Genomic DNA, 72,089 nt, shown 5'->3' on the forward strand with positions numbered 1-72,089 from the left:
CGGGAAGGAGAAAAAACAACTGAATTTTATCAAAACAGATTGTCAAACCAGATGGGAATCGCGTCATAACTGAGGATGTATGTATGGGAAGCCCTTTGATTAACCGAATGTGGCCTAACTTACAGGTAGAGCATAGCCTGGTTTTCATGCATCCCCTTTTTTAGCTACTGATCCACAACAGGATAAAGAAACCAGGACTTCTACCTTTAGTGCATTTTCACTGTTCAATATCAATGGGTCATTTATTTGCTTATTTGTTTTGCTAATCATATAAAACATTGTGTCCTTAAAAATATTGGGCTCATTAGCACACAACTGTGGACTTAATAGAGAGACGAGATCATTAAAAAAGTAATTATTTATTCTTAAAACAGTTATTTGCACATCTCCAGGGAATACTAATAATGATGTCTTCCAGCAATCAAAACTGCTTAAACTCTTGTCAGAAATTATCTTGGTGAATGTCTCCATGCAAATCACGCGCTACGCCACGTGAAAGCATCACAAACCGGCAGGAGTAATTGAAAATGAAAATGATTTCTTCTGCAAATCAGTTTCTGGGGGGGATGGGGTAATTTCTGCTAAGTTGCACTTGGAGTAAGTGTTTGACAAAGACAGGATGGTGACCATTAGCATTTTACATCTTTATATATCGCTCTGATTTATAATGCAGAATTCACTAGAATTCATGTTTCTGGCAGGCCATCAGACAGGAGCGCACATTCAACTGAGCCGCCGGTCCTGTGCCCCCTGCCCTCTGGACCAGAGTGGTCATTCATTTGCAAAAGGACCGTATTTATGAAAACATGTGTTTTACACTTAATTGCTTAATTAGCAGCATAACTGAAATTTCAAGGCTGTATATGGGAGTAAACGTTTGGCAGTAAGGACAGAGAGATTTGATAACTTGCTATTATTAATTGTAAGATAAAATGGACGGAATGCAGGGATGGGCAGGATCAGGCATGCAACTCTCTATTCCATGAAGGCCGACAGCCCTGCATTCAACACAGTAATACTGAGGACCAGTGGCGTCCCCAGCACTCATACTGTATAGTGTTCGCAAAAAATGTAGCATTACATGTGTCATCCATCAAAGTACAATCATTCTAGATACCACGAGTCCTCTATTGAGGTACTGCCCAAAAATTAAAAACTGAGACATTTTAAGTTCTCGTGAAACGTGTCAAAAACGCATCCTTATTCATCATAAAGGCTGAATTGTGATACTTGAGAGAACATACTGTATATGTGAGAGTTTATTTGAGGCCATTGTGGGTTAAGAGGGTTCCATTGTATTTCCCATTAATATTGATTGTGCTGGACATTGTGTTATGTCCAGGTTGAGTGTAACAAATTGTCAAACTGTGTAAGACACTGTGGCTGTTAACTCAGCCAGTGGAACCGAAGCTGCCTGGAGGCCTGAAAAAATACAAGGATAATAATTGAAACTGTGGCGATTTTTCCAGCAAACCCGCAATCTGGTTAGAGATGGTGAGCGACGGATCTCCGTTTAGACCAACTACACTGTCTGCACTGGTCTTCTGTGACAGGCTTTTCCATATTAAGCTAGATTTACATGCTGCCATATCAGTTAAACAACATACCACACCATTAAATACAAATTTCTACATAGAGTACTAAGTGATTTAAAGCATTGATTAACTTATTGTCAGTTATTGTTCAGTAATTAATTATTACCAGTCATCTGTGAATAAAGTTTGCTGAATATTCAGTGTTGGGAAAATCCCTCAACTTTTCACCAACACTGTACTACCAAAAAAATAAACGGTTAAAAACACATGAGTATGTATGTTAAACAAATATATCTCTGCCTGTCTGTGTAGCTATAAGCCAAATGAACACTGTCAGGGAGCAGGGAATGTGCAGAGGTGTTTTGTTAGATACTAGTCAACACGAGCTCCCCTCTGCCAAGACAGTGTTACAGTCAAGGGCAAGTTCAGCTATTCAACATTTTCATCCACAAACAAACACAGGGCAGCTTGGGGCGGAATTTGCCACAGGCAGTAAAACAGACACCTCAAAGGGGCTTCTTTGGCAAAGACGGCATCTTGTCGAGTATTTAACAAGGAGCTGTGTGAAATGTGGGCAGCCTCTCGAGTTATTGAAAAGCTGAGCGCTTCTATTTCTGCTTTAGTACTAGGGTGGGGATTATGTGACTATCAAAGGCCGGTGTCTGACTGACGTGAATGCTCCCCCTGACAGTATAAAGACATTAGTGGGTCTCTTCGCAATGTCTTTCCAAGGCTGTCGTGGTCAAAATCACCTCACGGTCTATATTTGGAAGAAGATATCATTTCTGCAGGGAAGGTCAGACATGTTGAATGACGTGTGGTTTTATTGCTTTCATAATCATTGCAGCTGTACGGTCATTTTGCCGCTGTAGGGTAACCACACAGAGAGAACTCACAGTCCAATTATAGTTTTCCTAAGATGTCCTTCTTCTTAATGAGTTAACAAAATGTGAATGAATCAAAGGCTGCTTCTTAGTCTCTACATGTCAGTGAAGGCAGCCGGAGGTTTTTTCTTCCTTGATTTTGATTGGACAGCCATATTTCCGCTCACTCAGGTACGGTCCGCTCAAATGTCAGCCTGTAATTCTGTTTCCTTCGTGATTATATGAGCCTGTTAAATATTTAATTTGATCTGGTATTTAAGTTATGGCCGAGAGCTTCCCTCTGACGAACCCTTCTTGTTACCTGAGGTTCATCCCCTCATTTCAGGTGAAAATTTTGAGAATTTGTTGGGTCACCGTCACTTGTTAGCTACTGCTCTTCTGATGCAGTTGATGTTTATATGCGATGAAAAGTAGCCCTATTGCTTTATGTTTTCCTACACTCCAAATCTACAAGTGTTCGCTGAGTATTACACCAAGACTCCTTTTTGAATAATCGATGAAGTCCCTTAATTGAAATGTATGCTGGTACGGCAGACTAATTAAATAATAAATAAAATATTGCAGCTAAATTGTTATTAATCATGCAGTGGTATCTACCGGCATAAAAAACAATAAATAAATGCAATGTTTTGTGCCAGATTTTGGCAGCAACATATCTTGTCCTACTGATGTACGGTAACGCATTTAGTCAGGAATCATGGGTTGTGTGTCAGGCCTGATTCTGGTCACCCACTGTGCGTACACAAGATTTCACTTCAATCTGCAGGTGAACTAATCTTGTCTGACTGCTTGCTATTAAACACCGTGAGTGAAGAAAAATGAAAGAAAAACCATCTGTGCCTTGTTGCCCGCATGGGTCTAGGGGCCGCTGTGCATTTCACTGCCTTAATTCACACAGGAAAAAAATCACACGCAGGCGTAATGTAACAGCCGGTCTGATCACCTCCAGCCTGCAGAGAAAAATCCAAGAACTTCCCACAGCTGCCTGGGATATCTCATTATATTTATGGTGTTGGCTACACAATAGTCACAACTGCATAATCATCTTTCACATGCTAATTTTAGGAAAGGGACTGTAAAGGAAAATTGCAAAAAGCTACATCGCCCTGGGTATTTTAAAGCAGAGCACAGAGTCCTCTGGTCTCAATTACCTCTGAATTTGCTGAGTGCCACACAAGGCTTCCAGTGAGAAAGAGAGAAGACCTCCATCTCCAGATATAATGTGTTGGGTTGTAGGTGACGTTTTAACATCTATTTGAGACATTATAGTTCAGGTTGATGAGTAGCCTTCAAAGAAACAGCAAAACAATTGGTATGTGGATGGTGTGAATTGCCCTGCTGGAGAGTGAGGATCGCTGCTGTTTGACTCACAAAAAGAAGCTCAGAGGTGCTCATAGTGCATGAGGCATCTGCTCAGAAGATGGACCGTTGTGAATCACCACAATCGCTGTCTGTAAAGGCTGCCGCTCCTTCTGTTATGCTGGCAGTTAAATACTTTAAATGCAGAAAATATAAAAAGCATTTTTTGTTCGGTTCTGACTGTATCATTTCTGTGACGTAGATTTTTCTTGCCGATTGTATGGTGGCCATGAAAGCCGAGAGCACGTCAACATTAACACAACGCAAAAAAACACAATGCAAAAAACATGAGACACAAAAACATCAAGACAAAAAATTATGTAAATTTAATTTAAAAATGTGTTGTGTTTTCTTATGTGTGTTGTGGTTTTCAACATGGAAGTACTCCATGCCACAGGGGGCAGCACTCAGCTCTCGAAATCATGCCTCTGAGACTGAAATCTATGGTTTTCTTTGCTGTCTGTAGTATTTGTAAATGTTCAAAGCCATCAGCGCACTTCCGGTCTTCCTGCTACCACCCCCCCCCCCCCCCCCCCAAACGACAACTGTACCCCCCCTGCCCCGATGTGCCCCCTCCCCCCGTTGGATTTGTTCCTGCACTGATACTGTTCTTGCTTCTTTTCCTGTTTAGAAATTCTTCACAAGGACAGAAAGATGCCCTGGTACACATATTTAGTCCAGAGAACATCCTATAGTTTGAAACAATCAAAGGACTCAATAAAAGTGACATAATATAAGTAATTATTTCCAGTCAGTTCCAAATCAGTCGAACATAGTGACAGATGCTGTATTTTAAATAACATCGACAACAACAGCAGAGCATTAATGAATGATTTGCCTGGAGATAAATCAAGAATTATTCTGATGCAAATAAAAATTCTAAATCCATTTTTGAATCAAATTTCCATTTGGCTGTAGCTGTGATTATACAACAGCTGGTAGGCCGTTGGTTTTTGTCGGTTTTCAGTGTTTTACTACTGATGCAGTGCAGGTTTGACAATACCAGTCGGAATCGTATGCTGTACGAGAACTTTGGTCATAGAAACGCCAGTGCGGCATTTCAGCGTCAAGCAATTATGCTAATTAAAGCAATGATATGAAGCTGGACATTCTTTTAAACCTTTTCTTTATTCAGAATAAATAAAAATTATTACCAGCATTTACAGTATACAAACCTAAGTGATGTATATTACAGGTGATTGCCTTTATTCTGCTTTTTATTATTGTATAAACATTTACAAATATACTAAAAATGTTATAATATCTAAAGCTGGCTGACACAAACACACTACCAGTACAGAATTCTTGAAATATCAGTAAGGGGAGGCTCCTCGTTTATCAGCCAATTTGCTTAATGACCTGGTCGTAGGAACAGAACTTGATTTTTAAGCGAGGAGTTTCCTTATAGAAAAGAAATCCTATCTACCGGGCTACTGGACTTAACCGAGTACGAGATGAGATCATTTTTATTGATCCCAGGGGGAAGTTCTTGTGCAGACAACAGCACGGTACATAAAGTGCAGACAAACATATAGTGCAAAACAAAGACATAAACAAAGAAAGCGAGGATTGACTACATAGCCATGAAATAGACTGATGAGAAGCACTCCATGAAAAACTAAGTGACTGCTTGTTAATTGCCACATCAACAGGTTGTGTGGGTGATTATGTGCAAGAAATTTGATGAATAGATATTTAGAATCTGGTATTAGTTATCCTTCAATTCATCATCTGTTCTCTGAGTTTTCAGAGACAGATACCTTGATATTCCATTCCATTCAATTATGTAACTGCAGCGAGTGGCTTTAAAACACAAAGTATTCATGAACAGCCTGTTTCTAAAAAGAGGAAACTAAATGTGTGGAAACCACCCAAACATGCATACAGCATATGCATGATGCCTTTCAGCCATTTTGGAATAATCTGCTCCCATCGGATTGGCTAAAAAGCAAGTAATGCAGACAAATTGATTGGGCAAGAACGGAAGACTCAGTTTTGTGTCATCGCTGCCATCAGAATAAAAAGGTAGAATGATCACATCGGTAGATGTAATTCTTTCATTAAGGTGTACAGAAAGGGACAGTTAGAGAGGTGGATGAGTAAGTGCAAGTATTATTCCTAGTACTGTACAGAATTATATTTAACTAGAAATTGTGTAAATGATATTGTAGTGGGAGTTTCATGCATTTACAGTACTGTGCAAGTACTGTTGTTGTAAGACTATGGTACCATGTACATCAAAGTATTTCAGCTGAGCCATTTCAACGCCTCTCCTAAGATCAAACCAGTAACCATCCAGTACACCCATGTATTTTTTTACCTGACTACTAGGATGCCATGCTTTACTAATCAATACCTCATCAAGTTATCTAACTAATTGAATTAATCAATTCAGTTGGTGTTTGTAATTGATGAATACATAGAATGGCTGAGGTGTGCCTGAAGAGAGATTTGGGAACCAAAGTGATGTTCTTTCAGCCATCCAACAAGGCATCAGTAACTTTGTGGAAAACAGAAGAAATTCTTGTTAGTTTTTATTGTGTTACTCTTGATTTGCATGTGTTATGTTAAATTCTGTATGTTTTTTTTCCTGAGCAAATATATACTTACTATCCAGATATATAGCTTCAAACATTTTCTTTAACTGGCTAAGACTTTTTGCACTGTATTATATATGATATATATGTTCCATATTTACATAATGTTTATCCAATTTTTTTTTTCCACATCACGGAGGGAGAAGGCAGTATGCCTGTAACAGCTGGAGATCTGGAGAGTTACAGGTTAGACTGACATCCCGTTCAGGGCGTACCCTGGCCACGTGCCCTCCGTACCACCAGGGATGGACTTCAGGACTCCACATTGACCCTGACCAGGACAAGCGGTTCAATGGATGGATGGATGGATGGATGGATGGAACAGATTATCAAGATAACATATTGCTTGGACTAAATGTTCAGTTTTTCTTCGTGAGGGTTTGGTCATAATTGCAAAGATTCTGCTTTTGATGCACAAATGCTGTGAGTCTCGGTGGTCAAAACCACATCCAGTTCATGGATGTGCCTCCAGGGAGGGCACCCAGCTGTGTCACTGGGAAAAAAAATAGTCACTATGAGTAAAAGTGTCAGGCTGGGAGGGTGATGGAGAGCCATGTTTTGATGGGCTGGACAGAGACGGAGTTCCCGCAGCATCGAAGCACCTTTTATGCACCTTAACCGATGCTGTGGCTTTTACGAGCATTTTTACAGCGCCCGCTACCCAATAACACCGACATCTGTTTATCAATAAAAATGTCTTTGTTAACTGGAATTTATTGCACATTCGAGGAAATATACTTTTAATGGAGTTTTATGGTGTAACTTTCTGAAAGTTGCTGCACATTTGGCTGCATGGAGTACATAGCAGTTATCAGTAACCGAGTAATCATGAAATAAAAATAACATTTATGAAATTACGTGATAACCCATGATACTCTTAGTCTGCTCCACATATACATTACATTGAAAGACCAGAATGAAACCTGTTATTTTCACGTTGTGGGGACCATTTTTTCAGTCTTGTAGACTTGTATTTTGTTTGGTTACATATGGTTAAGGTTAGGACTGGGTACGGGTTAAAGGTGTGCTTCACTTTTGTGTGTCTGGTGTTCAGTTCTTGTATGTTGTGCATTCCCCTTCTGGGTCTAGCGTGTTCTGCTTCTGGGTCTGGTGTGTTCCACTTCTGGCATTGAGTTCTTGTGTGTTCCCCTTATGCTATTGAGCTCTGGTGTGTTCCCCTTCTGGCATTGAGTTCTGGTGTGTTCCCCTTCTGGTGTTGAGCTCTTGTGCTGCGCTTCTGGCATTGAGCTCTTGTGCTGTGCTTCTGGCGTTGAGCTCTTGTGCTGAACTTCTGGTGTTGAGCTCTTGTGCTGCGCTTCTGGTGTTGAGCTGCGCTTAGGCCATTGCTTTGCTTTCATGAGCATTTCCTCTTTGAGGTGGATGAATTTAACTGGAGTGTTTTATTCTGTGAATGTTAGACGGCAGCTTCGCAAGGAATGATATTTGCTTTTGGATAATCAAAAAACCATCAAATGTGCATCTGGGCCTGCTTGTGCTGAAAGCTTTATAGACTGAGAATTGATTGGCTGTAGATGCTTTTTGAGCAGTAATGTCTATGCTTGAGGTCACTGCGTCTTCATGCATCTTCTCTGGTAGCCCATAACTAAAAGTATTTTCCACCAAGATGAGGCCAATATGTCCTACAACATTCTCTTCCCCTTACCAAAGCTTAAGATCTAGTACAGTATATAGTACATTTATTATTATATACACAATAGACATGACTTACAAATCTCCTTACCGGCACATCAAATTATCCAGAGTATTTACAGAGAACTCCCAAATGCTATTCAGCAAATGTTGTTCTTTCTGCTTGAATCCAGGCTGGTCCTGATAAAGTGAGGCTTTATTACAGCAGCGTCATTGAAACCACCAGCTAACATGGTTCGACATAAAATGTTAAGAGACAGAACATCGATGTGCATCAGTAAAGAGCTGTATGGAAGGACGTCCCATTATTTTAAGTATTTAAATAATGTTGGATCACCCATGTCCTTTAAATGTCTTCATTATAAAATATCTCCCCCAACTCCCTTTTGCATTTAGCAGGTTTCTGAGCATCCTGGGAAGTCAGGCAGATATTAAGCTCTTTGTGATACAGTCTTATGAATATTTATCAGTTTCTAATGGGACAGATAAATGTTCCAGGTAGCTGTTTTCTCATCAATACATACAAGCCCTGTTTCCACAAGCCAGTCATTCTGAACGGTCCATTTTCTCCATGACAGCTGAGAAGCAGAGCTCCATGCAACTGACAACGGAACATTTTTCATACATGTGGTATCAAACCTCAGCAATTTTCAAGCTATGGAATTTTGGAATATTTGTGTGTTTATGTGCAGGTTCTCATTCTTTAAGACTTGAGTTCTAGGTTTGAAAAATGTCCTGCTTCATTAACAGAATCAGAACCTTTAATTGAGAATACAGCAATTTGTCAACAAATGAATAGGGTCAATATGAACACATCAAATGATGACGATCTTCATCTTTTTCTAAAAAAAAAAAGACCTACGTACGTACACACACACACACGTGCGCGCACACACACACGCACACACAAATTGTCTGTGGCAGTATACACTTCCATCAAAAATAAAGGCAGAACTGCCAAAATGCACAGTTTCTTTTTCATTTGTTTGTTTACAGTAGAATCCTTTGGTGGAATGTTTGGAGAACACCTGGAGAACTTCTGAACATGATTCAGAACCTTGAGATTCCTACTGAACCATAGTTGTGCATATTATAGGCCCACAACATTGAGATCATCCTGAAATCTGCCTATTTGATGTTCAAACCAACTACAAGCAATGCTGGGTTTACTTTGAGAGAAAATGATAAAATTTTTAATTTTAACAAAATGTTAAACGGGTGGCTTACATTTTCATCTGTTTGTCTAGTTAGTCTCCACTCTGCACTTGCACAGAGACATTTTACATTTTATGTTTTTCATTTTGTTGAAACTGCCATTGAGGTCACAAGAATTCAGTTTGCAAATGCCAACCAGTAGCAATACGACCAGCAGAGTTTCCACGTCTGAATAATCACCTTCCTGTGTGATTAATCTACCTCCACACCCTCCACTGTCCTTTTTGCTTGTTGCACCACTTCACACCAGACCTGGGCTGCACTTCACCTTTTCACGAATGCATTTCCTTGTGGAATTTTTCTAAAGCTGGTTTTTACGTGTGTTGACCACCGTCATTCTGAAACTGTACTGATCGCCGTTCCAGAGGCGTCCTGCTCAGCCGAGGTTCCCCTCGGCCGCATTATTAGTCAAAAGGAGGCTGGCGAAAGCAACCGTGCCCACACTGCATTTCCGCAGCAGGGGGACCCCGGTACATAAAGGTGACATGTTACACGGTGACACAGTGACATCCGCCAACCTCACAAACAACAGCGGGTGATGCAGGAAACGGCACAGGGCCCCGTGACAGAGCAGAGCACCAACCACGCCAAGGCTAAACCATCCCTAACATGCTGCCCCCGTGCACAGTCGTGAAGGCCTTCGAGATGTGTGCAGGCTCATTAATTTTGCACAAGCCCGGGGTCCTTCTCAAGGCTGATCTGCCTGTATATCAGATTTATACATTTTAAAATTCATGCAATGTCATTCAATCAAACAATTTCATTTCAGGTTTTCCCCATGTTAATACTTACATTTCCTCTTTTAAGTGAAATATGAAATATATATATAGGACTGATGGTAGACTTTTGCCATTACGCTTATCTGAGGATACATGTCTGCCCAATGTGAGGCCCAACAAGGATATGCCTCCATGCCTCAAATTTAACATTATTTTGTCTTTGCCAGATTTGTTTAAGACTGTTTCACGGAATCTCACCTTCACTACATTTGTTAAGTGACATGTTTTGAAGCTGATTTTTAATATTAAGGCTGTTAATTGTGATCGACACTTCTGAAATTGCGGAAATATAGCAGAACGTCGTAAATGTCTAAATAAGGTGGTCTGGCAGAAGAGCTTTGCATGTAACCTTCAGCGCTACGGAAAACGGGCTCCTGCCGAGCTGTCGCAGGAACCGCTGCGTTTCATAATATGTAATAATTGGCACAAGTACTTAGTTATTTGCATAATAGAGATGTTCTGATATTTTGAAAATAATGGGGAAAAAATAAAACAACTGATTTGTCCCCGTCTTTGTAAAGATTTGGAAAGGCTGGAAATAATAAACGTAGCTAACTAAATAAGCATAGCAATACAATATTTTATTTTGGCGGATAATTATATTGGGATTTCTTTGTAGTTCTTTCACAAGATACAACTGTGAGCAACGTCACTGAACAAATAAATCAGTCAAAGCTATACGCAGATCCGAAATGTAGAATGTTCCATAATGTGAATATGTGTTTTATAAATCAGGTTAGACGTTTAGTAAAGTAGTTCTTCACTGTCTTCACTGATCGAAATAAGACGGTTATTTTTATTATTCTTATTTTAAACAATAGGCGACTAATAACGGACATTTCTTCAACGTGTTCAGCATCCAGAAACACCAGGAACAGTACAAAACTAAAGATCTTCCATTCGTGCAAAAAAAAAGAGAGAAAAGGAAATGCTTTTGGCAGTAAAGCATTTCTTGATACAGGAGCGTCCGGAAATCCACACACATTACGTGACTGAAGCCATTTTTAAGGCTATACAAACACAAAATAAAGAATCGTCGCGTAGTTCAATGCTTCATCTCTTCGGCTTGGACAGCTCTTCTCCTTTGTTCAGTTGTCCAAATACACCGAAATAGTTCTTTGCTGACAAAGAAGTCAATGGCCTCCCCAACAATGAAATCCAAGGATGAATACTGAACTTCACTTGTGTAAATTGCACAAGCCGATTGATTCGTTTATCCTATAGGTAACTGCAATCGATGGACTGGTACTGTGAACTCCAGGGAAAAGTCCAATATTTTAGTGGTTATCTGTCTGCTTGGCGGACAGTTTAAGTTCAAACGAATGGCGTATATATATAATATGTATATATATAATTTCTGTTTCATAATCTTCAACCGCGGAAGAGTCTCTGCGAATCAAAAAAATGATTATAAAGGAAAAACTAAGAAGCCAGAAAAGGTGGAGTATTTCCATCCGCCCATGAGGTTCCCCCTCTCCAGCTTGAGGTATACTCTGTCCTCGCGCTCCACATGCAGTAGGACGCCGTTACTGGCCGCCTCCCGGGTCACGTCCTGATCGCCGGCGAAGGCTGAGATCACCGGGTACTCATTCTGCATCAGGTTCACCTGCACAAAACAACGTCCCGTGTCATGCACCTCAATCAGCCTCTTCTTCATGCACCCCAGACTTAAAATGCAAGACGGACTGCATTGTGGATTGCCTTGTGCATCGCATTAATTTTGCATCACTGTGCGACAAGACTTTAAAACATCACACCACACCTTGATTGCACACACGGACATTGCGCCTCACCTGTATAGTCTGCCTGTTGTAGACCTTTACCACATGAAAGCTGAAACTGTAAATGCCTCTCCTCGGAGCTTGGAATACACTGGCTTTTAGATCGAAATGGTTTCCGATATTAACTAATACCTGAAACACACACACATGCACAAGCAACATAAATAAACAAACACTTCACAATATTTGATTTTCAGATATAAAGGAGACCATTTGTCAAGCTGCGCGGGTTAACGCGGTTTTAATCGGGATTCATTAGAAATGACAAAATAGGGATAATTACATGGTTATGTGAGGGCATATCAGAAAACAACCGCGGTTAAATATGGGGTCACCGTAAACGGGCTTTAATTTGGAGTTCAAAGCCCCGAACCAGCGTTTTTAATGCACACATTTAGCGGAGAGCGGTCTTTTCGGCTTCGATTCAGTGCAATTCATTTTCTTTAACTCCTAATAAAATTGCATGCCTATACTTTGTATGTGAATTTAGAACTACACGCCACTTAAAGCAAATAACTAATTCCCATTTCACAAAAAATATAAGAATTATAACAATAGTAATAATAAAAACTTTGTTCGGCTGCACCCAGTCGTGCGATCAATACAAAACATCGACACAGTAAATAGTGACTTCGGAGTCGCTCACTGGGCGTTTATATAAATCCGGAGATAAATGGCAATTAATGAGGCTCCAGCAGTCAAGTGATGTTCCTTCGTCAATATGTGTCTGCTGGCAACAAAGAAAGGGGCGGATTTGTGTTTGCTTAAAAATACTAATAAACCAGGGAATAAAACAGCAATCAGTGTGGTTATCAACTCACTGGAAATGCCTAAAGCATTCACTTAAAATAAGGGCAATTTTAACTTTAATGGCTTTAAAATTAATCTATTCGAAAACATTCGCGTCTTAAACCGTTTGTCGTGGGGCGATGTCTATTGATATAAAAATAAATAGAGTAAAATGTTAAAACCAATTAAAAATTCATTTTTGACAGGTAATTGGGAAAAAGTGGAGGAAATTAAAGAATGCAACTATCTATTTGTAAACGCTAAAGTTATTAGTACAGCATATGTCTGACTGTTTAACAGTATGGAAATATCCAAAATAATGAACGGGACACCTGACCTGGTCAAAGTAGATGGTCATGGAAGTATTGCTCATTTCCGACGGTTCGTGATTCGTCCCTCTCACCGCCGAGAAGGCGACCTTTGCGCTCCCAGACCGGACGGATATCCCAAGCGAGGAGGTGACCCCTCCGTCCGAAGAGGGATTCGAGTCACAAACCACCAGGCACTTCCCCTCTAGGACGATAGGCTCCGTGTCATTCTGGCCCAGGGAAAAAGTCACGCCACATCCCAGGAGGAAGGCCAGCGCCAGGGTGGCACAGGGTCCGAGGCTGCTTGCTGGCACCATGATCGGGACAGGAATCCTGTGCGTACTGTTCAGCTCCTTGGAGGTTTGTTGTGTCTCGATCACCTGCTCCAACCTAACCCCCCTCTTCCTTTCCCTCTCTCTCCTTCTCACTCCCTCTCACACTCACTCTCTCTCTCTCGCTCTTTTACACTCTCCTCCTCATGCGTGATGTGCAGCGATGCTCTTCAGATGGCTCCCTCGACATGTCCTGATAATTAAACAAAACACCGCAATTACTTTACGCATCCCCACTAGCGCGTTTACGCATGTGTGCAAGTCACAATATACTCAATGTCTTCAATAACTAGAACAAGAATTACACACTTAAAACGTTACTATCCGGCTATATATTGATAAATGCCAGGATCACGGCGAAATAACTTTCTGGATTTCAAAAAAACGGTACATGACCGTTTGTCAAATCCAATAAACACTGCATGCACCTTTGCCAAACCGCAGCTGTAAGATATAGGCTACTTAAAGTTAACTGTATATGAACACGAACGTATGTGCGCGTGTTTGCATATATTCCTACAGGTATAAACCGAGCAAACAGTAAAGTAAATCACAATAGTATACCCAAAAAACTCGCGACATCTCAGCAGGTTGTCCCTTTCTAAATAATTAACATCTGCACAGCTATAAATATTTGTTTTAATTATAGACATCACATCTGAAAATCAGAATGAAGAAGGCTTTATGCTGAAAATAAAACAAGTATATATTAAAATAGGTATTTCATGGACAAAGTCGCTGTTTACCTGGCAAATCCATATCGCCGCAGTGATCTTGCGCTTGCTGAGCTGTAGGACGCGGAGAGAAAGTGACACTTGGCCACACTGGCTGGAGAGAGAATGAGTCGCCTCCTCCGCCCATCCTTTATATTAATGTACAGTTGTGATCTGAAAGGGAAAACAGCCTCTCCAGGCTACTGCAGGAAATTACCCGCCCAAATTAATGAGCCTGCCTACACTAGCAGGTGAAAAGAAGTGTATGTGTCAAAAGTTACAAAAGGTTCAGCAGCTTTGAATGCTGGGAAATAATATACAATGTTTCGGCAAAGTTACTCACAGATTGATCTGTTTAAGCGCTCGAAATTTGCATATAATTAAATTGGCATATTGATATATTTAAAGGAGCTGCTGTCTATACACGCTATGACATAAAGGGAGTTAGGTATTGAAAACTGTGTCTTTGTCTAAGTACGACTGTCTTAATGTACATTAGAAGTAAATGTAAAGACAGAATATGACCAAATCGTTTTGTTAATTACGCATGGTTCTCTACTAATGGTTGTTTTTCCAGTTCACTTTTTTAACGGGTAATATTCAAGCTTAAGGAAATGGAAATACTTTTGCGCCATCCAGTGGACATAAACTGCACTACCAAGAGACTTTAATAATAATAATAATAATAATAATAATAATAATAATAATAATACACTGCATCGTGTCCATTTATATATATATATATATATATATATATATATATATATATATATATATATATATTATTCTACAGAAATTGGTATAGGAAAGTGTTCAACATTAAAATGTTGGCCTATAAAAGACTTCATTTGAACTGAAAAGAAAATGACGTTATCAACGCATCCGTTTACTTACATGACGGGATTTCTTTGCAATCGGGTTTTGAAAACTGTACGAACCAGGGATGGGAACAAGGCATTCCTTGGTAAGTCCGAGTCAAGTCTAGAGTAAAAAAATTGCAGTCCGAGTCAAGTCTCGAGTCATTTGTCCTCAAGTCGAAGTCGAGTCGAAGTCTTTCCATAATTTTTGCTGCCAAGTCGCAAGTCGTCAAATTTATGACTCCAGTCCAAGCCGAGTTATGAGTCATGTAACTTGAGTCCCTACCAGAGCATGGGAGCGGAGTGGAGCGGTGAGAATTTCCGCTCGTCGCTCGCAAGGCTGTTGGCTCCTCCGCTCTAATTCGCACTACGCCGCTCCGCTCAACAACGCTCCTCGTTCCACTAAAATTTCCTCCTGCTCCAGTCAAATCGCTCCACGCTCGCTCCAATTTAAAAGAGGGACAAATAATCTGCATGCCTAACAAATGTCACCTTAAACCGAAGCCTTATATCATAAAGAAATATGAGCAATGGCAACATTGCCACTCAGAAAATATTTATTTTTAAGCAACATATAGGCAACAACGGACACGTTTGGCAATGGCGTTCCACACAAAATAGGCTTAAAAATAAAGGAATCAGTGGACTTAATAGCCTAAAGAATGTACAGGCTAAGCATCCACGTCTTAAATTCCTCAATTTTTCTCTGTTGATGCTGCTGCTGCGTTTCTCTATAAAATAAAATTTCACTGACAGCGTTACGCGAAATTTAAAAAATCCTATTAGACCTACTTTGAATGACAAAACGAATTTATTTGATTACCAATATTTACTTTATAGGCTTTTATACTTTAATTTACTTTATAGACTTGATATACTACAACCACATAAAGCTCACGTTTTGCTGTGGCTTCCGCCTGTTCGCGTAGCACACTCTCATGTTTCTGAGAAAAGTGATTCCAAAGTGAATCTTTACTCACTGAAACAGTTTCACCACATTGTTGTTCTTGCTCTACATTATTGTCATCTATACGTTTGATAAGAATATTACACTTGTACGATCTATCAGTTTCCTTCGTGAAATGCTTTGCGAATTCCATCTCGGCCAATTTGTGTAACAGTCTTGATAATTGTACAGATGAATTCTGGGTAGATTTGGGGACGCCTCAGAATCGTAGTGTGAGCGGTACCGGAGCGAAATTGGAGCGAGACAGAGCGACCGCTCCAGTCTAAATTAAAAAACCGCTCCGCGCTCTGACTAAATTCCGCCAGCTCCGCTCCGTCACATGCTCTGGTCCCTACCTATGCCAGTTTTTTTACCTTTAGTGATTAAAACTTACCAGAGCAAAACCCAGCCACAGTAGGTAATAGGATGCGTTCTTTACAGGCAGAGATAGGTTGAAAAGAGTCTCCACTTACAGTTGTCTTCAAAATGTTTTTACATCTTTCCAACAAACTATCTCTGGAGACCTTGCATTCAGCCAATTGAAAATGTTAGATAGCAGAGAATTAATATGCACTGAAATTATAAAATTAAAGTTAAGGTATCCAGAGGAGAATTATAATCTCAAGTCTTCTTGAGTTGCAGGGTTCAAGTCGGGTCCAGGTCTTGAGTATTTGCCCTCAAGTTCAAATCGAATCCAAATATTTCCATCAGTTTTGCAGAGTCGAGTCATACATCATCAAAATTGTGACTCGAGTCCCCACCCCACCATGAACACATACTGTCTGCGGTAAGCATCTAATTTCCGTCGCAAAACTTTCACTTAACCTTTTTAATTAACTTTAAGTCTTTTGGTTAGCTACGTGAGGAAAACACTATGGTGAAAGTCCAAATCAGCTTTCTGCTACAGTCTGCTGAGACAGGCAGTGTAGGGAAAAATGTTTAGCTGATATATTTAAAAATATTATAAAGAATGCTCTATAAGGGCTTTTATTTATTTTTACTACTGGCATTTGAGAATTAATTTTTATATTTAAAAAATAACTTAACGTGTTGATGTTATATTAGGTTATTGAAGCGGGATTTAGGGAAATGCATGGATAAGGACTTATTTAAAATTTACTCTTTATTAGGAGGAAATTATAAGAATAGAATTTTTGTATTATTCAAGGGGGGACGCAGCAGTGACGAGAATTGTTAACTTCATGAGATTGTTCCGCTTCCGATATAATTCTGGTAAGGTTGGGCATGACAGAGGAAAGACGACCCACGAAGCAGCTGCAGCAAAGCAGGGTTTATTTCACAAAACACAAAAGGAGAAACGGAAAACAAAGGGACCCAAGGGGTCAAAGTTAAGCTACACTCTCAGAAAAAAGGGTAAAAATTGTACCTTTGCTTGCCATTGATGCTTTAAGGTACAGAAATGAACTCTGAATCCCAAAGGTACAAACAGCATTAATGTACCATTTTTACCCTTTTTCCGAGAGTGTAAGGCAGGGAACAATAATGGGAACGATAATACTAAAGGAAGTGAGGAACGTAGGGAGTTACAATAACTACCACTGGGTAACTGCAACTAATAATCACACAACAACACAGAGAAACAGCTATAATGAAGTACCGAGGCACAGAACAAAAGCGGGCACTTAAATACACTGCGAACAAGACAAGATAAAGGACAGGTGAGAACCATAACCAAATTAACCAATCATTAAGGGCACAGGGCAACAAGGGACAGGTTGGGTAAATTACATTTATCAGACACTAGACACTAGGACACAGAAACAACAATCAATGGTACAGAGATGTTCCTCAGAGTCCATATCTGTACCTTAAAAGGTACAATTACCTACAGCTAAGGGTAAAATTGGCAGACCCTTGAGGGCACAGCCCCAGTGACTAGACACTAGGAAACTGGAACAAACACTGAGGGCTATCAACACTAGGAGAAATCAAGGAACGCAAGTAAAACGGAACATAGACAAGGCACAGCAAGGGTCACCGTAAACAAGAACCGAAAAGCAAAGGCATTAACAATACCAGATGAGGGGATAAAATAAAACCAAATAAAACAAAAGGTGAAACTGCCCTCCGGCCAGCCTCATGACAGGAGGATGTCTGCCTTTGAGCCACACACTCAGCCTACAGTGCTGCGCAGCAGTTCAGGAAGCAGGGAAGCACACTAGGGGGACCCCAGACGGGAGGGCCAGCAGGAACTGCTGATCAGACGGAGAAAAGGCAAACGGGACACGGGCGGACGGGAACCGGCCCTCACCATTTCTGCAGTTGTCACAGTTTTCAGGCAATATTAAAATTATTATTAACAAAATATTCAGCCATACTAGATAACTGTATATATTGTAACTGCATACTATTACAATAAAATATTAAAGTTGATAACAAAAAAATATTTACAACATGAAACTGCCCCATCTTGTACCCTAAAAGCTCACAGGCTCAGATCAATGGGAGGCTGCCCTTCGTGGCCAGTTTTCTCTCACCTACAGAGAGCAAGTTGGGGGAGGTGTAAAAAGAATTTCTCCATGGGAATCAATAAAATATCAAGTATGATATCCATGCGAATTAGAGAATATTGATCCTTTATTTCGGTGTTTCCCAATCTGGTCCTTGGTGACCCACAGCCGGTCCACGTTTTTGCTCCATCCCAGCTCCCGGTAGGACAGAAACATGGACAGTCTGTTCTTCCCTAAGGAAGAGATTTGGAAACATTGCTTCATTTCATTGTTTCTCTCTCAATCTGCTATTTTACTGGCTCTTTATTCCCACAGTCCATTACTTTCTTTACTTCAATCCTTTCCAACAAGAGTACCAGAAAGTCTGCCTTTAAATAAAGCTTGAACTTTAAATGTTAAAGATGTCGACTTTAACAGGAACCACAACGATGCCCTGGGGATGAAAGGCATTCATTGGTCGAGTCAGCTGACACAGTTTTATTGGGGTAGTTTGTGCTTGAATTATTATATTTGTGCCTTTGACTCGTTGAACATAATGTGGCGCGGAAATGAAAGAATAATGGCCACCAATTTTTATCATAACCAGCATTGTTGAGACTTGCATTTAACTACCTGCTACTCTCAATAGGCTACTGTCTGTTTTCGCTTCTACATTATTGCACTGGTTTGGCATAAATGAAGAGTCATTATTTATAAGGATGAATGAAACCCAATGCTGTCATTAAAGATTGTGTGTGTGTGTGTGTGTGTGTATCCCAGTGGATCAGCCATGTTAAATCTTTGCAGCATATTTAAAAATATAGAAAACCAGACTGATACTGAGTCAGTACGATTTTTTCTTACTTTATTGTGCTACATATGGTAATTAGTGTCTTCCAATGTTGATGCAAAATCTTAAAGTGGAGGGCTGTGCCCCTAAAGCAGAACTGATGTAAGCATGGACAATTTGAAGCTGATCCAAGCAAACACGTAGACATTTAGTAAAATTCTGGGTTGGATCCCCCAGCCCCGAGTTCAGACACGCAGCCAGTTTGAACTCTCCTCAAAATTTACATCTGCTCCCAAGTCGGCAAAATCTACCGAGGGGGTATCCTAAATTTATTTCTGGCTATGGGCCTGGATCCAAGACTGTATTAGTCATGTTTTCTCAGAGTTCTTATACTGCCCCCTGCTGGGTATTTCTGACACATCTATTATTAGATTTTGCCCATGGAAGTTTGAATACAAGCATAAAAAACCTTAATCTTTTTGACTATTTTTAACTACTAATACTGATTTTACTAATGAGAATAATAACATTTTTGCGAAATGATATAAAACAATTTTGAAACACGTATTTAAAACATCACAATTCAAGAACATTTTGAATAGTTATTTACATTTATGTCACAGTCTCCAGCTTCAGTCACGTTACTAAGCAACATAATACATTTTAGAAAAAATATGTATATGAGAAAAATATGGAGAGAATACAGAAGCATGTGAGTCAGCCCTAAAGTAATTAGGATCTCAAGTTGCCTGATCCACAGAGCAGCTCACGGGATATGACTGTTTAATCATGGCAAGCTCCGAGGCATTTCTCACTTCCTCTGACAAACAGGGGAGCTGGCTTGGCCCGGTGGGTGATGCCCTGGCCTGCTCGAAGCTGCCTGAAGCGGAACTTTACTTGGGGGCAATGCTCCAGCTGTCTTGAGGTTGCCTGAAGCGGGGCTTCACTCGGGGATGACGCTCCAGCCGTCTCAAGGTTGCCTGAAGTGAAGCTTCACTCGGGGTGATGCTCCGGGTGTTTCGAGGTTTCCTGAAGCGGAACTTCAATTGGGGAGGGTTGCTTCAGCTGGCTCAAGGCTGTCTGAAGCGGGGTTTCACTCAGGGATGATGCTCCCGCCGTCTCAAAGTTGCCTGAAGCAGAGTTTCAATCAGGGGTGATGCTCCAGCGGGCTCGAGGTTCCCTGAAGCGCCGCTTCACTAGGGGTCCACAAAGCTGCATTGAACAACAGAAAATGTCAAATTGAAATAAAGATTTTAATGGGGCAAGAAGCCAGGAGCACCAGTGCCTCCTGAAGTCAAGCAGAATGACCGGCATTGTTGACGGCTGATCTTGGAAACAGTCACCACTGTGACCTCGCTCCTGGGAATTTGATCACTCCTCTGCCATGGTGCCCTGTGTCCAGACTTAACAGAGGAAGCAGGGGCAGGTACCATTTTACCTCAAAATCTTTTTAGCCAATACCAGAAGGGGTCGAATAGGTTTTCATTTCAGACAGGGATGAGCTGTATTTTCTTTCTACAGTATTTTGACATCTGACATGATTGAAGGCATCTTCATAATTGACTCAGGAGTAATGAAGGGTCTTTACTGCCATTTGTCTGCACTGACCTCTCTTCCATGAGGCAATACCAAAAATATCCCACTCTGGTTGTGCCTGTACTCTGCCTGTTAGCAAAAGATCCCCTTCAACAAGCAGAAGGCACCGCATGTGTCTTTCACAACATCACGGCCTCACCTATTAAACTGTGTGCTGTGGTGTTTATCTCTGGTCCTTTATTTTTATTTTTCCAGTCCAGTTAGTAGATAACATCTCCCAGGCATGAAGGAGTCAGGCCACTGTGGCTATTATTTCCTGCTAGTTCTTATCCTACCAGCTGTATCCTCAACCCTCCGACATGGACTCTGTTAGCAACCAGGCAGGAGAACAGCTAGGCTTATGTCACGTCTCTGGTAATGATGATATGCAAAACACACATATATCCAGAATTGAATATGCAGTTTAATGGGAAGTGTCAGAGACGGGCATCAAGGCTAGAAAATGAGGATTGTTAGGAAGCAGGATCATATCTGAATAGTGTGTCAGTATCATCACGTGTTCTTCTCAGTACATGACCTACGATGGACTGACATCCCAGCCAAGGGGCCACTCACTGCCTGATCCTAGGATAAGTCTAAGGCCCCAATAACCCTGCAGTTTATTTTTTGGTTGCAGAAAATGCATGGATCAGGGCATTTACAATTACATCAATTTATCCCTCATTTAGACAATCTAAAATGATTTCTAATTTACTAAATTAGCAATTAATTTCCATATTTTATATTGTATTCAGACACAGCCATAGTCTGGTGAATTGCCTGAGTGCACCCCCACCCAGGGGCATAGTTAGAGATGAATGGATAGGGGGCCTGAGTCTTCACAAGGGGGGGGGGGGGCAATGGCAGACATATGTAATATAAAAAGCTATTTATGACTTAAGCCAATAGATACAAATTTATCTGGGGGTTAAAAACATTTTAGGGGGTAAAATACCCCTAAAATAGACCTAATGATGTGAAATAGAAACTCAATTCAAACAGGGCAGTCAGTGGCTTTTGCCAATTCTGAAACCAAATTGAAAATTAATACCAGAATTCACAAATGCATGGAGCACACAAAGTGAGAGACAACTAACAGAGGGCAAGTAATGTGCTGAATAGCAAAAAACGTTAAAGCAGTAACGCAAGCTAGCTTGCTAATAAGCAATCAGCTAGGGTTACCAGATAATCCACATCAGGGAGGGCACCAACATGGACCTGGTGCTGGTGCTGGTGCTGGCTTGGTGCCTTTTGAGAACCTGCCTGCGTTTCCACCGGTTTAAAAAAGAACGGAACAAGACTGTTACGTAGACAGAAGTGAAAGTAAAGTAAATGTTAATTTGTATTTCGTTTTTTGGATTTATTTTGGATTCTACGTTTTTCTAAGCTGCCGAACGGAAAAAAAATCTGCAGAGTATGACTCGTCGCGCCCTGGTTCTAATGCCTGTATCCACTTTTGTCTCCCCGCCTGTTCGTGTGAGTTAATTCTCGCTAGTTCTTTTTGCCGTTCTTGCACTTTGACTGGTTTGTTTCCTTGATTGAAAGCTGTTTCACATTAACATTAGTGACACATGCATGCATGATTACAGGAGAACACACGTTACTAGCCAGCACACAGCAAGAACTCAGTGCTTAAGTGAAATCCAGGACCTTTTAATTGAAATGGTAGTTTGTAAATCCTGTCCTAGCTCAGAGTGTCTTCCCTGATATGGATTATCAGGTCACCCTACATAATGATTAGCTAATTAATACTGATCCATCTTAACATGCATAATAACCAAGTAGACACAGACGTACCATGTGTTGTGACTGAGTATATGACAGGAAAACAAACCGCTCTGTGTCATTTATAAAGGAAACTGCACGCATATTAGCGTTTTATTGACTTGTCAAAAGTTGCTAAAAGTTACAAAATAAATTGCTGCTAGTTGCTAAACTGCTGTTAGTTGCTTCTGTGAAAACGAAAGTTGCCGTAGCCTGAAAAATTGCTAAATCTAGTCCAAAACTGCGAAATTGACAACACTGGCTCACAGATCGGAGGGGGTGGGAAGGGGGGTGGCCAGGGTATAAGTTGTCCTCCCCTTACTCATGCATGACAGCTGTAGGTGGCCATGCAGTGTGAGTTGCGGGGTCTGAAAGAAGAGAACCGGCACTAAGATCACGCGGAAAGCGCCGAGCAATGGCTTGCGCTGTTTGAGCCCACGCGGACAGCAGCGTCCAAAACGTAGTCAGGCTGCAGGAGGCGCCGAAGCTGTGAGTTTATTGGGAAGGGAGTAATTGACCTGTGGTAATACGTGTTTGCGGTGCTAGTGACTTTTTTCAGTTTTTCTACAAGGTACTTTTAATTTGAGGGGGAAGCATTTTCTGACCGGTAAGATAAGAGCAATTTTGAAAGTTTACGGAATTTAAAGGCCTACTGAATACAAACGAACCCACAGTGCGCGCACCGTGGCCCCTGTGCTGTTTCCAGTGACACCCGCAGGTTGCCATGGCCACGGGACGCGGACGCGCTTTGGCCAGTTTCATGCAGGGCGTCGAGAAGCTGAGGAAAGCCGGGTCCGGGTCTGAGTCCAGACAGGACCCCACCGAAAAGCTGCAGCAAGCCCCGTCCGGCTCCGAGTCCGACAGGACCAGGTACCGCTGGCACCGTAGGCGAGGTTCTGCTGAGCGCCCCCTCCCTCCAGAGCAGGGCCGTACTGTAGCTACGTGGTCACCGAGGTCCGGACCTCAGTAATTTTTTTATGAGTATAAAACATTAACATAACTAACGTTTCGCGTAACTCATTAATTACAAAAATATATACTGTCCCCTTCAAAAGATGTTTAAATAATGTTTTGATGAGACCCACCCCCGGATCCTGGACCTCACTATTTTTCATACCCTGGCTACGGCCCCAGAGCAGCAGAAAAGAAATTCTGTCTGTTCATTATTATAACCATTTCAGTAGCACTTGGTATCTGGCCGCAAACCTGCTAATTCGCTTCTGTTTCACATGAAATGTAGTGAAATATTAAAGCTGGTGTAAATAATTATAATGTCACGTAATGCAGCCAGCGGTGTTTCTTTTGACTTTTCTTTTCACTCGCTCTTCTGCGCCCCCTAATTAATTGGCACCCTAGGCGATCGCCTATGTCGTCTATATGGTGGGCCAGCCCTGGCTGCTGGTGTCATGTACCAGCTGAACCAACTGTCAGCCCCCAGTCAGGAAAATGACAGTGGAGATTCTCTTTAAAACCTGGCCCCAATCAAATTAACCTTACAATGTGCAGCGAACATCTGTTATAATGTCTGTCTGTGCTATTAATGAATCAGATTGTGACTTTTCTCGCAATTTTTGTGTTTCCTCTGAATTGCACTGGATTTGCCCCTGTTCCCCTATGAGACGTGGACATTGCACTGCAAAGCATCAAGGCAAGGCAGCTGCTGCCTGCCAAAGCCAGGTCCAGTGTACCCAAAACTACCTCGACAGGCAGGTGAAACGTGCTGTTTGAGATTTAAAGCAAGTTAAGATTGTGCTCTGCAAGTCAACAAAATCGTTACTCTGTAAGGTTACTGACTCTGCAAGGTATGTGATGTGTACATTAATGATTATGGGCAGAAAATGTCCCTTGTGCCAGATGGCCAAAGGAGCCCTGATTACTGGAACAAGTAAAATATACAGGCTAAACATCTGTGTAAGTATATCCCTGCAGGGATTAATAAAGCATCTGTCTGTCTAAGCTGCCATTCCCAAGCTGTAGATATGGCCTAGTCAGTCTCCATTTCGGTAAGCTGTATGTTATCCTCACCAGGATGCCTCCTGAAGTTCTCCAAAAGGTACTTTTGTACCTCGATGCTGCCTCCCTGCTTTGCATTAGCCATGTGAATAAGACGTTTTACGAGCTGGCCAACAGCAAGTAAGTATTCATTTAATTTTTCCTGATCATTTATTTGCAGTTTTTGCCCACGTTCGTTTATAAACAAACACAGAAGGCTTTGTCTGGACAGCAGTTTAGTTAAGCATTAGTGCTCGCTGCCTGATTTACATTTATTTAGCAGATGCTTTTGACCAAAGTGATGTAGAGGCAACGATCAGAGCCAGCGAGTGTCCAGCAGCATCCCTGCAGCAGGTTGGGTTAAGGGCCCAGGAGTGATATGATTGGTCTGTCGGCTACAGGCAATGAACCCACAACCTGCTGGGAATGGGCACACATGCCTACCCCACTGAACCGCTATTAAAATTGGCTTGTCTGCGCTTTTATATTGGCATATTGGAACTGACCTGTAACCAAGCTGTACCACAAATAGACTAGTTACAGCACAGTTTCAGCTCGCTTTGGTTTTCCACTGCAGAAGGGTTGGCTCTGTAAAGGTGATGCTGGGTTTGGGGAGCAACACTGACATAAAACCGACAGGATGCTTATTTACTGCTCTCACAATGTACATCATGATTTACCGTGTGCTCAATTCTGCTAGTATGTTTGCGAGAATCCCCATGTTATGTTAGCATGAAACCCTAGCAAAATTAGCATCCACTTGTGTAAATTTTCATTACAAATCTATTACATTCAAGTTGTTCTATTCTACTTTTAAAAAAAAGTAGGAGGCTGGAAATTTTCCAGTTCCGAGTTATTGAGAATGCATCAATACACCACAATGTGCAAAACTGCTAATAATGAATCATGACACTAACAAACTGCTTGGGTGCTACAGCATCTGCCCAGAAACTGAAGAAGGATGTTATAAATAATTTATAACAGTGTTAATAGATCTTTTAATACAGTCCATCCTTAATTTCCTCGCCATTGTATACTGACAGCCGGGCTGCACAGAAATTAAAAATCAGCAGTGGACTTTTGCCCAGACTGGCCCACTATATACAGCCTCAGGTCCTACATGATACAATTTCCTGACCCACAAACCTGTTGGTATGTCCGATGGCCCATCCAGCTTTGAGTGAGAGCAAGCGTATGATGTGCTCCGCACCCCTCGATTGACACTGGATTTCTTCCTTGCAGCTATATGTGGCACAGGATGTACTTGCGTGAATTTGAAAAGAAGGCATGGAAGCCCAAAAAAGCAGAGGAAGTGACGGAGAGGATGAATTCTGCCTGCATACATGAGAGGGGGCAGGGCTACTGGAGGAATGTGTACTTCAGGAAGATGTCTGGATACAGCGAGGAGCGCTGGAAGCTGCAGCTGAGGAGACTGGACCCTTACACAGGGCTGTCCAGGGACACCGTGCAGGTGCTCAGGTCAGCGGCTCGCCCCTGGTGTATGTCTGTCTTTGTTTTTTGTACAGATCTCATAAGACTCAGGAGGCTTTCTGTTTACCATCATGTAAAGACTGTAGGAACTGTGCTAGGTATACATTTTTACATATACAATATACTCTGTGTTGTATATGCGTCCGTCCTGGGTTTCCACATGCTCCAGCTGTCCTTTGAGACCTCACCCGACATTGAAACACGCGTTAATTGAGGTGTTATCGAAGGCCCTGCCTCGCCTCTCCCCTGGGTCGCCATGTGCTCCTTTCTTTCCTGTCCTTTGAGACCTCCCCTGACATGTCTAACGTGTTAATTGCAGTGTTATGGAGTGCTCTGCCTTTCCTCTGTCCCAGGTTACCATGTTCTCTGCTTGTCCCCTAACATGTCTAACACGGTGGTTTATTTATTTTATTTTTTTTTGTTTTGTGGTGGTGTTTTTGCCTCTTTCAGGAGCCTGAACGTCTCGTGGGAGATCACCATGACAGATAAACACGGGAGAGAAACCACTCTCGAACAGTCCCACGCCTACTTCTCCGACTCTGGGGTTACACTCTGTTGGACCAAAGGCAGCTTCCCCTACTTGTACAAGATCTCCTCACTGCAGCTGCATGGTGTGCGCCGGATGCCTCTGATTGTCTCTGGCGTGAACAGGTACGTCAGAGTGCCGTGACTGAGAGGGATAGTTGCTTAACCAGTTTCCCTCAAGTACCATCAGCGGACAAGCTTTGTGTCTGATATGAGTGACCTGCTAGAGCAATATACCAGAATTATTACCACCCCATCATTTTCTACTATAAAAATTTGCGACGGGTATTGATTTTTGGCTTTACTTTGACATCTGGTTTTGCCTGCAGAGGGACTTGAGTTTAACCATTTTGTAGGGTTGTAATTTTGCCTTGAACTTGAAGTTTTGAATTAACCAAAAATCTCAACTCCATCAACCAGAAGTGACAGCTTTCTAGAGTCAATAAAATTGCTACATTTCACTTGAATTGAGTTTCCATATGGTTGACCTTTTTGCCTTTCTTGTATTTTGCTTAGACTGAAACATAAGAAATTGTTCCCTACATTGTATTCTCCAAACAGATTTTTCACTGGTAGATCTATAATGGGTTGTGTTGAATTGCATGGCTCCATAAGGACTGATGTACCTCTTCATATAACCCTGGATATCTGGCCATCTTGTGGGAGGGAGGACAAAAAACAAGTATCTGATGTGGGTTAGTTTACAGAGGACAATGTTGTTGAGCAAATACATCCAGTCCCTTATATACCAGGCCAAGCACATGCCTGTTCACACGCTCATAGTTGCCAAGAGGATGGGTTGGGGACCTAGATTAATAGTATACAGACTGGAAAATCATGTGTGTGCATCAGATATTTAACTCTGAAGAGGGTTTCTACAGACTAACTCCTCTGTGCCAGGACAAGGCTCTGTCTGACATTTATCAGTGTCACAGACCATACCACCCACCATGCGCCAGGGCAGTATTTTCCACAGATGGCCAGGTTTTCTCACTTTGTGTCTGCTGCTGCAGAATAAATTCATTGCATTTCAAAGTAATGTATCTGTGTATGAAGCTGCCTGACGTTCTGCTGCAGATGAGCACATGGTGCTGCAGTAATAATAAACCTGCTGCCAGTGAGTCCATGAACGGGCTCGACTTGCTCTGCCTGTCTGCCCAGACCCGGCTGGCGCTCCCTCATCTTTAAGCTGGATGGAGACACGATCCGGAGGACTGGCCAGTACTTCGGTTCCGACCAACTGGTCAAGCTGCTTCACCTGCAGCCGGGACTCGTTATCGCAGTATGGAGGGTACGGCGGGATAAGATGATGCGGGGAATGGGCACGAGGTGCTTTATTAATGACCGATACGACCCAGAAGTGCAGGCCAAAATTACAGTTCCATTCATTTGGAAATCAATTGGGATATTCCTGAAAGCTTCTGCCTGTGCAGTGCTTGCCTTTAACTCCAGGGGTCTCATTTATCAAAATGTTTGTAGAATGCTTCCTAAATGCGTGCATACAAATTGCCGCTATACACAGGCGAATTGGTACTTTCCTGTTGTACGTACAAACCGTCATACGATGAGAACACTAAGTGTTGCGCATTCTAAATGTAACTGCGCGTGCATGGCAAGGCTGATCTACACAAACACCCTCAATGAATCATAAATGGCCATATAACTTCCACACAATGCGTCAAATCGCACAATAGGAGAACATGTTGCAGAAACTGAAACCATCGAAGAGACGTACAGGCAGTGTCCAGGTTATGAACGAGATCCGTTCCCTTAGTCTGTCTCTTCGTTGAATTTGTAGGAAAGTCAGAAAAATAATGGTAAACAATAATAATTATACCATAATTATAAAAGTACCTACATATGGGACTGTACTGTGCCTCGGAAAAACGAACCACCGAAGCCGTAAAATGTTTTCGCTAGTATGACAAAGTAGCGCGTGTGTTCGTTATTATGAACCATTGTATTTAACCCAATTTTTTTTTATGTCTTTATAAAGGCTTTATGGCAGTACGTTCGTAAGTACGAGTTGTCTGTTCGTCGGACATTCTCAGCCTGGGGTTTGGCTGTATATCCTTATTACTGTTTGTAATATTTTTTGCACTATACAGTTGTTTTATTTTGTAACTTAAAAAAAAACAAGAAAAAGAAAAATGTGCCGGGAGGGTGAAAAAACAGAACTTCACCGAGAATTCAGTGGAAGTTTTGCTAGACGTAATAAAAAAAAAAATAATAATAATAATAATAATAATAATTTAAAATGGGTATTGTTTGGCAACCTTACCAGTGGCCCGTCAAAGTGAATGACCCAGCATGGGGACAGGTGACACATGCAGTTAATGTTGTCACCTGTAATGAGAACAGCGGTAGAGGTGTCTGATCTGAAAATGGCCACCAAAAAAGGGTCGCAGCCCATAGATCCAGTGTCCGTGCCACAGGGGTGGCCCTAGCACCACGTCAGTGTCACCTCTGGGTGGTAAAATAGGTGCCATCATAGGGGGAGTCATTCCAGGTGGTGGCACTGACTGTGCTGCTCCCTCACCCATGGAAGAGGCCACCAGAAATAGGTACGAGATTTTTCTGGTTGTGTTTAGCTGGCTGCAGCCAGTAATTAGTGCGTCGTACACTGCAGTAGTGGAACAAGTGAATGTTGCGGAAAATTAATTGTGCCAGACATGTCAGTTGTCTTGTAAAGCATGTATTTAGTGACTGATATATTATTTTTGGACATGTACTTTTATATGCTTCTGGAACTATTTCTTGTCATTAGCATGACCTGACTGCACGTGCTTTGCGCAATCAAAAATAGATTTGTCTATCAAGGCTGATATTTAAGTGTGAGTCTGTGCATATCCTGTGCCAGTCTGTTTGCTTAAGTTACGCTTCTCTACCACTAGGGGTTAGTGCTTATGTATGGTCTGGATCATTTGTAAATAAACACACATTGGAATGCACAGGAAGAAATGCATATGATAAATACAATATATATGTAAAAATCTCACATTTTCATGCACAAACCCTTCATACGCACAGTTGATAAATGAGACCCCAGATTTTGGTGTAATTAGGACCAGGGTTGTACAAACTTCAGAATTTAAGAATTGTGGCCCATTCCATCCATAAATTGGAATTTTGAATTGAATTGGCCACATTCCACAAGATGTTGAATTGGAATGACAAGAGGAATTTAATTTCAAGCACTGTATGAAGTGCTCTTTCACCATAGAGAGCACAACAATTAAATAAATTTTTTTATTATAACATATTTTTAAAGGTGACACTTAAAATGTTACATTCTGTAATTCCAAACAATGACATTATATTACTGCGATACAGTATATGCTGTGTATGCTTATATGCAATTCATATTGAAATGTTAAGCTATATTGGTACAGCTGCACCTACACTCTATATGAATTTGTGTGAATTCAGTTCTATTTTAATTGTGCTTTGTCTTGTATTCAAATTGCCAAAAACTGGCATAAAAGGCTGGCTCCATGTTTCCTTTAATGAAGACTTTGTGTATCTTTTAGAGCCATTGGTCCATAGTATTCATCATGGTGAACCTCCACTTCCACAGGCTGGTAGAGAGAAGTCTGCTGGGGACGTCAATATGGTGGGCTTACACTGTCACCCTTTATTACTACCAGCAGAGGGCAGCGTGCTGACCTAAACACACAAACACTAAACAGTCTGTATGTATCTGTGTGTCCTCATTTTCTGGAAATATTTTATCATTAAAATGGATGTGCCTATTGATGATATTTACAGCAAGTGCAGTCACATTCTGAGAGCAAAACATAGTATCTGTTATTGTTAAATCATCCTGTCCTTCAGTTACTGCATTTGTACTTACGTTTGCATTAGCGTGTTTGTAGAAAGATACATCTTAATGTATTTTCTAAATCCTGCTTTGGTGCACGTTGTTTCTTTGCGGGTGCGGGGTGTATGTGACATACAGATTTACATATCAATCCACACAAATATGTAATATATCATATATAGTATGGGTGTGCCCTTTGTGAAATTGTTCAGAAATCATTAAACTAATGGATGTTTGTGTGCCGATATGCCTCTGTTTCTTTATCTGTCTCTGAATGCTTTTCATTCTGATTTAAGCCCCTATGTGGCACCAGATGACAGACTGCCCTTTGATGATGTGGACCCCGAATATGGTCTCCATGGATACTCTCTGCACATATCTCTTCACAACACGATGAAAATCATCATGTCGGGGCATTTCCCTCAGCTCTCCTGCAGGAAAGGTAAATGAAGAGGAAGCCGATTGGGTGCCTGGTCTTTCCGTGACTCTTATATTAAGTGTGTGACATCCAGTAGTCCAGAGCATGAATTTCCCAGCCGCTGTATTAGTGAGTTTATGGTATACTGGAGGAAATTGGGTGTGTTCTGAAAAGGCTGTCATAACTGAAAAATGGTAATGAAATGAAGGTTTTCAAAATGTAATCAAACTGAAATGCCTAAATTAATCGCTGCTCTTATTCAGTTAAGTGATTCAGCACCTGTGAGGGTAATGCCAAAATGCCAAGTCAAGTTTAAGAATCATTACTTATTAAATGTATTGTTGAGAAAAAAAATTATAATTCAGCTGTAAAAGAGGTATATTTTATATAGAGCAGATCCTTTCTGATTCTTCTTGGATTTGTGAAACGAAAAGCGTGACGTTAAATTTAGGCCATTGGGCCATTGTAGTTGGCTTAACCTGATTTGCTCTTTTCAGGTAACAGCTTCTAGTAGATTTCAGTTTCTGCAATTAGGCCCATTCTTCGTGCATTGTATTTTAATGACGATCTTTGCCTTAAATTAACACAATACATCAAAACAAATTATGAAGTATTCTCATTATGGCTTGTTAGCCCCTGTTCGCTTACAGGGCACTATGATCCATTTCTGTACTGGACCATACTCTAGAACAGAGAGCCTGTGTTAATTTACCTGTCCTTCTGAGTGGTTTGGTTGTACAGGGCCAGAGAAATGACCATAGCCTAGAATGAGAAGGCAGCAAGATCAAGGTTTCCTCTCAGTATAGATGGATTTGCTCACCGTACATTTGTTCTGGAGAGGCTGATTAGTAGGGCTGAGCGATTTAGGGAAAATATTTAATTGCGATTTTTCTGTCAGATATTGCAATTACGATTTGAATTGCTATATCATTCTTAAAAGTAAAGCTTCGGTTCAGTATTCAGTGTGTAATACAGTAGATTTAGAACATATGATGTAGCATATGATATTTGAGAACATCAAAATATAAACTGGTCTATATTCTAGTCCAAGGATGAGAACTTGGACAGGTGAAGTGCTCCTAACATGTATTTGTTTTCTGCTAATTTAAAAAAAAAAATAAAAAATAAAAAATTCAAACCAAACACATCACATAAGCTGTGACTGTGTTTAACCTAAGTACAGTAATAATATTAAAACAATTCCTGAAAGGGAAAAAAAAACAATACGGATCAGACAGCTAACATTGCATGCACCACTAATAATTATGAAGTGATTATGATGACAGAATTCCGTGGTTGTGTAAAACAGATTTTCATGCTAGTAATTTAGTATTGTACCCCCGTGTAGAGATTTGTGCTTGCATTTTAGTTTTATACACCCGTGCAGCAAAGTCCTTGTTTACAAAAAAGTTTTGCATACTTTTATTTTCAAAGTCACAGATTTGCAACTTCATATTTGCTCATATTTTCAGAAGTAATGTTACAACTATGAACCTGGATTATGAAATTAAAATAAGTGTGAAAATCTCAGCATGGGTGTGCTAAATTCCATAAATAATAGGACCTTTCTGTAAACAATCTGACCATGACATATGTAGGTAGTTTGCTTATAGCTCAACAGTGGAATCAATATATATATTTTTTGCACCGCAAATGTAATGTTTTCCTGGGGTTTCACGTGTTTGTTTGTGGGCATATACACAGTCGCCTTGGCTCACTTCTAATTGGTGAGCATAACTGTCACACAAGGAGAACAGCATTAATTTGTAAAAATATTCTCACAAGAGCTTTAAATCCTGGGTGAGACATGCTATATAAAGCATTTGCTAAATTGCATTGTTTGAAATCATAATTTTGATTTGAAATTGATAAATTGTTTAGCCCTAATGATTAGACTTTGATTCAGTGCTGCAGATTTGGGAATCGCTCGGAAGTATATATGGCCTCAGGATCATAGCTATTGATATTAAGCAACAAATTTCTATTTGGAAAAACTCTGAACAGCAGTGGCCAACTTTTCTCGATCTTTCACATCCAGATGAGTTACCCCTTGTCTCACCTGCTGGGCAATTGCCCGGCAACATTGCTCCAAAAGTTGCCCTGTACACCATTGCTAGGCTGATTTTACACATTTTTTTTCAGTTCCTATCCAGTTCTGATACACTGCTGATACTGATGCATATTCCGGTGCAAGAGCTCTTTTTACGCTAATATTTTAATATAATAAACATGAACAGCTCAGGACAAAATTAAGAGACCACTCTAGTTCATAAAAAAATCTGCATTTAATCCGGGTTCTGCTGGCAGAAGGCTACGCTGAACAGTAGGTTGCTTCCAGGTTCAAAATTTTTAATACTACAGTACCCAAGAATAAGGTGAAGCAGGAGACACTGGGAACGACCAGAAACCAGCCAGGTAGAGGGCAGGAGCGTCTTTATAATGCCAGAGATGACGGTCAACTTATCCTACATTGCCTCATGAATTGGAGCATGACATCAGGTGACCTTCAAAAAGACTGGGAAACCTTAAGTGGTACGAAGTGCACTGCTAGGACAGTTCAGGCTCCTAGAAGCAGGACTGAAGTCCATAAAGCAAGGTAAGAAGCCCTTCAGACCCAGGTTGGAATTTACAAAAAATGTATATTTTATGCAGAAGCATACCCATAAATTGAGAAATGAAACAAAATGTTACTGTGGTCTCTTAATTTTTCCAGAGGTGTATAATTATATAAATATTTATACTTTGTTTTTTGTTTTTTTTTGAACTAGTAAATACAAATGAAAATATATGCCAAAAAATCTTTGATTAGGCTACTAGAAACATGCATAACGTACTGTTCCACCTCATTTGAACATCTTGTATTAAGTGTTTGAGTTATTTGCAGTTCAATTTGAATCTTCCAAGCAAAGATACACAAGTGGCGACTGCATAAAAAATGCCCCACAGTGTTTCTCCTACAGGCAACAGTGTGACTTAAACTTCGTTGCAATAGCAGCCTCTTGTCTATCACAAGCAGTAGCAAGTGTGCAGAACAGCCCAAGCTAGCAACTCCCAAATCATTGGTTTTTCGTATTGCTCATGTTGTCTCGCACAGTTGCGTGTGCTTTTAGTGGGATTTTCTGCTTTTTACTTCCACCTCTTAAAACTTTTTTTTTTTTTTTTTTTACGAAGACTGCAAATCACTGTGCTACTAGTTCTTGTTTCAAGCAAAAAATACTTAGTTTGCAGGCATGTTTGTTTGTTTGCTTTGCAAGCATGCAAGTTGCATTTGCTATCCTCAGCCTCTTATGTGATGTTCTTGTATTCCTCTGACTGCACAGGGTATGCACATGACTTCACAGCAGGTAGAAGTCATTTCGCTTACACCCAAAAATACTGAGTGGCAGCATTAGCGTTCAGTTGGAATGCCACAAAAACACAAGAAGTAGGTGCCACGTAACTGCAAGTCGATTTAACAATAAATAGGAGCTAAACTAAATAAATATCTGACATGAATCGGTCACACATGGCTGATACTTGATCCATCTAATAGGTATGGATCTGTGTACCTCTAATCATTACCTTTAGACCTGTTTGCTCTATGTTAGTGACATCTGGATTATGAAATATAGTGTGTGAAAGTCTTGTAAAGCATGCTTGATTTTGTAAGTTCAATGTATAAAATAGCCGGTAATGTAACAGTAGATGGCGCCAAATCGCTTACAGCAGCGTTCGCCAACTGGTTATGACACTTTCTACACACACCCCCCCCCCCCCTCTCCCAAATTTGGCAAAAGAGACCATACCAAATCCCTGGATTATTTTCTGCGTAAAAGTAGCTTACACTGTTGAGAAGGTTGGTGACCGCTGTTGCCCAGTGTGTACTTGGTGGGGAGGGGGGCACAGCCGAGCCAGCAGAGGTCTCTGCCCCAGCGCTGTATGCTCAGGTGTGGGTGCAGTGTTACACAGACCCCCTCACCGATCAGCACGATGCAGGGGCAGCACTGCACTGACCTTTGCATTTCACAAACTCCCTGCCCCAGACCAGATCCGAAACGGCTTCATAAAGCTGACGGCTATCAGCAGGAAGAATCTATCCCAGCAATCTGCCCTCTCCGGGAAATTCATCCTGCCATGGAAGTCTGACTTTCTGAGTGGCAGTATCGAGGTAATCCTCTTTGCCAAGGGTGGGCAGTCTTACTCTGAAAGGGCCGTTGTGTATGTGGGTTTTAACTGCAACTCTCTAATTGGATTACTAATTAGAGGACTGATTGGCTGAATAGTCCTCACACCTGGGTTTGAACAGGTGACCTAAAGGTTACCCCAAAAATCCACATATACACTGGCCCTCTGTGGATAGGATTGGTCACCCCTGCTCTATGCAAACCCACTGGTACTCTCATTCTCCTCCCTTTCTGAAACGGAAAAAATATATATTTTTTAAAATGTATCTGAATGCAAGACAGTGACACATCATCTCTTCACGAGATGCAACATAGCAGCACGTTTAACACAGAGAAATGTGTTTCTGTAATATGATTCATATATGTATACTGTATGTTTTCGCTTACGGTGTTTTTCTCTTGCGTTTAATTGGTAGAACTGCTGCATGATGAATTTGACTGTTCTTGATGAGGCCCAGCATCCCTTCTGGTGCGTCAGTGTACCTGTGACCATGACCCTGTCTGACAAGGGCTCTGTGTCCTATGACTTGGATGGAGAGAACTTCTACATCAAACACCAGGAAATGGACGGCAAGGTCATGCTGGACCTGGTGTGGATGAGGGAGCACTCACAATTCTTCCTTGTGCACCTTGTGGTCTACATCTCCACCTCCAAAGTGAATGAACATTTTGGGCGAGAGTATTGAGGCAGTCGCGTCTGAAACATGGTTTACTGCTTTGTTCTTTGAGGAACCAAACAGTCTTACAAAATGTTTGCATTCAGATAACTGCTGACACATCCTTGTTTTTTTTTTAATACTTAATGTTATATTCCTAAGCTTCCAGTGTTTAATGCAACGGATAAGTTGAAAGAGGCAGTGAGGTTTGATGTTGCTATTACAATGGCGACTGTATTAGTTTTACTTTTGTTAGTTAAAACATTCTTGTTTGAAAGAAGTCATTGTGATGTTTGTTGATTTGTCAAAATTTCAGAATTTGGGGTTGGGTTGAAATTTGTTCTAAAATAAATCCACTCCAGAATGCATAATACTCTGTCATTCATATTGTGGGTGTTTGAATGATCGCCTTCACATTTAGATGTTACAGTTGAATTATTCAATATATCAGAACCAAATGTGTGATAACATCCTTATAAAAGAATGTAATTGACTGACATGAATCTTGCATAGTATTCTACATTTTTCGCAATCGGTCTATTTGCACTCATCAAAAGCATTCATATTAAATCTGTGTGTTTCCTCTTCTGCTGCTTTTATGAAACCGTACAATCTTCCTGATGCTCACTTTTTTTGTGTGTATGTTAGGGATGTACTGATCTGACTTTTTCAGTTCCGATACTAATACCTAGGTTTTGGGTATCGGTCGATCCCGAGTATCAATCCGAAACCAGTGTTTAATAAGTTGTATGTCTCACTGTGGGGAGGAGACTGAACTTGTTCTATTATGTTTAGGGAAATGTCAGGCCTACATACTTGTAAGATAATGTAGCAAATACAAAGACATGTATACGCTGAATTATTGTTTTTCATTTATTTTTATTTTTTACTTATTAAAATAATAAATTATTGTGTGCCAGCAACTTGGTAAAAACATCTTCAGAATTAACCAGAATTACAATTCCAATGTTATAAAAAGTGTATACCTTTTAGGTGCAGCAACACATTTGTCAGGAATTAAAATTTCAGTGTAAAACAATACAAGTGTATTAAATGTAAGATGTCGAACATCAACAAGATGTAAACATAAAACTCACATCACAAACTAATGCAAATAAACTTTAATCCAAGTACACACAATTTGTATAAAGACCATTCAAAATACACAGGAATTAAGTGCAAATTGGAAGTTAAATTCCAGTATAATATAGTAGCTGATACCGAGAAATCTTCAATGGCAGATTCTCATAAAGACAAGCATTTCTGCTCTCTCTGCTGTTTATCTGTTTCTCTTTCCAACCATAATGCTGGAGACTACTAAACATCTGTTTTCTAAATAATCTTTGACCAACTATGTAAAAATTTGAGAATTGTATTTCATCGAGAATTATACAGTATTTTATTCCACATTATTTTTCCTATATATTATATTTTTCTGAAAAATACTGGTTACACCAATTGACACAAACCAGTTGCACCACCTGAGCATGTTGCTTCTACAGTCAAAGGCCATTGCTTGTTGAAGAAATTGACACTTAAAATCAAGCATGTTGGTGAACAAGATCAGCGAAACTTAGTGTTCTATGTAGATGTATAAAACACTCTAGCAAATAGAATCATGAGTTAGTTTTTTGTAATCAGTTAAGAAAAAAAATATAGCAGCAGCGAATCATAGTAAAACGTCTGTCCATGTTTCTGTCCGCACAGCACAGGCCCCTTTCTGCTGCCCCCCTTCACCCCACAGCACAGGCCCCTTCCTGCTGTCCCCCTTCACCCCACAGCACCGGCCCCTTCCTGCTGCCCCCCTTCACCCCACAGCACAGGCCTCTTTCTGCTGTCCCCCTTCACCCCACAGCACAGGCCCCTTCCTGCTGCCCCCCTTCACCCCACAGCACAGGCCTCCTCTTACGGTCCCCCTTTACATATATAGTTAATGACAGATAATGGTAATGCTAATGGCTAATACTCTCCCTGTTGTCCAGCTGATTTTCTGTTTCTACACCTGCCATTTAAAAAGCTGTATCACAGGGTGTTACCTATCTGAAATGGGAAGACCCACTTGCCCTGTATTTTTGTAATCCTTTTCTGTCTTTTTTCCTTTTACTCATTTGTGTATTAGTGTAATATTTCTCTTTTGCTCTCGGCTCTCTGTGGGGTTGGTTTTTCTCTCTATCTTTGTGTGTATTTCCTCCAGACACTCCGCTCCATGAAGCTATGAACTTGGCTTTAAGTCATTCCCAGTGTGATGCTGCTTACATTACTGCCCTGTGATGGATTATGGGAAAAGGTAAGGAGGCACCATACTGTAAATTACGTGCTTGGCAGACTTGCCACTAGATGGCAACATTTTTATGAAAATTACAACCCACTGTGCCGCTGTATGATTAGCCGTTAAAACCTAGCTTGTAGCAATACATTGACTTTATATGCTAACTGCAATGATTTACTGGCTTCCTTTTAGCAGAGCTCTGGCGTTGAGCAATCAGGCCCCGTCTGCCAGCCTACAGCAGTGTGCCTGGCATATACCCATGTGCTGGCATGAACTGCTATTTACACCCTGGTGTGTGCATCAGACCTTGGATCATGATCAGTCTCCCTCTGTCACACTCCTCCATCTTTTACTATAACACACACAATAGCATTAATTATTCATGCCCTCAATAAAACAAAAACTTTTCTGTGGGGTGCTACTCAAGTTCCATATAAATCCATTGGTGAATAATTTTCTGTTTTTCCCAATACTAGTGTTTTGTGGGTTTAGTTTATTATTATTTTTTTATTTCCATCTGGATTAAATTATCATAAATCACTGTTAAGCTCTTTGTTACAAGCTTGGATGAAAAAATATGGTACACGAAAAGAAAAATTATTGTTTGACTGAACTGAAAATTATTTGAGAGAGTTTGGCAAAATGTTTCTGGCAGATGAAGAGCAAGGTCCTGAGGCACTGGATTTTAAATCATTTTGGGTTACTCTGCATTATATTATTTCATTAAATATTAGCACATGACTGAAATTAAAATATCTTCCCTTTAAAGTCTGACAGCCTGTGTGCTATTCAAACATACTAATTGAACATCCATTTTCTTAGGGAGTACAGCAATAGTTTTAAGATCCTGTTGGATCAGGTGTTAATTCTCATGAAATTAACAAAAAGGAAAATAAGAATATAAAGGGTAAATCCAAGTCTTTTCTTATGTATGGTCTTGGATTAGCTTATTGTTTTTGGCTACAGTAACCAGTGACAACTGTCAATACAGTAATAAGCGGCCAGTGATTCAGGACACGTCATTCTGACCTAAAGTTTGACGACCTGTGTCTCACGAGAGACCCTGACGTAGATCCCCACAGCAAGGTACACAGCCAGTAAAGTGACTAGCTGAATGAAGGAGTAAAAAACATGAAACTACTGAATGTAAGTTTAGCTGCTGATGTAGGGGACTTACTGCTCACTTTTGTGTCTGAAAATGTGTGTATTGATGTCTGAAGTAGTGTAACTCTTACTGTTAAATTCTGTACCCAGATCAGCTGTCTGAAGCAAGGGAAACAGCTTTTTCTTTCTTATTCACTGTCTATTGCTTGAATGAAAATATTGTCCATATTCAAATTCTCTGTGACCCTAAGGTAACTAAGGTCAGCACTGGCCACAGCCCTGGTTTTACTCAGTCAAAATTACAGTGCTTTGCAACAGTGCATCAAAATATCCTGCTTACCTTGATCACTGCTTGCAAGGGCTCGACCCCTGAGGGGTAGTTTGGAACAAACTTATACTATGTACTGAGTCTAAGAAAGCAGTACAGAGCCATCGCATCACTGGGTGTTTGGGCATCCAGTGTGTGTTTAACAGCAGCGTGTGTTTCATCAGGCCGCAGAGCAGCGGGAAAGACAACAAGCACAGATTAGACTCCCTGTACCGATGTTTTTCGGGCTTGAGTTTCAGTCCAATTTTGTCCGTGCCGTATAGCACACCTCTCTGGTAATATTTGTGGTCCTTGTATGATGTACGATGACATTATCATGGAAATACGGTGCAGCTGGGAGAGCTGGAGTCCATAAGGGACCCCTGAGCATTGATATGGGCCTTTCTGGGTGATAAATGTTGTGAAGAACTTTTCTTGTGAAATGTATCCCGATGGTGCCCATTTGAAGGCAGAGGGGGGAGAAGCCAGAGCGTTTGCAGGTGGTCCACATGTGGCACACAGTTCCTTTGGGTCCCCTCTGTATTTCAGTGGAAGTAAGATGAACTGGCATCTCTGAATTACCCATAGTGTCTATTTGTGTGTGAGTGAGTGTGTGCCCTGCGATATACTGGTATCTTGCCCAGGGTATTCCCCCGTCTGGGATAGGGTTCACTTCCTCCTCCACCCCCTACGATCATTTACTGCTAAATCGGTCAGAAGACAAGACCGTGACCCTCCCCAGGAATAATGGTCTGAAGAAGAACTCACACCATAAAAAGGCCTTATCGTAATTTTAGTGCCATAGACACTGGCACACAGGGCTGGGCGATCTTATCTTGATATGCTTTAGCTGAACGGCGATATACGATATATATCTCAATATTTCCCCAATGTCCCCAATGTCACACATGCGCTTTTATTAACAGACAGCTATACATGTGCATGAAAAAAATGGCTCGAAAATAAGCTACTGGTATATATTATTTTACCAACCAGCTCTTCTTCATTAGCTTGCCTCGTGTCTGTGTCTGTCTCTATGCTGTCACTGCATGCAGGACTTGTGAGTGAGGGGGAGGGGCGGGGTAGGATGCAGCTGTGCGAGAGACAGGCAGGGAGAGGAGAAATAGGCAAACTGGCGGCTCTACGAGTTTCATTTTAAAGCAACATAAACTGTATCAATACAAACGATATTGTCTCAACCTGTATCTCGTATGAAAATATACTGCTACATCTTAAAAACTCGATATATCGCCCAGCCCTATTGGCACACAAACCGCTCCTCTCAGCATACCTTTACTGGACACTGAGTAGCTTGTGGGTCAGTGGGCCTGTGATCAGAAGGTTGCCAGCTGAAGCCTGGCCTCACCACATCTGTGGGTCCTTCAGTAAGTCCCTTAACCCCCAGCTCCCTGGGCGCTGCTATGGGCAGCTGCCCTTCGTGGCCAAGCCTCCTCTGACCTACAGAGAGCAAGTTGGGGGAGGTGAAAAGAGAACTTCCCCATGGAGGTCAATAAAGTATAAACGCGCCCACATATGCTGTTGCGCATCAAGCAAGCTGGGGCACAGCGCAGGTAAATGGAGCGTGATTCTCATGCTGGAGGGCAGATGCCAGGTCTTAGTGACACAGATGTCTGTAGATGCAGTGCTGGTTAGTCATGCAACCTTGGCAGTTGGATAACCCAATGCATTTGATGTGATATTGTTATTGCCTTCCATGCTCAAAAACAGAACACTTCACAACCCGTATCACAATCAGTAACACAAGACTGCAGCTAACTGTACAGTGTCTGCACTTCAGGTTAGCAGTCCTCGTCGCATTAATGCAGAATGACACACTGTTGTTCCCACAGCATCAGCACATCACACTTTTAGCTGGGCAGGCGATATATTTGAAATGTGACCGGCAGCACTGCAGCGAAAGCAGCATGCAGCCCTGTGCCTTTCGTCTTCATCTCGTTTCGGTCTCCTCTTGCATTTAAGAGGCCAGCTTCTCACACGCACTATTTCACACACCTCGATTTTTAATTTTTTTTTACTTCAGTCATGCCAGATTCAATTTTCCGTGCCGTCGCCAGTGTTTTGCTTGGCAAGGAGGTCCAGGTTCAAGAAGCGGTCCATCGTGTTCGGTCCTGTGGTGGTTCAATCCCCATTTTATCAATCCCCCAAGTAGAGCAGCTGTTCATCCCTCTCTTGCAGAGTTCTCCAACAGCCCAGTGACAACAATCATGATGTTACGCCAAACTTCTGCCATATAACGGTCTGTAAACTCACCAGCGTGGTACTTGCTGAAGTCTTCGGACCATGCATTCCTAAGCAAAGGATTAGCAAAGTCTGTTGTCATTAACATGAGTAGGGGTTCAGTAACACTCTGAGGCCAGTATTCCACATGCAAAGCTGGGGGGTATTGCAGTTGGGTTGGTTAATTTCCAACAACAAACCAGGCCTATATATTTTCCATTTTTACAGCCCCTCTTGTTCACGTGTTCTGTTCATATCTGGAAAAAAGATGGAAACCTTTAAACGTATAAAAACACCAACTGGTCCACCGGCAACCTCCCCCAACCCCCCCAAATCTTGGCCACTTTACCGGTCCATGAAATTACCAGAAATGAAAAGGTCAGGATCCTCTATTCTACAGCGCTCGCCCCCACTAATAGCCGGCCTGGGCATTCTGGGAATAGGGTAAGTAGATACCTGCTTTCACGCCGCTTTGCTTTATTATGAGTGCGTTCCTTCTACTAAAATGAGATTTGTAAAGGAGCTTCAATATGTTCCAAACTTTTTACAACCCACACTGCTGCATCTTCTCTTATAGGTTTCAGATGTATTTGTAGGAATGTGGGGTGGACTTCCAGCGACTGGGTAAGTTAAGTGACACATACATTCATTCACTGACCTTCTTGCCATTCATGTAAGGCTTCTCTTTCACTCTTGGCCCTAGAAAATGCACACTGGCTCAGATGTTCATGTCGCGTTGTAGCCTTTTCTACGCCCCTCTGGTCGTGTTTGCCTTGTGCTGCGGCCATAACGGCTGTCCTGTGCTTATATTCTTCCCCGCTGTTTTTATGAAAACCCGTTTCCACTCGTAAAGTCCCCGTCCCTTCCTGCCATCTCTCAGTCACATGGTTTCGTTCATGGAGCTGCATGACGCCAGTCTCATGGTAGTTAATAGGAACTCCATGAGGATTTACAGATAGACTCCTGACGTAGTATGACACATAAGAGCTGCAGGTCCCCTCCTGAATATTCTACTGCTTGACAAGCGAAGGCCACTTCAGCCAAAAACGACATTCCATATTCTGTTTTCAAGCTCTGCAGCAGATGAAATTTCTGACACCTTCCAACAATAATCTCTCCACCACATTTCACACCCAGATACTACAGCCCAGGTGAATAATACTACAGAAATAAACTCACACCAGCCTCTTCATTTTCCATGACTGGCAACATCAATAATAATAATAATAATAATAATCTTTATTTATGTAGCACAATTTGTACATGAAATGCTGCTCAAAGTGCCTCACATATGAGATTAAAATAAGAACCAAAGACAGAGAAGCTGAATGCAATTAACGTACAAATCAAAGAAATTATACAACGAAGGAAATAAAAATAGAATAACTAAATAGGAATATGATGCACATCCAGATACAGTAACTGTGGTTTTATATGTTTAGATGATCCTGGTGTTTTTAAATATTGGAAAGTTTGCAATTCTTTGAATTTCTTATTGAACGAAAAAATAATATATTGCTGAATATGTGAATACCTAAAACGAGTCAGAAATATGTTATCGTGAAAGTGCATCTTATTACATCATTTATATCGTATATCATTTATAATTTATATATATAATTATATTTTTCCTTCACTGTGACCCTGTATATGACAGATCAACGCATGACTTTTTTTGTTCATATTTATTTTTATAGCTTAAAGCTGTTTTTATTGTTCATAGAAATCCTGGATAATTCATTTTTAACTCAGTGGGGTGGAGATAAGCCTATTCGAACCCTTAGAGGTGTTTATGCTTTGCCATCTTTTTTATTTTTTATTTTTTTTTACTGCAATCCCTGCAGGCTCTACTGAAGAATCGACACCCTTGGAGGATCGGTGAGCCCCCAGCTGACTGCTCCTTCCTACAAAGCAAGGGCAGCCAGAGAGGAATCGCTTGGTCTTGTATCCTGCCTGAGGTAATTTGGGCCCTCACCGCAGATGGCTTAATATGGGACTGTGGGTGTCAGATTCACAGTGGTGCTTCGCTCCGGGAGGCCAACATCTCCACCGTTTCACAGTTGGGGAGTCTGAGCTCGACATGCTAAAGGTAACGTTGGGCACCATAGTTCTGCTCATATCTCCCAGCCTTTGTGCAGTGAGTTATTGTTTTGACAGCCTGAATCCAGTTTCTTGGTCCATCATTCAGGCATGTTGTGTTTGGCTCTGTGGTTTGAGTTCCACCCCTGAAAGTTCCCTAACAGCAGACAGACATCAATCATTACCATTAACTTTAACACTTTACTTTTAACACTTTACCTTTAACTCGTATTTTTTGGCAACACTTCCACTGTCACCTACAGCCAGGATGCAGGGGGTGGTGTACTGCTCAAAAACATAAACCTTAAAGTCAACTACTTCAATGGCAGGAGGGGTCTGCTCTTGGACCCTTGAGAAAAGTACTTAACCTCAGCTGCCTTGTTAGAAAGCTACACAAGTGGGTAGAAAAATATCTGTTGAGTTGCTAAATGTAACTGGCCTTGTTGCTATGTGCAGGGCCCCTTCAGCTTGGGGAGTCTGTTTTGTTTTTCTGTTTACTTTCTGTAATGCATGTCTGTGTGTTGCATGAGGGCAGAAAACTAGCCCTTATTAAAGTAACACATTTCCTCCTCCAACTGTTATTTTGAGAGTATTTTCTCTGTTCAACCGCAGCATACACAGCAAGAGATGAAAATGTAGTAAATTGTAGCTCATACCGTAGTTAGCTTTCTAGTCCCTTTCCCATCCACCCACCTAGAAAAAACATTCATTACAAAATCACCACGGAGCTCTGTGGGATTGTTTGGCTTCTGCACGACCGGATTGGGTTGTTTACATTCCTTATAATGTCTCTCATTAAGTATTATATGGAAATTACTATGGCATGCCCTTTGTCATGTCATGCACGGAAAAATCATTCTTCTGATAAATTGCTAGATAAACATTCTTTTTTTTTGTTTTTGTCTGGGTTTCGCATACCTATGTCAACACGTATTTTTGCATATAGTGCATTTTATAAAATCCTTAAAAATGGATTTATGGGTAAAGTTTTACAATAAGGCTCTGCTTTGCCACATATAAATGGTAATAACTGGTAACGCTTTACATTAAGTGCACCTTCATAATGCGTTCATAATGCTTTCATAGAACATTCATAAGCAGCATGCAAGTACACCTTAACATCCTAACATCCTTTAACAGCTTTAATATACATTAATAACAAACATCACATGATAATACAGTTATGATGTTTGTTGTTATTATATAATGTTTGTTTTTAATGTATATTACAGCTATTGAGGGATGTTAGGATGTTAAGGTATACATACATGATGTCTATGAATGTTTTATGAATACTTAATGAATACATTATGAAGGTGCATTGAACGTTTTATGAATGCGATATAAAAGCATTATGAAGGTGCACTTAATGTAAAGCGTTACCAAATAACTCAATTAAAAAAGAAAAGTTAGAACTGGTTTGTAATTGTCTATTAATGATTTACAAAGTGTTACATCCTAATTAATAACTTGATTATAAAGCATTTATAAACCCTTTATAAAGGCAGTCATTGTAAAGTGGTACTGGTTGCTATTACATTCTATTACAAAGACGCGGAGGCTGTGCCCCTCTGCTTCAGGTGTGTAATTTTGTGGACGCTTTACTGTTTTTCTCTGGGTTGTTGCCCAGTCGCTTCAGCTGGGATGTGAGCTATAAAGATTTCCCTGGACTTCAATGCTTTGGTCTGTAGCAACGTCACCCAGCTGACAGGAGCTGTTTCATCTCTCTCTGCTGAGATCATTAGTGCACCTATAACTCACCCACAGGATGTGCGTCTCCCCCTGCGGGGCAGTGCACCTCCCGCTGCGGGCCGTAGGGGTCTGTCAGTGTGGGCCCCCCGGAGGGGAGGGCTGCCCCCCGCCTGTTCGGGCCAGACCCCCACGCTCACGCACACCCACGCGTTTTTGCTGGAGAATCCAAAGTTTAGTTTCGGTGTCAGGGTTACTTAGCACATGCAGCCTGGTTTACGCTGAACCAGATCTGATATTTAGCTCATGTATCTACACAGATCTCTACTCGGTCCTTTCTTTTTGCCACGTTCTGTGCACCGTCGATGTTTTGTGACCATCTCTGCATCCAGAGGAGCAGGAAGGAGCTGCAGCCTCTGCCTTTGCTGGCTGGTTGCCTCCTGTGCTTTGCTCCAGCTCTGCGAGAACGTGACCTGAGCGACCACAGCCCCAAAGATCCCCCCTGCAATGCACTGGGGGCTGTCCGCTCACACAGCAGAGAACTTAATACCCTGGCATCCCCCGGCCAACTTGCAGTTAGGATAGCTGTGCACTAATGAGGTTCAGGTGTGGGCTGCGCTCAGGGCGGTGCGGTAAGGGTGCAGGCTGCAAACACATTCTGACAGCCCCTAACTCCTGCTACGAGTGACACAAACCGACTGCAGCGCGCCGGGTCAAAGGTGCTGTAGGAGTTCAGCAACTGGCCTGCTTGTAACCTTAAAGGTTGCCATCTCGAGTAGTGTAAGTGGTTGTTTTATCCTGGAGCATAATCTGAATTACTCCAGTAAAAAGTGTCCCAATGTAAAAGTGTAAATTGCTTTTGATAGCAGCCATGTCATGTAATGTAATAAAGGGAGGAGAGGAGCAGAATGGAGCCCAAGGGCATTCGTGCCGCATGGCGTCAGGGGGGCAGATCAGAAGGTGGGGCACTAATCTCTAATCCCAGTGCAGGTGGCATCAAGCTGCTTTCTTAATGACATCGAGCTTCTCCAGTTCGCTCTCAATCTGGCCGCCGGTCCAGGTTGAGAGCCGCTTAGGCGCCGCTGCTCATAAAATATACACATGCATCCACAAGTGTTGTTAATGATCCAATATATCTTTGACTTCTTATTTTGCTATTGTCATATTATTTTTGGAGCCTGACAGCAAGCAGCCAAAAAAACATCTTTATAAAGTTTTTACATTTGGAGCAGTTAAGAGACAGAAAAACGACTTCATGACGTTAACTTGAAACCATTAGTAAGCTCTTAAAATCATTCATTGAGGCTGCACAATGAATCACGTTTTTAGCATTAAGGCATCAGAGAAAACTCAGCTTATTTTTAATAAACTTAATAGAAACTATTCGCAATTATCCTTTTGTGCCCACAACACAATTTCACCACATGAGGGGGCCAGTTCGCTTAAATTAAGGAGGGATGGCCATTAAATAAAGTCCTAGAATGGATGTACCAGTGGCACTGAAGGACAATGAGTAAGTGTCGTGTAAAAGGGGAGCAGAGACTTCCACAGCACGACTGAAACTGGCAGTTTTCGGGTGCACAGTTTCTGCACCGATCATTTTAAAGCACCCACTGGAAACAGAGAGAAACCCGACACGGAGGAAGTGCACTGGAGAGTCTATATAAACAAGGAATCATTTACAGGTGGGAAAAGCACTCCTGTGTCCCACTGGCCACATTAACAATGGGGCGGCGTGCTTCTGAAGTGCCAGCCTACAAACACACCTGTTGTTTTGCCGTCCTTTCTGGCCCTGTGGTTCATCCTCAGGACACGCAGTGCAGGCTCTCTAAAGAGGGCCGTTTGCTTGTTTGGAGAGCTCGGCATGCCCCTGACACCGGAGGGTCCTCAGGAGGGACTCCTCTGACCAAAGGTGGACAGACTGCACCGCGAAGGGTGAAAGAGAACGGACCCAAAATCAAATACAGACACTCCCGGGGTTACGATGGTCAGTGTTACGATGTTTTAACTTTACGATGAGTAAATGTTTTTCACTTTCAGTACAGTATTCAGTAAACTACATGAGTTATTTAACACTTTATTATAAAATAGGCAGGTGTTAATAATTTTGCCCAATGTAGGCTAACGTAAGTATTCTAAGCATATTTTAAGGTAGGGTTAGGGTTATGGTTAGGGTTAGGGTTAGGGTTAGGGTTAGGGTTAAGGTAGGATAGGCTAGGTTATGGTGTTAGTTAGGATAGGTGTGCTGTATTAATATGCATTTTCACCTTTTGATATTTTCGGAACGTAACCCCATCGTAATGTTGGGGGAGGTTGTACAATCCACCCGCAGAGCAACACCAGTCGGACTCCAGGTCCTCTCATACTTTTAGTTAGGACATTTAAAGTTTCCTAAAAAAGGCCATTGAGCTGACAGTAGGCCAGTGTCACACCAAGGTACTTCAGTGACAGGAGAGAGCACAAGGCTGGAATGGCTGACCTGTATGGAGGAGAAGCTACAGTTCGGAAAACACTTACAGACAGACACATGTGCTGCGCGATATGAGACGGTCACACCCTAAATGTTTCAAATGCGGCAGCGCTCGCCTTGCATCTGAAAGGAACATCTAGAAATGAAAACCCCTCCACAGTTAATCCTCTGATCCTTAACCTTTTGGATCAGTAACTTATACCATGAATTCTAGATGCTAACAGCAAGCATAATTCTGAAACAGTAGCTCCTGGTGTGTGTATGTATGAATATTCAACTCTCTCCCCCACCTACATCATAGTCCCTTGATGCCAGGAGTCTGGATGTGATCTTACTGAAACGTGGTGTGAAGTATAAACATCGTAGCTAGGTAGTCGCTTGAAGTAGCACCGGAACCTTCTAGAGCATCTAGGAATCAACGTTGCCATGAAAAGCATGAAATCCATTTTTGTGAGCAATCTTTCAGAACATTCCTCATCACCAGTGGTGATTAATTAAATTCTGCTCTTATTTGCTTTACCTCACAAAATATGTCTTTATGCATTAGCAGCAGTATCCTTACGGGTTCTGTAGGCGCAGAGCGAGCTGTAAGAGCCCTGTATGTACGACAGAAATGGTTCAGATGCCCCGTTCCGGACTGAGGCACCGAGGCACCAGCAAACGCCCCAGTTCTTACCCACTCTGACCACTTTCTCACAGCACATAACATCTACCTCTGTTGGGGCCTCTAGGCATCTGTGGACCACAGTCGTGCACATAGGACCTGTGGGAAAAATTCCTTAATTTCATCAACCACTATAAATGGCTCGTGCTGCTGTGTGAAGCAACATATTTCCCCAAAAATGCTGTACCGCAAAAGTACATTTGAACAAACAGCACAGGAGCTTTCGAAACTGGGTAAAATATATATTTTTAAGGATACTCCCGGCCTCTTTTTCCAGTTAAATATTCTCTGGAGAAAGTCACGACACCGTACCGTGCTCTTGTGCAACATTTAAGTGAGACCTCTAGGGTCCACGCAGTAAAGAAACTCAGTCATATTTACGAGCAACCAAACAAAAGCTTGTGCTTATTTACCCATTCACCATAACTCGTTCAATAAAATCACCTATGTGTAGCTATTTTGCAATGAAGTAACAATTCTCAGAAGTGAGGCAGCTCAACTGATTAATCTTTTTAACATCTATTGGCAAGTGTGACGCTGTGAGTTAAGGCTGCAAAGGCATTTCAAGCCACTTGATGTTTTTTATATACACTTGGCTGCCCCACATTCTCCTGCTGATCCTTTAGAGAATGCAAGTGGTCCAAACATTGAATATTCACAGTGACATCTGCAGCGCTGCTCACAGGGAAGCCCCGCACCTCCATGAGGGAGCCACTTCGTGAGGGAGCCGTGCCGTCCTACATCAATCACATCAAACGGCTACAGCGCAAAAAAACGAAGTGGATGGGGGACGAAAGATCAGGCAGTCAGAACAAGATGAGGACCCCGGCATGCATGCAGTGGACAGATCTGTGTCCTAGCAAGCAGTTGGGGGAGATCTGTAGAGTCACTCTCCTGCTGCGTGGGTGAGTTCCAAAGGAGATGGGCAGCTGGCATGTGGATACAGGCAGCGCACATGTGATTAACCCTCTGTGGACCTGCAAAACAAACCAAATCAGCAAAGATAAAGAGTTAAGTGAGCCTTTAAACTTCAGGAGACACCGGCCCTAGAGTCAAATGACAGAATTAGCATGAACATTTGATATTAAGGATTTGCATGTTACTTTCTAACTGTTTGGTTCAATTCAGTTTTATTTATGTAGCTGTTTTCTACTGAGTCCCAGGCCCAAGAGAAAGTCCCCAGGAAACAGTAGCAGGGAAAAACTCCTTCAGAGAGAGGAAGAAATGCCTGAAGAAACCAGACAGGCTGTTGAGATGGATGGTTCGGAAACACGCAAGTTTTAAATGGATTTCTGACTATTTAGTGTGATCTGGAAATGAGTGACTGAGGGACTCTACTTAAATTATCAGCACATTTGAAAACCTCTTGCGCAGCCCTTCAAAAGAGTCAGCTGCAACTTCAAAGGTCTGAATCAGTGTTTACAGGCATTTTGCAGTTCCGGCAACAAAGAACATTAAATCACCATATTATAAGGCCTGTTTCTTCTCTGTAAGTTTTGCAGCTACAGCAAGCAATGAAACATTGGCAGGTTAAAAAAGAGGGCAGTTTGTACCCTGGCACAGGAAGGGAAATAACGGTTATACAGTGGCCTGACTGTGGAGTTTTATAAGACTTCTGATCAGGAGTAAGGGGCAACTTAAATCTTACGTGAACAGTATGCGTAACATCTAAAGCAAAAATATGAAATCCAGGTGTGCAGACTTTCCAGAGTCAGTGTAAGATCTCAGTTTTCGTGCTGTGCAGATGTTTCAGAGTCAGTGTGAGCTCTCATTTTACACCCTATGTAGATGTTTCAGAGTCAGTGCAAGCTCTCAGTGTACATGCTGTGCAGACGTTTCTGAGTCAATGTGAGCTCTCTCAGTGTACATGCTGTGCAGACGTTTCTGAGTCAGTGTGAGCTCTCTCAGTGTACATGCTGTACAGACGTTTCTGAGTTAATGTGAGCTCTCTCAGTGTACATGCTGTGCAGACGTTTCTGAGTCAGTGTGAGCTCTCTCAGTGTACATGCTGTGTAGATGTTTTAGAGTCAGTGTGAGCTCTCTCAGTGTACATGCTGTGCAGACGTTCCTGAGTCAATGTGAGCTCTCTCAGTGTACATGCTGTGCAGACGTTTCTGAGTCAGTGTGAGCTCTCTCAGTGTACGTGCTGTGCAGACGTTCCTGAGTCAGTGTGAGCTCTCTCAGTGTACATGCTGTGCAGACGTTCCTGAGTCAATGTGAGCTCTCTCAGTGTACATGCTGTGCAGACGTTTCTGAGTCAATGTGAGCTCTCTCAGTGTACATGCTGTGTAGATGTTTTAGAGTCAGTGTGAGCTCTCTCAGTGTACATGCTGTGCAGACGTTTCTGAGTCAATGTGAGCTCTCAGTGTACATGCTGTGCAGACGTTTCTGGGTCAGTGTGAGCTCTCTCAGTGTACGTGCTGTGCAGACGTTCCTGAGTCAATGTGAGCTCTCTCAGTGTACATGCTGTGCAGACGTTTCTGGGTCAGTGTGAGCTCTCTCAGTGTACGTGCTGTGCAGACGTTTCTGAGTCAATGTGAGCTCTCTCAGTGTACATGCTGTGCAGACGTTTCTGAGTCAGTGTGAGCTCTCTCAGTGTACGTGCTGTGCAGACGTTTCTGAGTCAGTGTGAGCTCTCTCAGTGTACATGCTGTGCAGACGTTCCTGAGTCAATGTGAGCTCTCTCAGTGTACATGCTGTGCAGACGTTCCTGAGTCAATGTGAGCTCTCTCAGTGTACATGCTGTGCAGACGTTCCTGAGTCAATGTGAGCTCTCTCAGTGTACGTGCTGTGCAGACGTTTCTGAGTCAATGTGAGCTCTCTCAGTGTACATGCTGTGCAGACGTTTCTGAGTCAGTGTGAGCTCTCTCAGTGTACATGCTGTGCAGACGTTCCTGAGTCAATGTGAGCTCTTTCAGTGTACATGCTGTGTAGATGTTTTAGAGTCAGTGTGAGCTCTCTCAGTGTACATGCTGTGCAGACGTTTCTGAGTCAGTGTGAGCTCTCTCAGTGTACGTGCTGTGCAGACGTTCCTGAGTCAATGTGAGCTCTCTCAGTGTACGTGCTGTGCAGACGTTCCTGAGTCAATGTGAGCTCTCTCAGTGTACATGCTGTGTAGATGTTTTAGAGTCAGAGTGAGCTCTCTGAGTGTACGTGCTGTGCAGACCTTTCAGAGTCTTTCAGAGTGAGCTTGTGTGTATAGTGGGTAAATCCTCCTGCTGTCCTAACCAAAGGCAGCCTGTTCAAATCCTAGGGTGAGCAGGGTGATGTCATAGTCGGGCCCCTGAACAAGGCCTTTAATCCCCCATTGCTCAAGGAACTGGCTCACCCTGCTTTCTCCATGTCACTTTAGATAAAACATCTGATAAATAAATGTTCCACAAAATGGTGCCGGCAAGGTGTGCTGTCCATAAGATAAAATATCATGCATAGGTACCTGGCTCCTTTTCATATATGCTTGTATATATGAAACGGTGTACTGTGGAAATCAATGTATAACTAATTCGGCTTTGAGTATGTGACTGGTACCAACTACGGCTGCTGTTCTGTTGCTCCCCAGATGTGGAAGAGACCTTGAGTTTCCCTCTAGGGACACTGTAAGGATAAACACGTATCTTTACAATTATATCAAATCGATGGGCCCCAGCAGATCTGCCAGTCGATCTAGTGGTGAACTCCCACAGCGTTTGTCGGTATGGAAAGCACCTCCACCCTCTCCATACCCGGGTTACTGCTGATGGGTGAACTCCCACAGCGTTTGGCGGTATGGAAACCCACCCTCTCGATACCCGGGTTACTGCTGATGGGTGAACTCCCACAGCGTTTGTCGGTATGGAAACCCACCCTCTCGATACCCGGGTTACTGCTGATGGGTGAACTCCCACAGCGTTTGGTGGTATGGAAACCCACCCTCTCGATACCCGGGTTACTGCTGATGGGTTCCGTTTCCTTTCTTTCAATGCCTCGGTTCATGCCATATTAAGAAATTACACTTAAACTGGAACCAAAATGAAATCTAATTTGAAATTGGAATTCTTAAGTCAAAAACATCAAAACGAAAACATAGGTTATTTTTTACTGCCATTCCCTGTAACTTTAAATGATGGTTATGACGACTTCATCATTTTCAAAGCAGCGCTTGTCCATTGTGTAACGGCTTTCCATGCTGGCATTATTACCACCCAGTGAGTTTTAGGCAGGATTTCTGAAGACCTCTCAGCTTCCTGGGGGGACAGCATCACAGGCCAACATCTTTCTCCAGATCTACAGGAGGACCAGAGAAAGGGAGGTGAGACCAAAGACCATTTGGTTTTCAGTTTTAGTAAACGTCACAAAAGTACAATGCACTCTAAATACAACAAGAAGTCTGTGTTATTCTACAGTATGTATGCATGTATGTATGTCTGCATATAAAAACTGAGGACCTAATCCCACACAGGCATGATCCCTTCAAAGAAAATCTATATGTACATTGGAATCGGTTCAGGGAAATGATGTCTGCTTACATATGGAATGATTTTGCCTTCTTTACAGTGTCATTTTTAGATGTTCTGACTTGTTCTGACATGAGTGGCCTGCTTGTTCACACTTGTTTTAAGCATCACGGAAAATGCCTACTGTTTATGACGACATGCTCCAAATTATCTGTGAGGCCTTCATCATCTTTCAGACACTTTTGCTTTCCTTCTTTCTAAGGCGTTTTGCAGCTGTGTTTGCGGGCTGCGCTTCTAAACCGAGCCGAAAGAGACGCGCGCCATAGAGAGTGGCCTACGATAATATTTGACATAGTCATAAAGAAACACAAACAGTCATCCACCTGGCTTTCTTGGCGCTTCGGCCATTAGCGGCTGGTGGAGGCGAGTGATGGTGGGGTCACGTTGACCCCCCCCTACGCCAGGGGACCCACTGACCCCGTCTGAGCAACACTAAACTCCAGACCTGATTCGGGGGCACAAAGGGGTCATATCCTGTGTTCACATTCCCTCTGGGGTCGATCGGTGTCTCAGGACCGGATCAGGCGGCTGGAGCAGGAAATAAAACACAGCCGGCACAGCGTTATCGCACACGGCCCCCAAATATGCTGAACCAGCACAATTAAACCCGAGCCTCCGGATCGAGCGGCTTATCAGGCGTGATCCGCCAAAATCAAACATTTTGGCACCTTGAAATTTCACACAGACTCCCATAGCTCATGGTGGGGTGCAGTCACAAAATCACTGAAATGTATTAGAATTCTGAGGCTTGGATTTTTATGGATGGGGGTGGCGTGGTGGTGCAGTGGTGCAGTGGTTAGCACTGTTGCCCCACATCTCTAGGATCAGGGTTCATGGCTCCATGTGTGTGCAGTTTGCATGTTCTCCCTGTGTTGTTGTGGGATATCCTCTGGGTACCCCCTCCCCCAGTCCAAAAACAAGCTGAGGTGATTATATGAGTGTGCCTGGTGATGGATCGGTGCCCCATCTTGGGTCTTTCCATCCTTCTGCACTGAATAGGACAAGCAGGTACAGAAAATGGATGGATTTTCACCATAAATACAGAATGATTTCCCATCCTTAAGGACAGCTCCACCTGTGAGCAAGGCTCTCGGTTCATTTCATGCTCTTTATAAGCGAACAGGTTTTGAGAAAAGGGTTTTAAATTGATGAAGTTCCCTACAAAGATCCCAGGACCATCAAACATTTGAAGCTTAATGCTGCTCTGCTCCTCTGATCATTCCCTGCTAATGTTATGACAGTTACACACACAGATCCTGAAACATTGTCAGCAGCAACATCAGAAGAAGGACCTCCAGCCGCTAGCGTTCAGGGGCAGGGCGATCGCAGAGTGACCGTGAGCAGGATCATGAGCATCAGGACCTGCACGCAAATGATGCAAACCGCATTCCACTCACCCAGCGTGTCACGTCCCGCAGGTCAAAACACACACGTCAGCTCCTTAGCCAACTGAAACGTTGATTATACACTTTATTTTAACTATGCTTTGGAAATCCCAGAAATCCCTTGTTCAAGCAGAATTAATTGTGCGGGTCACACATGTGTTTCTCATTGTGCCTCTGATTAAAAAAAAAAAAAAACAACAACATGACAGACCACATAAAACATCACGATTACTTCCTCCACATTTGGAGCTGATTAATGCTGACAAATGGACCCGAAAGCTGTCTTCTACGGGTTTTCATCATTTATTCTCCAACTGCGACACATGTTTCAGTGAATCACTTGTCATTTTCTTGCACTGTTTAAGCTCCAGTCAAATGCAGGGAGACACTGTAACAATCGTGGGCTATGCAGCATTATAGTCAGAACTACACAGCAAAGCATGTGCGATTTGCTGAGGGCTGTGTAAGATTTGGCCTCAGCGTTCCTTCAGATATTTACCCTGGAGGAAACCCAGGCTTGGCTCCAGAACCCAGCACAGAACACAGAACCGTCAGTGTTGGCTGGCTCATGTCTAATGCAACACATGGAATTTGACAGAACTCTATGGATATGGGGGGATTCTGCTGATCTAAATCATAACCCAAGGCTTCTCTGCAGATGCTCCTGCTCCTAGGCTGGCAGATATTGTCCATCTTGTTATTTTTTTATGTAGCAATACGCCAGAGAGTCATAATGTCGCATCATGATAACATCAGTCGTCCTGTGTTATAATGTCACCTTTGTTTACAATGGAATTATCAATAGTGTAATTAGATTATTGGCGGAACATTAACAACCCAATTTACATGCTTGTATCCATTATCCTTCTGTATGTATGTGTACGCATGTGTGGGTGGTGATGGACTGACAGCCTTATGCCCTATACTTCCTGTGACGGACTGACATTCCACCCAGGGTGTATCCAGCCATATGCATCATACCTTTTATTTTATCCATTTTTGCATTCCTGATGAATTATCTAAAATTTTGGATGCATCTACTACTTTCAATGACATAAAATTCCCAATCCGTTACTTAATTAGTGTCCACCTTTGCTTAGATCATTTCAACACAGCATAAACCAACACACACACACACACACACACACACACAAATAATACAGTTCCATTTCTGAAGAATGATGTGGTGTTATTCAGCCAGCAAGGCCCCTCTTCCTGAGAGGTCCAAATGCTCAGAGGACTGCATCCGATTACTTGGGGCCATAGAGACCCCCTGGATGCAGTTGGGGGGCGGGGGGGGGATTGTTCTATGCCGTCAGCCGACTGTAAAACCTGATTCTTCAAGTGTGCCCAAAGGGGACTTTCTTTTGTTTGTTGAATCTGGAAGACTTTACAGGCTTTTCACCAAAACGCATCCCAAGCTGGCTGCCATCCGTGTTTCACACACGTTCCCTTTGTTCATTTTACTACTCAATGGGAATGTTCATCCCTATATGTAAGTGTCAAGTGTAATTCTTTTGCTACAACACAGGAGGACAATAGGACAGACAGCAGTGCAGTACAGGACAGCAGCAGTGCAATACAGAACAAACAGCAGTGCGATACAATACAGAAAGCAGTGCGATACAGGACAGAAAGCAATATAATATAGTAAACAGAGCAATTCAATACAGGGCAGACAGCAGTGCAATACAGGACAGACAGCAGTGCAATACAGGACAGACAGCAGTGCAATACAGGGCAGACAGCAATGCAATACAGGGCAGACAGCAGTGCAATACAGGGCAGACAGCAGTGCAATACAGGGCAGACAGCAGTGCAATACAGGGCAGACAGCAGTGTAATACAGGACAGACAGCAGTGCAATACAGGACAGACAGCAGTGCAATACAGGACAGACAGCAGTGCAATACAGGACAGACAGCAGTGCAATACAGGACAGACAGCAGTGTAATACAGGACAGACAGCAGTGCAATACAGGACAGACAGCAGTGTAATACAGGACAGACAGCAGTGTAATACAGGACAGACAGCAGTGCAATACAGGGCAGACAGCAGTGTAATACAGGACAGACAGCAGTGCAATACAGGACAGACAGCAGTGCAATACAGGACAGACAGCAGTGCAATACAGGACAGACAGCAGTGTAATACAGGACAGACAGTTGAGCAATACAGGACAGACAGCAGTGTGAAACAGGACAAGCAGCAGTGAAATTTAATAATGACAATCCTAGGTAATATATAGGATGCAAGCAGTGTGCCATTATGGGTTGCTGAAGCCCAGGTTTTTTTAAGCTTGGGGTTGGGGGTGGGGGTGTGCATCTGGCCAGGCTCACGTGTGCCGTCTGTCACGGGCAGGGTGATTTTGTTTAGGAAAACGGGGATGTTGCTTACATTTCCCCTCGCAATGCGTCTGGCGACACCAACAAAAGCCAGAGAGGGAAGCAGTCGAGCGGGCCTGTTTATTTACACACTTACGGGAGTATCTTTGTTGTGGAAGGCTGTCTGCTAGACATTAAAGCTTCATCATGGCACTGTAAGCAAGGACGTTCATCTCTGAGGCTAAGGTGACCGCTCATTTGCGTCAGCGATTCCCTCCCTTCAAAGTTCATTTCGCTCTGTTATGTCAAAGTCGGAGGCCTTCAGTTTCATCAGGGGATGTGAACTTTAGCCGTGGATTACTGTGATTAAGGCATATAGACGGTCAGGGTGTGACTACTTTGGTCTGGATTCCTGTTCGTAATGATGGGACCCATGAGCCACAGTATGGTACTTAAGCCCACACACTGGGCAACATAGACTAAACTCAGCTGATAAACAGCGAGGGTGTATGCAAGAGAAACAGGAACATATTAACTAGGTCAAAGATAAAGTAGGTAATCCTTTTTATGAATAACCACTCAAGTACTGCAGTTCTTAATCCCATTCTTTAATTAGGTGAACTGAAAATAGACCAGAATAAACTGTAAATCTCTTCCAATGCTGAATTTCTCAGATGATCCATTTTAAGGTAAGGCCCAGAAATTTCCAGATCTTAGCATAGGATAAAGTATGTTTTTCGTTGAACAAACCCATGAACATGTTGACTGAATATGGAAAGGAACTGCTTCAAGATGTTTAGACTCAAGCTATGAGTAACCGTACTTAGTGCTTTGATGATTTGCAGACTGAATGTTAGGTCTTCTAGTTAATAATAGATGGCCTATTCCCAGTAACCAGAGACAGCGATGGAGGGAATGGTGGTAGGACGTGATACCCAGAGAGATGATAGTAGGCTGACCAGATAATCCATGTCAGGGAGGACACTTTAAGCTACTCCAGGTTTTACAAACTACTTTAAAACTGAAAGGCACCTGTGTTTGGCTAAATAGCTCATTTCTTCTTGTGCTTTGACTGGTTTGATTGAAAAACTCATCCAGCTGTTACACATTCACATTAGTGGCATATGCATGATTATAGGAGACTGATCAATCAGCACACAGCAAGAATTCGGTGCTTAACTGAGATCCAGGTCCTTTTAATTGAAATGGTATTTTACAAATCCTGTCCTAGCTCAATGTGTCCTCCCTGACATGGATTATCTGGTCACCCTAGATGATAGAGCACGTTGAGCAGAATGGATTGATGTTTCGGGCACAAAAATAATTTTTGGATGCCACAGAATACTCAAAAGGGAGAGGAGGATAATGTGGTGCTGGGAGACGGGGCATAGATCATCAGGAGATAAGGTAGATAGCCTGGGACGTTCTGCTGATAAGGCCCAAGCCAAAGAGCCATATGACATCATCGGAAAGGCAGAGGGACCAATGGCTGTCAGCCAGCTAAGCAGATCACAAGAATGAGGAAGTGTACCTTTCAAGGGACCCTGATGTTCAGAGCTCCACAGACCAGATGATAGGACCCCTTAGAAACAGACAGACCTGGCAGCCAGTCATCTGGGCTCAGGGTCAAGCAGCTGCTGCTCAAATTGCCATTAAAATACTGGAACCTTTTTGATAAAAATGTAGATATAGGCAGACTGTAACACTGTAAGCTATGTAAATCATGCTAGGAGTGGATTTATGATTCGAAGTTTAATGTAACACCACTTTTAGCCATGCAAGTGATTTCATAGAAGTTTTTTAGCTCTGTTGTTAATATCAGGATTATGAATTGTGGTTGACCATCTGGAAACTTGTCTGTAAGGAGCACTGTCACGCAAATTGATTTTGGCAGAACTATGGGGAGATGTGTGGGATTTAACGTTAGGGGTTCTTTTTAAATATGATAGTGACTTTCAAGTTAAGATGAGGAACTTCTGTGGCTTTTTTAATAGATTATTTTGTTACTAGAAATCAGCTGAGAACGTGATTGAGGCAAAGAGACCATTCAAACTAATACAGCAAACTGGAAAAAACAGCAGAAAGTTTGACAGAATGGTGCCAGCCAAGAAATGCTGAGATATTTGGAGGGGAGCCGTAGTCAACAGGAACTGCAGCTTCTCCTGGTCCCTACATGACCTCATGTTGGCTGATCCTGCAAAGCTGGGAGCACCGGTTTCTCATATTTGGGTTTCTGATGGTCAACCAGAGGTGGATAGTTCAAGTTAGAGAAAGTAGAAATCCAGGCCAAGATTTTGTTTCAACCAACCAGTTGAGTCACAGTCATAGAGTACTCAACGGGTTGGTTGAAACAAAATCTTGGTCTGGATTTTTAATTTCTGGAACTGAACTTTCCACCTCTGTGATCAACCCACATTCAGTTACGTGTCATCGGGAGGGGATTGGGGGTCAGTAAAGATGCTGAAAACCATTTAACTGAGTGTCACATTTTAATTGCCTTTGATTTAATATTTCTGCTTTTGTGTTTTGTGAAATAATTCCCTTTTCGCTGCACAGGAACTTGTAGAGCAGTGAAGTGTTGCATTCGCTGTTAGCTAGTGAGCACACATTAATATGGCAGCATGAAGGTCGGTGTCTTACCAAAAGAAACCTCCCTTAGCAAGGCCTCGGCTTGTCAGCTGACACCAGCCGGCAAACATCATTTTATATTTTACTTGCGGTGGGGTACCGTGTTTGCCTGAGCTTTTTTACCTTCACATACCCCCATCCCCTGCCCCGCTACATTTATAACATACGAGGCAGACAAGACATATGTAAGGTGTCAGCACACCTCTGGGTCACCCCCGCACTTGTGTGGTGTTTCACAGTGTGCCTGTGAGTTATCATCATTTATGATAGTTTAAAAACCTCCATCTCCATCTTATTTGATGATTACCAGATCAGCTTGAGACTCATCTGATCTTTGTTCTATTTATTGCACTACCTCATCTAGAACATATTTGTCTCTGGTATTAAAACATTTGAAGGATCCCCGTTTTATAGATAATTTGGGGAACACAGCCGCCAGACCCTCTTGCAGTTCTGGCCAACCAAACAATTAAAGGTCTCTGCTACACCTGAAGATCATTATCCAGCTAAGGGCTGCTATATATGCAGCCAGTTTTACATGGACCTCTGCAGATACTATGAAACGCTGTGATAGATATTGTGGTGCTACAGTATGTATCTATGGATCTTTGGTATGGTTCATTCAGAAATTTGAAGTAACAAAATTACAAATTTAAGGACTAGTTAATGCCAGGTCTAGAACTTTACCAATATGACAGGTGCTTGCATAGATGTCTACAACCTTTCAGTAACAAAAGCAAAATATATTTGAACATTGTGGTTCGCAAAAGGTAAGAATTTGTCAAATGGGAAAAGCTCATATAGATTGCTATTTTGCTGTTAATGATCTGAGATTCACCATAGTCGGCTCCATCAGCTTCTACTGTCGATACAATTCTTATATTCTGAATATAAGACATGTCAGTGAAATACGCTATTGCAAACCACCCCTTTGCATCTCCTTAAAATCCATTATAGCTACCTGCTGGGATTTGATGAATGGGATATTGATCATAAAGCTTGCTTTAGGTCTTCAGAAAACAATGATAATGACCAAAGCTGACAGAAGATACCCAGACTCACTCCATCATGACTGGTCATGCTTAGGCTAAAGAGTCAAACAAATGAGAATTCCTGAATGCCATTTTAAGGTTTCATTTCAGTTTAATTTATTTAGTACTTTGAACAGGGAGTATGGCCATAAAGTCCTTTTCAGAGTACCCAGAGAGTAAACTCAACTACAATGACTAGGAGGAACTCTCACATTCACATAACTGGGTGCAAAGTAAATTAGAAAATTATAATCATAGATACAACTTTTTTTCATAACAGGGGTCAACATATTTAGGATAAATGGGCAACGTTGTCTGTTGTAGAGTGAAAATGCTGTAGTTAGTCTAATAAAACTATTCTGAAGCCCACAGCTATACTGAACTCCACTAACATGATAAATGGGAAATCCAAGATCTCACCTGAAGGATTTCACGCTCCGCATTCCTCTTCCTCTTTGCATGGGAAGCTTCGTTCTAGTCCACGCTTGAGCAAAAAGTAGACACGAAAATGTGGTGAAATCTGAACCTGTGACAGAAACACTGGCTGAATATCGATTGAGCAAAAGAGATCAGTGAAATGGTAATGAAGACAAACACTCAATGTGAGCCTGATGCTTTTAAAGCATTCTAAGCACTAAAAGCACTTTAACTTGCAAGACAGCAAACAGACAAATTAAGCTGCAGGAAATGGCGCAGTGTGCAAATAGGACTGTGTGCTAACGGAACCTTTAAACAAACTTCACTGTTTGTTACAGGGGGAAGAGTCTGAGGATCTTGTTGCCTACTGCAAGTTGTAATAAAGACTATACAATTAATGTGGCTTGTGTATAATGAATTATTAACAAACTGACATGTATAGGAATGTTGATAAGTGTTGCAGAATAATGAAGTTAATCCACCCATCCATTTTCCTCCATTTGTCCGGGGCACAGAGATACCCAGACCTCCCTCTCTCCAGACACCTCCTCCAGCTTCTCTGCAGGGACGCCCAGGTGCTCAGAGATTTAATCTCTCCTACATGTCCTGGGTCTGCCCAGGGGTCTCCTCCTGGTTGGACATGCCCAAAGCACCTCCCCAGGGAGGTGTCCAGGAGGCGTCCTAGACAGATGCCCACACCACCTCTGCTGGCTCCTTTCGATGTCGAGGAGCGGCAGCTCTACTTTGAGCTCCTCCCGAATGTCCAAGCTCCTCCCTCTATCTCTAAGGCCAAGCCGAGACACCCTGTGAGGGAAGCTCATTTTTGCTGCAAGTATCCACAATCTTAATCTTAAGGTCACAACCCAGAGCTCGTGACCATAGGTGAAGGTAGAAACATAGGCCGACTGGTAAATTGATAGTTTCGCCTTTCAGTACAGTTTTCACTACACGATGGCTGACCAGTGAATGTCTGCGTAAATGTTGACGTTGCTCCGATCCACTTGTCAATATCCAGCTCTTCTTCCCTTAATCGTAAACAAGACCCCAAAATGCACAAACTCTTGTAGTTGATAGCAGAAACTCATCTCTAACCTGGAATGGGCAGTCCACCCTTTTCTGGTTGAGAACCAAGGCCTCAGACTTTGATGTACTGATCCTCATCCCCATCCGCTTCACATTTGGATACAAACCACCCCAGTGCATGCTGGGAGTCACAGCCTGATGAAGCCAACAGGTCCACATCATTTGCATAAAGCAACCACGTGATCCTGAGGTCACTGAATTGGATCCCCTCCACTCCTTGGATGCACAATGAAACTCTGTCTATAAAAGTTATGAGCAAAATCATTGACAAAGGGCAGCCCTGGCAGAGTCCAACACCCACCGGGGATGAGTCACAATTACTGCCAGCAATGGGATCCAAGCTCTTGCTCCAGTTGTACAGGGACCCAATGGCCCATAGCAGCAGGCCCGAACACCAGGCACTCGCCCACAACCTCCCACCCAGGCCAGGCTCCAGTATCACTGTTCCTGATTCTTTGTTGATATTTTCCATAAGGGGTATTTGAATAGCTCCTCATCTAGCACCACAGGATTTGCCATAAGAGACCCCAACTAGATACAATTGCCCCCAAAAAATATAGCTCCTAGGATCTCTGGGACACACAGATCCCTCCACCATGGTAAGATGTTGATTCATGGAGGGGAGAATGAAATTAACTGACTGCTAAATCGGTTTGGAATTCTGCAAATAACATAAGCAGTGCAGGACACCATTGCTTGAGTACATTTAGTCTCCAAACAGGCAGGAAACAATTATAACCATAAAACAAGGAGGAAATGTGGATCTGCTGACCGCTTTCTCTGCTGCTGGGACCCAATGCGGGATGTGGGATGTGTTTCCCTGGGGAACAATAACAAACAAGCGCTCCAAGACACAGGAGGTCAGGTGGAAATCTAATTCCTGCCAGTCATATCCATGCTAAGCAGCAGCGTCCAGCTCCAGATCCTGGGCTTTCTCAGTTATTCGTGTCACTTCTCGTATTTTGGTTCACTTGTCTTTGAAGTCATGAAGCAAAGCAGATTCAAAATTTTGATTCAAGTAAACACATACTTGGTATCACTCCTCATTCTGGCATGTTTTTCATTTCAGGCTGGAAGTCCAGTACTATTTCAGATTTACTCAGGTATACCGCTGCTTCTAGTACTGAAATCTGTTAACAATAAATACAATACATCTCTGTTTTCACTTATGGAACCACATTACAGTGTATGATGAAATAAAACATATACATCTAGTCTTTTTGAAATGCAATGTGGATCTGAATAAACAGAGTAATATACTATATATTATCGTCTTTATTCAAGACCAGGTATCTTTGTCCCAAACTGAATATTCTGTCATAAAAGATGCATCACATCCTGGGAACCGCAAGTGAAAACCTGGGGTGGAGTCGCTCACTGCTAAACAAACACCAATCATAATGGGAACATGACTCATTGAAACAGGTTTAATCATAAGATCAAGTAAGACACAAATACAAACACCCTAAACTAAACCATCCCCATCTGTACTGCCTGATTTTCTGCCCGACGATTCCTGCTCCATCAGCCAGGATGCTGGAGGAAGTGTGTAACCGCTGGGACTTGTGCCACTAAATGGACGGGAGCTTCCGAAACTGGGCGTGCAGGAAAAAGTTAAGTGCAGATAGGGGGCGAAACCACAGTAAACAAACCTGGGCACGAATGTAAAAGACAAAGAGCCAAGGAGGCTGGAAAGGCAGGCTTGTGAACATATAAACATACAGACGCGTGACAGACTGAAGGCACAAAGTCAGAGTGCAGCAGCCACACCGCACCCAGAGCAGAGCGTCTCCTCTTAACTGCGGCCCAGGCTACACGGGTGTAACACACACAAGTACGAGTGTAAAATGTAAAATCTCTTTGGCCACATCCGCTCAGGCATGAAACTCGGGCTGTGAGACAAGGCTCTGACTGAGCCAGCTCAGCTCCAGCCATTGCACTGGGGCACTGAGGAAGTGGGCTAAAAATAGACGTTTTACATGCGTATGCAGAACCATGTAGCTTCCATTGGCTTGCATGCTGCAATTGATGCTTTTTGAAGTTGGGTATAGAGGTGTCTAGCCGAGAGGTTCTATTTATTAATAAGGGTTCCTGTTCCAGCATCCCTGTCATTCCCGCTGTTCTACACTACTGGGATTCTTTGTGCAGAGCCACCTTTGTGCTAAATTCCCAGGGGACTTCTGGCCTCTGGCCTCTAAGACTCTCGCCTGAGGTGCACAAGGTCACTGTTGTTTGGTTGCATGTTACAAAGCTAATCAGCTTCTTAAATAATCTGTTTCCACTCTTAAAGGATCGGACGGATACTGGGTCACACAAATTTCCTCTGAGGAACTCAAAGAACAGACCCCAGGTAAATATGCATTTCTCCAAAAATAAATGCTATTCCAGCAGCAACGTGACTTATCACCTAGATAACCCAGATAGGATACATCATGACCGCACTGTTCATTGTTCGTCACTGAGTGAGTATGTAATGTGCAGGGGTTGCTGCCATCAACTGCCATGCTGCTGAGAAAGGTCATGGGAAAATGTTGACATTTTTGTTTTCTTTTTTTTAACCATTCTCATGATGGATAAAACCAAAGAGCTGAGGGTTTGAAGCTAAATGCTAAAGGCTACATGCTCAGCCGCTCATAGATATTTGATGGCCAACATCAAACTACTGACAATCTGTTAACATTATCTTTTCAGCGGTATCTCAGAGTAATCTATCTCAGAACTGGTAATCAGACATTAGCAACATTTATCTGCAACCTCAGATGCATTGTAGCATCTTGGACTATTCTCTGCTTCAATATGCTACCACACCACTCACTGACTCACTCACTCGCTCATTCATTCACTCACTCACTCATTCACTCACTCTCTCGCTCACTTACTCACTCACTCATTCACTCACTCACTTTTAACCAGAAAGTATTTATTGCTAAAAAAGTAGATTATGTTATTGTAAAAGAGACTGAAATGCAATTGGAGACTTTATAAATCTTTTGGCCAGGAGTGAAAAATGGAAAGGAAGAAATGTGTTAAACCAATTACGCAGATTTCCTTCCTCATTGGAATACGGATCGTTGCTGGTCTTGTCATTTGAGTCCTGCAGCACAGTGAAAAACTGATGTATCGTTTTTTTCTTTTGAAGCCACTCATATTTTCTGCCCAGTGTCTATCCCAAACTGCCCTAGCTACAATCTCTTGGATATTTTTTTTTGTCTGGATCCAAGAAATTCAATGCAAGAATCCTGATGGATGAGTATAATTCCACAAGTTGCCTAAATATACTTGCAGATCTTCCAAGTGATGTGCTGGTAGATACTAATTGTTCTTGAATGCCAATGGCGAACATGACACCGAGCTCAGGACAAATCCTTAAGGACTATTTTTTCTCAAACTTTGTTTCATGAATGAACAAATAACTACAATAAAACAAAATCTCATAAACACCTCTTCAGGTGTTTGGCACAAGTACAGTCAATAAACCAAGAAGCTTGGTTTTGTTATATGAGGTAACTATTGTAGATCTTCCTTGGATGACATCCCGAAAATGGAACACTTCTACTTATTAATTCAGCAGATGCCTTCTGTCCAGAGTAACTTACAGGATAAGAGCACACAGGTACGGTAAATGTGTTAGAATGAAAGTGCAGAGGTCATAAATGTACTAACAGGAATGGCATATGCACCCTAGCTACATATGGCGCTTTTGATGGGCAGATGTGATGGAACTTCATCCATACTCCAGGTGTTGTAGTGCAGAAACATTATAAAGGTATATCCCAGAACAATACTCTCCCTCCAAAGAAATCAATCAAACAAACAAGCAAGCAAGCAAACCACAACTGCATAATGCATTCAGTGCAGGTGGTACAGATCAGAGGAGCATCTGAAGAGCTCAGTCCTGCTTCTCAGGAAGATGATCTGTGGTTGAAGGTGCTCCTTAAATGGTCAAGCTTTCTGAGATGATGGGACACGTTATTCAGAATGGATACCAGCTCGGACACCATCTCTCTCTCCATCACAACTTCTGAGGAGTCCACAATCTGCCCTGTGACAGAGGTCACCCTCTTACCAGTCTGGTCAGCCCTTTGAGCCGCCTTCTCCCAAGGAACATTACACTAGCTACACCGGACTGGAATAACATGCGTCAGGGGTCAGAGGTTGCCTAAAGAGAGGGGATTTTCTTGTAATATTCACGCCTGCAAGACCTCTGTACCCTGACCATAATCAAAGAAGGACTGACTAGATAGCTGCCCAACAGGATTACAAACCTTCTGAGGGAAGTGCATCCAGATAGCTTAGAAATGTAGGAAGGATGACGGTGTTGAATGCTGCTGATAGGACAAGCAAAGAAGAAGGGCTGCTAAAGCAGAATGAAGGAGCTGGAGGAGCGCTACAATGCAGGAGGGACAGGCTGCAGAAACAGGTCAAGGCTACTGAAGGGGGAATTCAGGGGAGTCTCGTTTTACATCCCATACTATGGCCAGGTTTTCAGCTCAAAGATATTTATGTATACAGCAACTGATTTAGCAGATGCTTTGTCCAAAGTGACGTACTATTGAGGCAGATGAAATATCACTCCAGGTTTATTGAACAGCCTCTGAGTTTAGGCAATTGTTAGTTTGTAATGTCAGTTTCCATTACCAGTACAGAAGAATAACTGAATTAACAACTGAAACTAATCAATAAAAGTAGCTAGAATGAAAATAAACTGCACTATTGCAAGTGTTTAAAAGTGATACAATAGTGATATTATGAGAGTTGAGTAGATATTTAGAAAGCCAATAAAGTTTAGTAAAGCGATTCTTAAAAAATATTACCCACATATTACACGACCTTTAAAATCACCGATGAATTTCACAGATAAGATAAAAAAGCAATTTTAGAATTTACAGGATGTTTGACACATTACTAGAATAACAGAAGAGAAAAGCAACACCGAAGATGAAAGATACTTTATTTAAAGTGACAGACTGTCAAGAGGGAAACTCTAACCAGCCTGAGGATGGATTCAGTGAGGAGAAGACGTCAATGTCTGGGCCTCCACTCAGTGCAATGAAGGGGAAGCCAGGTGTAGGTGATACTGTCTGTAATACCCGCGGTTTAGACTGCAGGGTGCGTGCTCGGCTGCGGCCTTCTTTCAGGCTGTATTCGCTTCCTGTCATTTTTGTACGGAGGTTATTGTTTTTTTAAGCACATTCCCCTTTGTAAACATGTGAGAAAGAGGCCAGTGGATGGTCATCGCACCAGCTTACAGTCAGCTGACTCGGTCCCATTCACACAATCCTGTGCTGATCTGGTGAGCAGGATTGGCAGGGTGGGAGGGGGGCTCTGGTGTAGGCTACCAGCCTCAGTCTGCAGTCTGAGGGCCTACTAACCTACGGCTATGGTATCCAAAGTTAACATAAATGTATTTGTATAACAACGGCTTGAGAACCTTCAACTGTAAAGAGGCATAAATAAAAATGTACTTTTTAGTGGACAATTATCATTTTTGAATTTTCCCAGTAGGCATACATTTTATAATACAATGAAATAAAAAAGTAAAATAGAGGTCTACCAGGGTTTGACGTGTCTGTGGTAAATTGGAAAGAATGGATGGACATCAGATCTCAGAAAACATTACTGCTGGAGTACTCCAGTAGAAATGAACAAAAACAACATGTAGGGAGTGCATTCTGCAGGGCTGCATCTTCTAGGCCACTCCAATTATTATACTGGGCCTGAAAATCAATCACTCAAAGCTCTTCAAATAATGACAACAATACCAGTAGGCCCTGCTCAATAAATCACCAATGTTCAAGATGATTGCATGGCTTTACTCGGTATAGTACATTCTGTGCAGTTTAATCATTTACACAATATGTCCACCCTGTTAACCGTTTCCTCTGGTATCACATAATGGGGGGGGGGGGATCAGGGCCTCATAGACAGGGGTACACCCTGGACAGGATGCCAGGTCATCACAGGGTACGTACACACACACACACACAGACGCATAGAGTGGAGGAAGGATTTAAACAGGCAGCTCTGTGTTCCTTTTCAAATGCTACAAATCAGTGGTTAAATCAAACAATTCGGGACAGGAAAATAAATTAGAAGCCAGGCTAGAACAAAAGCCAAATGCGCATTGGATCACGGAAGGCAGCATTGTTGTGACATCATATGAACAGTAACTCATAAACAGTATTTTTTCACTTACACTTAGCTATTGGTCTTTGCTTCTTTGGGAGACTCTGTTTGAACCTGCTTATGCCTGAATAGGCTGAAATGTGACAATGTGCAGCCATGCAGACCCTGCAGAGAGCAGTGGCCTGCTTGGTGTCTCAGAAAACCTCGGCAGGGGTCTGGGTTGTCTGCAGGAGATGCCTGACGTACTGTAGCTGGTCAACAGTGTCCTCGCTTTCTGTCACCTCCCTGACTGGATTTGCATCGCTAACTCAAACCTGCCAGAGTAGAGTGTCTGTCTTTTAGATCAACGGTTATGTGCGTTAAAGCTACTGCAGGCTCGTGGTGTTTGTGTACTTGCCCATGATTGCAATATTGAGCAGAGGTGACATACAACGTTTGATTTTAAAGGATGACTAATGGGCAGCAGGGCCAAGCTTAGGAAGGAAGGGAGGACGTGAGGCAGAGCAAAATAAATCTGCCCGTATTTTGTTTTCCAGATGTTGGGCAGCATTAAGAATCCATCACTAGTGGCTCATGTTCAATTTGGAATTAGAAACCTCAGAGTTACAGCGTTCTGCCATTTTCTGAAAGATTTATTTGCTGACAAAAGGTTGCCCTAACTGCTGTACTGTAGTCTCGTGCCATGTGAAATACTTGAAATTACAACACTTATAAACAGCTCCTCCAGCCCAGTGTACCTGATGCTAATTAATCTCTGGATATTTCACAGTCTCATTCCCAGCATACTTTGCCCCAAATCACTTAACAATCCTTGAAATAATAGAAATATGAGTAGATGTCAAAGTGATTCTTTGTCATTGTTGATAAGTCACAACAAAAACATGTCCTGGGCATTTAACTCGTATGTGACATAGCAGTGGGCAGCTATCACTTCGCACCCAAGGAGCAGGGCCTTGCTGGTCAGAGATTCAAACCAGCAGCCCTTCCACTCAAGACTGAACAGCAGTAAAAATGATACAATTGAAATGGCTGAATACGAAAATCCACAAAGGGTGGAATCATTTTCAGCAAACACTAAAATGCGGAGCAGGGTCTGTGATTTCAGTACCTCTGCTATAAACACTATTAAGCTGCTTTGTCATATTAGCATTTTTCTGGAGATTTTAAGGTCACTAGCAGATAATGTGAGCAGCTGAGAAAATCTGATTTGTCTGCAAGCCTGTGGCAAACCAGTTCAGGTCGTCTGAAGTCGGGGGAAAGTATCAATTCGAAAGAATAATTCTGACTTGGTCCGGATTTGCAGACAGAGTTAGACCCAATCGGTCTAAGCGGAGCATAGATAAGGAGTATACAGCAGGCACCCGTCCAGACTCACTAGCCTCCAGTACTAGCATCTTGACCTCGATCTAAAAGGTGACTGATTAGGTTCAGGCACCGATCACTCAGCTTCTAGTGGACAGACTGACTCTCAAGGGATGCTGAGGAGACCCTCAGCCACACACATACCCGCCGCCTTTGTGTTGATGGACGTCTGACATTGGGATCAAAAGGCCCAACCCTTCCCATTCCCATGAGAGACAGCCTCCTGAATATGTTCAGTTCCCACAATCCCCCTCTCACCTCAGCCAAGCCAGCCAATCAGAAACAGAGATGCACTAATATCTGTGTCTGCTCTGTGTAGATGAATGACCCATTGTCCATGTAGTACTGTAATACTCTACAAGAGGATGAGATCGTGATTACATTTTGTTATTTTTGATAAATGTGACAATGAAATACTTGTAACATGCAATTTTGTTGTGTGTACAGTATATAGAAGCTATTGCCTGTTTAATCAAACTACAAAGGGAAAATGTATGAAGAGGAATGTAATGAGCAATATAATAAGGAAGCAGCCTAACAGCCAGGACTATAGAGAGACCATAGCTTCTACAGTAGTTACCTTCCTGGACCTAAAATTGACCCCAGATGTGACCCAAAAGGCTTCAGCTCTCAGGAAATGTGAACTCTTTGATTGCAAAAAGGTTTAGGTAAGAGAGCAGAGGCTCAACCCATGAGGGTTAGGTCGGTTGACTTTAAATTAGAATCAAGTCTGTCCTGTCACTCTGTATTATCCAGTAAATACCCTTTAACTGAAGGTTTTCTCATAGAAGAGGCCATTCTCAACATTGATTACATTTTGGGGGTGAATTTTATTAAAAAGGAAACACTGTTGGAAACCTTACTTGTCCTTTGTCAGTTATTATTTTGAGCGTACAACATAACCGTCCTAGTAAGTGCTTTGCTTACTTTACCTTGATTCGAGTCAGATGTTGAGGTGTATTGTGCTTTTCCACACATTCCCACATGTCTGGCTGAAATATGGCTGGACATTAATGCTGTACTTCTGCAGGACTCGCTGCTCCATCTGGTCACTGCTTATTACTGAAATCTCACTTCTCTACATACTTGCTGTCATCGAGGCAGCTATTACATGAAGGCTATTTTAATTATATTGATCAAAAAGACGTTTTATGCATGGTGCCATGCATAACACTGTCACCACACACCTCCAGGGTCTAGGGTTCGAATTCCACCCTGCCCTTTGAGTGTTGAGTTTGCATGCTCTCTGTGAGGCTGTGTGGGTTTTCTCGGACTTCTCCAGTTTCAAATCCAAAGTTGTGCCGTTAGTGAACTGGAATCTCTAAATTGCCCGTAATACATGCCCTGTGATGGACTGGCATCCTGACCAGGGTGTCCCCTGCCTCGTGCCCTGTGATAGGCTGGCATCCTGTCCAGAGTGTCCCCTGCCTTGTGCCCTGTGATGGACTGGCATCCTGACCAGGGTGTCCCCTGCCTCGTGCCCTGTGATAGACTGGCATCCTGTCCATAGTGTCCCCTGCCTTGTGCCCTGTGATAGACTGGCATCCTGCCCAGGGTGCCCCCTGCCCTGTACTGTGCTCCCTGGGATATGCTCCAGTGTTCTCAATGATCCTGTACTGGATAAGAAAATGGATGGATGGATGGATGATTGGAAGGAATTTTTAATATTATTATTTTTAGGTGTAATATGTATAATGAATATTTACTTTGAATTCAGATATTGCATATTTTGTACCTTCATAAAATTAAAGATGTTTTCTTGACTTTTCATTTACACGCTTAACAAGCATTTTGTTATGATTGCCAATTTGTTTAGTCATTCAGTGAATTAATCATTGAGGCCCAAGAGGGAAATGAAGATTTGTTGAGTGATTAGAAACATTTTACAGTGAGATATATGATCAGTGGAGCTCAGGCAGTTTCTCGGAACATTCTGAGATGCTATAGAGGTGTCTGTACTGGAGATGATGACAGGAGAGTATTTCAACAAGCAAATTCTGATAGCATTTGGGTGATGGCTAGAAGAGGTCAAACCATAAGATGGAGCAGCTTCCAGTGTGTCTCTAGGGGAAGTCCGGGGTCTTGGAACACAGCTAAAGGGGTATCAATAAAAGTCCTTAACACAGCATGCTGAATTTTAATATTAACCAAAACTCTGCAGTAATCAGTTTTCAAGTAATGGCATCTAATTATTTTATAATTTCTCTGGCGTTTAGTGTGAGGGACTGGGATTGTGATCTCCTGGGATAAACCCTAAGCTCACCATTACCTTGTACTGGATAAGTTATTATGGAAGATGGATGGGAGCATGGATGAACAATAAAAAGTCCATCTCTGTATAAGTACGTAACGAAGACGTTGTGAATGACTTCAAAACCAGCCTCTCATGCTGTTTGAAGTTCACTGCTGATCCATTTGTCAGCTCTACTTTCATCATTTATTGAATCATAAATTAAACTTTGGACAGGAAAACCTCACGCTGGTCGGGAAGCAGGGATCTGACGCTTTGCATCCTTTTTGGCAGCCTGCCGCTGTATGTTCAAATTTCAACTGGTGGGTTTTCATAACAATATAAAAGTATAAAAGTAACGAATGCCCAAATCCTGTGCCTTTTCTATATTGATACTAGCTCATGGAATGTTTCTCAATACCCATCATTCCCAGGTAGAAGATACACACACCATACAACACATTCAGAAGCATATGCAGTGTTTTGCTGCAGCTGTCTGCAGTTGGTTCTACCTTGATCTACGGCGGTAATATCGCTGAGGGGATTACCCCTATATGTTCTTCCTCGGCTTAGTGGTATTAAGCTGCCTTTCGTTTTGCAAACCATTCATATCCCTGCTTTCCAAAAGGCATTTCTGAACAAAGCAATGGATAAATAATTATAGTCCTTTTAAACTTAGCCGTGGGGGCGAGATCAGCAGTTTGACAGTATTCTACGTAGCGCATAGATTGAAGCGAAGACAGAGACCCGTCAAATTCATGATGAGTAGCAGAGATACAGGTCAGATGTCTTGCTGTTTT

General features: G+C 42.2%; 2 protein-coding genes and 1 long non-coding RNA gene across 5 annotated transcripts; 1 reads left to right on the forward strand and 2 right to left on the reverse strand.

The window, feature by feature from the left end:
* Positions 1–10,787: 10,787 nt before the first annotated feature.
* On the reverse strand, positions 10,788–15,101 carry cbln2b (cerebellin 2b precursor). 2 transcript variants are annotated; one of them, XM_023794383.2, is made up of 5 exons: positions 14,837–15,101; positions 13,976–14,116; positions 12,927–13,422; positions 11,813–11,932; positions 10,788–11,625 (listed from the first exon to the last, which is right to left on the reverse strand). In XM_023794383.2, the coding sequence occupies exons 3-5, from the start codon at positions 13,212–13,214 to the stop codon at positions 11,428–11,430; spliced, it is 606 nt and encodes a 201-aa protein (XP_023650151.1). In that variant the 5' UTR covers positions 13,215–13,422; positions 13,976–14,116; positions 14,837–15,101; the 3' UTR covers positions 10,788–11,427. The 2 variants fall into 2 exon arrangements, with proteins under 2 accessions (XP_023650151.1, XP_072555958.1); XM_072699857.1 differs by lacking the exon at positions 14,837–15,101 and having other exon boundaries at positions 13,976–14,164.
* Positions 15,102–21,907: 6,806 nt separating this feature from the next.
* On the forward strand, positions 21,908–35,760 carry fbxo15 (F-box protein 15). 2 transcript variants are annotated; one of them, XM_023794403.2, is made up of 13 exons: positions 21,908–22,036; positions 22,660–22,813; positions 22,896–22,931; positions 22,999–23,194; positions 23,944–24,030; positions 24,353–24,457; positions 25,559–25,795; positions 26,258–26,458; positions 27,494–27,623; positions 29,863–29,945; positions 30,449–30,594; positions 34,593–34,717; positions 35,150–35,760. In XM_023794403.2, the coding sequence occupies exons 4-13, from the start codon at positions 23,049–23,051 to the stop codon at positions 35,417–35,419; spliced, it is 1,530 nt and encodes a 509-aa protein (XP_023650171.2). In that variant the 5' UTR covers positions 21,908–22,036; positions 22,660–22,813; positions 22,896–22,931; positions 22,999–23,048; the 3' UTR covers positions 35,420–35,760. The 2 variants fall into 2 exon arrangements, with proteins under 2 accessions (XP_023650171.2, XP_023650170.2); XM_023794402.2 differs by having other exon boundaries at positions 23,031–23,194.
* A 16,304-nt stretch (positions 35,761–52,064) lies between these two features.
* On the reverse strand, positions 52,065–60,687 carry LOC111834926 (uncharacterized). The gene is made up of 3 exons (XR_002836103.2): positions 60,492–60,687; positions 53,148–53,230; positions 52,065–52,472 (listed from the first exon to the last, which is right to left on the reverse strand). It is a non-coding gene; the product is annotated as an uncharacterized lncRNA (long non-coding RNA).
* Between the last annotated feature and the right edge of the window lie 11,402 nt (positions 60,688–72,089).

The sequence above is a fragment of the Paramormyrops kingsleyae genome, chromosome 15, assembly GCF_048594095.1.
Source record: "Paramormyrops kingsleyae isolate MSU_618 chromosome 15, PKINGS_0.4, whole genome shotgun sequence".
Taxonomy (NCBI): domain Eukaryota; kingdom Metazoa; phylum Chordata; class Actinopteri; order Osteoglossiformes; family Mormyridae; genus Paramormyrops; species Paramormyrops kingsleyae.

Coding starts and splice junctions, on each gene's coding strand:
- cbln2b (XM_023794383.2), bottom strand. CDS start 13,214: ATGGTGCCAGCAAGCAGCCTCGGACCCTGTGCCACCCTGGCGCTGGCC. Junction 11,933..12,926: donor TGACCATCTACTTTGACCAG/GTCAGGTGTCCC, acceptor TGTGTGTTTCAG/GTATTAGTTAATATCGGAAA. Junction 11,626..11,812: donor ACAACAGGCAGACTATACAG/GTGAGGCGCAAT, acceptor TGTTTTGTGCAG/GTGAACCTGATGCAGAATGA.
- fbxo15 (XM_023794403.2), top strand. CDS start 23,049: ATGGCCACGGGACGCGGACGCGCTTTGGCCAGTTTCATGCAGGGCGTC. Junction 26,459..27,493: donor ATTGTCTCTGGCGTGAACAG/GTACGTCAGAGT, acceptor CTGTCTGCCCAG/ACCCGGCTGGCGCTCCCTCA. Junction 30,595..34,592: donor TCAGCTCTCCTGCAGGAAAG/GTAAATGAAGAG, acceptor TCCCTGCCCCAG/ACCAGATCCGAAACGGCTTC.